The sequence below is a fragment of the Durio zibethinus genome, chromosome 14, assembly GCF_047325235.1.
Source record: "Durio zibethinus cultivar Kanyao isolate XHJ-2024 chromosome 14, ASM4732523v1, whole genome shotgun sequence".
Lineage (NCBI taxonomy): Eukaryota > Viridiplantae > Streptophyta > Magnoliopsida > Malvales > Malvaceae > Durio > Durio zibethinus.
The window spans coordinates 21,537,295-21,608,315 of record NC_143175.1 but is presented as its reverse complement, the minus strand read 5'-3'; the positions used below and the strand labels follow the sequence as shown (position 1 = coordinate 21,608,315).

Here is a 71,021-nt window from a genome sequence, read left to right as displayed (position 1 = left end):
AAAAAATGTAATTGTATAACATTATAGCACATAAAGAATTATACTAACAGAATATAGTATTTTTATACCTGAATTATGTTCAACTTGTTCAATTTGTTCATCTTGATTTTCATTATTTGTAGATAGAAAAATTAGTTCTTGAGATTCTTACAAAAGCTCATATTGTAAAGCTTCTGGATCCAGAGGCATATGTTGTTCTTCATATTATACTTGCAATTGAAAACTAGAGGCACGGTTTGCCCTAGTGATATTCAATCGTCTACGCTTTGCTATTTCTAGTCTAATAATACACAAAAATACTAAGTACAATATAAAAGAGAACTTGATAGTGGCAAACCATATAAAGCACTAAGTAAATTTTAATAGATTACTTGATCACATAAAATTAAGTAATTCAAGCTAATAACATAAAAACAAAATAATAGTGAACTATGTTTTACATTGCAAAACCTTAACAAAAAGTTAAACTATTATATAGAATTAAAAAATGTCCTCCCTATTATATTCATTTACATGCTTATTTTTCATCTCTAGTATGACCTCTATTCTTTCATCATCAACTTCACTTTTAACCCAATTTGAAGTGCTATGTGTGTCATCAAATTTAACATGAATTTTTCATTCTCTTACTCTCTATATAAGGATGATTCATCGCCTATATCAAATACATCTCTAAGTTTTGCATGCTTGACAAGAACCCAACCATTATGTCTTTCATCTTTAACATAAAAAAACTTTCTTAGCTTGTGATGCCAAGATAAAATGATCATGAACCAAATTAGTTCTACTATAAGCTAGATATGAAAAATTCATAAGAGTGAAATGAAACTTATCCTTCTTGCAACCTCTGTTTACATCAGTCCAATCACATTGAAATAATACAACCTTCAATCTATTAGTATAAGTCAATTAAATGATGTCTTTTAAAATCCTATAATAGTAAACTTCTCTCTTAATAGGTTGTGTATCTCTTGTACTTGTATAACTCATCATCTTGGTTGTTACAATAACCCTATTATTTTGAGTTTTCAAGTATCTCTCATGTGCCTTGGTATGAAATCTAAAATCATTAACGATATAACTAGTGTATTTTCTAACAGTATTAATTGAACCATGAGTATGCCATCTAAGTTGATCTGTGACGTTTGCATCTTCTTGTTGATCTAAATTAGCAATATATGCAATTTCATATTTGGTTAAAATAATAATCTAACTATAAAAACTTTAGTTACATATTCAAAATTATGATGTGTGACTTACATGATCACAAAACCAATCATGAAAAGTTTCACTTTTCAATTTTTGTATCTTATATGGCATAAACCGATGAGACTGATTATGCCTCTTAATAAATTGCTCATATGCGCTTAAACCAAAGTTATAGCATCAAGTATAATTCGTGAAACTCTTTTATGCTTATTAATATTAAAACCTTTACGTTTTAATATTTCCAATGGTCTTCTAATAGTAGAAAGAATGGATATTTCTTCCTCTATAAAAGAATTTTTATCTTCATTTTGGATAGATCGATTAAAAATAGTTTCTATACCATCAAAGTATTTTGAATAAAAAGTTATGCATTCATTTTCTAAGTAGCCTTTTACAATTGAACCTTCAAAATAAGCTTTATTGTGCATATATGATTTAAGAGTAAAAAGAAACCTATATAAATGGAAGTTTAATAGAAAAGATCATTAGTAAACATCTTAGTTGAAATTTAAGTATAAAAATCTATAATACTTTAAGATATACCTCTAAATAGGATATATCCACCGATAAATGACTGGACTGGCAATTTTTGTTTCATGTGCTAAATGAATAACTAAATGTATCATTATTGTAAAAAAAGATAAAGAAAAAATCTTTTATATTTCATATAAAATTAATGCAGCCTGAAACTCAAGTAATTCATGCTTATGTTTTCTAAAAAATTTATAAGAAAGTTTTTTAAAAAAAGTACAAAAATTAATAAGAACCAAGAACATCTTATTAAATAAATACCATCATATTGTTATAGGAAGAAAGTATTACATTAAGAGATGATAATCATTACTTTTGAGCCCTATTAGCTTCTGTTGTTGAAGTTGCACATAACATAAAATATTTGAAAAGTATTCATATGGAGTTTTCATGTTCTTGAGAATCTTTGAAAAAGAATTTTTTTTCAATTAAGCTCATTTGATATGAAGCTTAAGGCAAGTATTGGGTATTAGTGTCAAGATGAGTCTTTAGATGAAAAACATTTCTTATACCCATTTCTATAAGGTCAAGTCGTGCTTTGTAGTTATCTTTTGACTTTTTTTCTTGGCTAATCAATTTACCAAGAATGTTATCACAAACATTCTTTTCTACATGCATCACATCAAGATTATAATGCAATAAAAGAGGTTCCCAATAAGGTAATATGAACAAAATACTTTTATTCTTCCATGGCCTATCTTTATTATTATTTTATTATTCTAATTGTCTCAACACTTCACTCTTGGATGGTGGTGAATGAGCACTTTTAAATTCTCGAGTCCTATTAAATAAGTTTTTATCATTTTGAAACCTATGATTAAGTTGTAAGCACCTACGATGACACATGTAATAATATTTTTTACCATGTTGTAACCACTTAGATGTAGTATCAAATATGCAGTAAGGACATGCATACTCTCCCCTAATACTTTACCTAAACAAATTAGCACATGCAAGGAAGTCGTTAATTATCTAAATTAATGCTACACACAGTTGAAAGTTTTAATTTTTTAAGGCATTAAAAGTTTAAACACCAATTTCCTAAAGTTTCTACAACTATTCTACCAAAGGTTGCAAGTATATATCTATGTTGTTTCTAGGACCTTTTGAACCAAGAATAAGTTAAGAAAGAAGAAAGTTTAGTTGTTTCATGCACATCCATAGACACAAGTTATAAAGTATCAATATAATAGGCCAAGTGCAATGTGTCACACTTATAGTTTTGAAATAGTTAAAGCCATCAGAAGCCAATCTCAAGCGAACATTACGAAGGTCAAAGAAACACTCAAGATATCAAGAATCTAATTCTTTCTAAGCTAATGAATTTACAGGATGTCTTACACGTCTATCCTTAGTATACTCATATTCATGCCAAGTCATTAAGGGAGCAATCTTTGAAGATATGAATAACCTTTGTAGTCTTGGAATTAGAGGAAACCAACGTAAAATTTTGGTCACTTTTTTTGTTCTCTTTGACACTATATCTTGAGGATCATTTTTTACATCATTTAAGCTCTCTTACCACCTAGAAATGCCACATTTTAAATACATTTCTTCATTTGCCTTATCCTTCTAAAATAAAATGTAATCATTGGGACATCAATGAATTTTTTTCATATCCTAAACTTAAAGTAAATATCATCTTTTTTAATTCTTGATAAGACCTTGGCAATGTATTACCTTCTAGTAGAACAAGTTTTAAATCTTTTAATAAAAACTTTTAACAATTTGTTAAAATATTTATTTGTCTAGCCATTAAAACCTTTAATGTGAAACAAATAGATTACGAAGGAGAACTTTGTGAAGTTTTTGTAATTTGGATATAGTTTATTCTCTGAATTTTTAAGTAAACCATAAAACTTGTTATTATCAATTTTATAAGCATGGTATTGCTCTCCACTAGTATCTCCAATTTGTATATCACCTACATCAATATTCTAGCTCTTTCATCCATCATATCATATAATAAATCATGAATGTCAGGACCTAACTCTCTTTCTTCTTCATTAGTTGTTTTAGTAGGTAAACATGCATCCAAGACCTCATTGTGAAATACCAATTGAACATATCCTTTGAGAAAACCATAATGTATGATGTGATCAAATGTATATTTCTTTCACACTTTATATGTATTGACACATTTAACACAAGGATACCAATTTTTTCCATCTTTATATGATCTTGTAAAGGCAAAGTCTAGAAAACTAGTAACTCCTTTTATGTATTCTTCACTGGCTCTTGACATGAGATTTATCCACATCTTATTCATGAAATGTAGGATGATTTGGCCTAGTAATAAAATTATATTTAAATACTTAATATGTATCATCTCTTAAAAAACTCAAAAATTGAAGCAAACTTGACATTAACAATAGCAATGAAAATTACCTAAAAATGTCAACTTAATTATTAGTAAGTAGTTTGTTTTATACATTCATCCAATCAAAGTTATCTAAATATCAACTTAATTATTAGTAAGTGACGAGAAATAGTTACATTAATATTGATACCTATTTATAATTGAATATATTATCTCTTACCAAAAAGATTTCAAAGAAAAACAAGAGGGAATGATCGTTGAACTCTAAATACTATGTGAATGCAGACCTAAAAAACCAATTTCATAATAATCAATAATAAATTTAAATACAAATGTAGAAATCAAATGAAAAAATGTAAGGAAAAAATGAAAGTTCACCTGAGAATTACAATCACTGGATATAAAACCGCAGTTGTGCTAATGATTACATGAAAAAAAACAACCTACAATATAATAATTAGTAGTCATCTTTTTGCATTGCTTTATTTTTTTTACATGTAAAAGATCATTTGACAATTGACATTAAAATATTTCCCACCCACTTGGACATGTTGATATAATTAACTGATAATGAACCTATATCAAGATTAATTTTTTTGGCGTTAGTAGTTGCATTTTACATTTTCTTCAAGAATTCTAAATCATTTTAGAAGCTCCCTCTTGCAAGAGAACAACAAACAAAACTAAAGATAGACTATACCTGTAAAAAGGTGCTGCGTAACTTTGATTAAACTTTATAATCAGTAAAATCCTTATCTAATGTAAGGAGAGCATGAGCGTTTTCAATGTCATCCCACCTAATGTTCGAATCAAGTTCTCTAACCTGAAAATATAACAAATAAAAAGTGAGTTAGCATTCAAAAGAGTGCTTGGTTTATGAAATTTTTGACAAAGACTTAATTATAAACATATAACTAAAAATGCAAATAATCAGGTAAGCACTCAACCATGTAGGGCCAATTACAAAACATTACAAATTGCCTAGTGTTTACTTATGACATTTATAAATAAATATATATGGCTAAAAAAAAATAATCGAATTAGATAGGACTAAATAACATAAGAACATGTCTTGCATGCATATCTAGTATGGGCAAGAAAAAATGGAAAAACATAAGCCAACATCTAAAGTTGAACCTTATTGGAATCTTAGGGAAAAAAATAACATGTCTTAAATAACCAGACCTTTTCATGCCAGCTAATCCTAGCTTTTTGTCAAACCATCATCTAATTGCCTAAATGGCTTGACCAGAGATTAAGGATGACAATCTCTTTCATTTAATAAGCAATATATGATTGGCCTTTCAATGTAACATGATCATTATCTCTTATTTTTTCAATCTATTGCCTTTGGCCTATTCAATTGGTTTCTAGATAAAATATACTAATTTCCATTTTATAACAAAACTTTAAACTCATTAGGTTCATATTTACTATATAGCCTTATGAAAACAACATCAATATTTCAATAAAAAATAAAATAAAAAACCTTTAAAGCACATGATATTATGCCTAAACTAAGTGCAATTTGGTGGGATTAATGAAGAAATTATTGTAAAACTGCATAAAGGTGCAAGTCAATAGCTTATCGTTTGTTTACAATTTAATTAATATACACAGCAGTAAGACTGGCATCAATATTTTCCCTCAACTTTTCCAGCTATTGTTCCCTATCACAAATAAGATATGAGGGTCATTAAGAATCATACATGGAAAGCAAGTCAGTTCTACACTAGTTGATGACTTAACAGCAGCTCGTCATGTAACGGATTTGCTTTTCTTTGCAAAATCAAAAGTCTTAGGATAAAGTATGCCTAGTAGCTTTTTGCCTCCAATTGTAAAATTTAAACTTCAAAGAAATTCAGAATCATTGTTTAGTTTAAAAAATAAATTATTAACAACATCAACTAGAAAACTTAAAAGAAAAAAAGCAAAAATACAGACCTTGCCTAGTAGCTTTAGAAACCAAAAAGTAGGGTAAAACATTCTAGTTGGACAACTGATGAGAAACCTGACCACCCTTCCACCAACAAATACTTGGTCTAAAACTAATAAAAGTAAAATATTAACAAAAACTTGGGTATAATTTAAATCATAAAAAAAAGAGTGATGGTAAGGATAGCAGATGGGTCAAATAAGTGATACTAATAATAAAAAAATTAAGAAGAGAAATAAACATACCTAATAGTGGAAACGAGATGAAGATTATTGGAAAATTCAGAGGAAATGCAAAGAATAAGAAGGGGATTCTTGAAGAGTAGAGATGGACAGTAAAAGAATAAACGAGGAAAAAATGTAAAAGTAAAGGGAAATATCGACTTATGGCAGAGGCAAATGGACTGCTACTTTTTTGCTTTATTTTTGGGTTTTCACATATTGTTTATTTCATTTTTTTTTTTACCATCTTCTTTTTCCTATTTTAATATTGCTTTTCTCCATAGTTCTATTTGTTGCTTAAAAATGCATAAATTCTTTTTTAGCATCTCTAACCAAACAAGAAAGATGCAAAAGTATGCATACAACTTTTATAAAATTTAGAATCAAATTGTATACTTTTTTTCGTTAATTGTGTTGAAAAATAAGAGAGATTTTAATTTTTTTTTTTACAAAAAATGTCTTATTAAAGGAATATAAGGAAATATTATATGAAATTATTGTCTCACGTTAATATATTTATCTTTAACTTGAATCATATGGTGTAATTGTGTTATTAAAAAACCAATCATTTGTTAGATATCATATGTGATAATTAAATTAAACGATAAATATTTATTTTAATAAATTCATTAATAATTTTAATAATAAATAATGTTTAAATTTAAAAAACTTTTAGTATAATATTTAATTTAAATTTATTAATTAATATAATACTTAAAAATTTTATTTAGAATTTATTATCATTTAAAATTAATTAAGTTACAAATTTTATTTATTAATAATTATAGTTTTTAAGAAATTATAGTTTTTGAAAATTTTTATTAGAGAGAAATATTATAAATTAATATTTTTCAAAAAAGAAATTACGAATTAATATTTTTTTCAGAGCTTATACTGATAGTTATTGTAACCGTCAGTAAATAATATACTTATACTAATAAATATTTATATACCGTTAAAAAAATTTACCTATACCGATGATTGTACAAAGTATTAGTATAGATATTATCTATATTAATAGTAATAAAAATCTATTAGTATAAATAGTTTTTACTTACATAAATTTACCGTCAGTGTAGGTAAGTGTCAGTATATAGCATACTTATAATAACAAATAGTTAAATATCATAAAAAAAAAGTTTATCTATACTGACAGTTGTATAAAGTGTTGGTTAGATATACCATATTATGACGGTATTAAAAAATCATCAGTATAAATCTCTTTTACTGATGCAATTTGACCATCAGTATAACTAAACGTTAGTATATGAAAATTTTATTATAGTAGTAAACTATTCTTGATATTATTACCTATGTTGTTTTATGTCTTAAGATAATATAGTCCATCATTCTCCTTAGCAAGTCTAATTTTCTTCCTTGAACTCTGATCCTGAAATTCATAATAAGATGGATAAAAAGTCATTTTGTAGTTTATATCTCTGATAAATTTTTGTATAGATATCAGATTAGTAGACAATCCAAGAACATGAAGAATATTTTTAAGAACAAATAAGGGATTAATTTGAACATCTTTTAATCTTGTCACTGTAGTAAGTAAACTATCTATACAATAATTTTTTTATTACTAGGACATAGGGTATATATACTAAATTTCTGTGAAAAATGTGTTATATGGTCAACGGCTTCTAAGTCAATAACCCAAGAACTTGTAATAAGTTTAATCAAGACATTTAATCCATGAAAATCAGAAGCTTTACCTGAACTAAAGATTTAGAGTGATATACCAGAAACATGATCCAGAATTAATTTGGAGTAAAAATCAAGAGATTTAAGTCTGATAATACAAGAGACTATTTCAACCATAATTTATTTATCTCTTTCCAAATATAGGGGATTATCTATGAATTATTTTGTATTAATATATCACAGCATAATAGAGAGACAGATAGGTAAAACAGTCATTTACTAGCCATAACTCGAGCTTTATTTTTTCAAGCAAATGTATTCAAATCCTACTAAAGGAAAATTATTTTCACTGTCACACATATTATAAATAGATTACCTTCAAGAGTTTTGAGATTTAAAACTCCTATAGAGCTACTCTTACAATTCTATTGTAATTTTAATATCACAAATAGCCTCACACCTAAGATATTTAGTTATGCATCATTTGTTCATGTTTACATTCATAATAAAAGGAAGTTGGATTCTAGAGTAATTAAATGCATTTTTATGGGGTATTTATCAACCCATAAAAGGTATAAGTGCTGTTATCCTCTTACTAAAAAATTTTATGTGTTTATAGATGTTACTTTTGAAGAAAGTAAACTATTTTTTACTCAACCTTATTTTTAGGGAAAGACTTCATTAATAGAAGATAAGGATAACGATTTCTTTTTGCTTAATTTATCCTCATCTTCAACATTTTTACCCATTAATTCTTTTAAGTTAAAACTTGTTTCTTTTGAGTCTAAGTCAAGTATTGAATTTGAGTTTGAACCCATTCTAAACATAAAAGATGTAACAAAAGATAATATTGCTCTTGATTCTGTGAAAAATTACAAGTATACTCAAAAAATAAAGTTTCAAATCTTGATCCAGTGTAAGTCTAATAACCTGATCCTAACTTTAAAAATGAGGTAACTATAGTCTTTAACTCTGTTTTTCAAAATAAGCATGAATCTTCTAAAGGTATAACTAGTGATATGATCTACATATTGCCATTAGGAAAGAAACTAGAGAATATACTAAGCATTTACTATACCCAATCTCTAATTTTGTGTCATTTGAAAAATTCTCATCATTCCACAAAATTTTCCTTCTGAGCTTAAACATTATTTGTATTCCAACTACATTATTCAGGGTATTATCTACTAATAAATAGAGGTAAGCCATGAAAATAGAAATTGAGGCTTTAAAGAAAAATAAAACATGAAAACTAGTAGAGTTGCTAAAGAAAAAAATTTAGTTAGGTATAAATGGATTTACATAATAAAATACAAGATAGAAGGTACTGTTGAAAGATATAAAGTCAGGTTAGTGGCTAAGGGCTATACTCAAACTTATGGAGTGGATTATCAAAAATTTTTTGTTTTAGCTGCCAAGATAAATACAGTTAGAATTTTATTATCATTGGCTATAAATTACAATTGGCAGCTTTAATAATTTGATGTAAAGAATGCTTTTCTACATGGTAATTTAAAAGAAGAAATATATATAAAGGTTTCACTATGATTTGGAGGTTATCTAGAAGCAAACAAAGTATGCAAAGCTAAAAAAAGGTTTTATATGGCTTTAAACAGTCTCTTAGGGCTTGGTTTAGGAGATTTGCTAAAGTGATGCTAGCAAGATATAAACAATGTCAAAAAGATCACATTATTTATTAAGCACTATGATTTAGAAAGAGTCACAGTTCTATTAGTGTATGTTAATGATATAATTACAATCGAAGATAATGAAAAAGAAAAAAAAATCTCTAAAATAGTGTTTGGCTAGAGAATTTAAGATAAAAGAGTAGGAAGATTGAAATACTTCTTAGGAATTGGAGTAGCTCACTCACAGCATAGTATTTTTATTTTACAACAAAAATATGTGATGGATCTTTTTGAAGAAAATGGGAAGCTCATATATAAACTTGTAAATACCTCTATAAATCTTAATCATAAACTTAAAAAAGCTAATAAAGATGTTATTATAGAGAGAAAGATGTACCAGAGATTAGTTAAAAGACTCATTTATCTCTTACATACTAAATATGATATAGCACATACTGTAAGTGTAACAAGTCAATTTATACATAATCATAAAAAAGTGCACCTATAGGCTATCTACCATGTATTATACTATTTGAATGCCAATCTTAAGAAAGGTATCTTATTTTAAAAAATTCAAAGCTATTTCTAGAGAAATATATAAATACTAAGTATACAAGTTTAGTAATTGATAGAAGATTTATCTCAAGCTACTACACTTTTATAGGTGATAATCTTATGACTTAAAAGAGTAAAAAATAAAATGCGGTGACAAGATCAAGTGCTAAAATAAAGTTCAGAGTAATGGCTCAAGGAATTTGTGAACTACTATGATTAAAGATTATCCTAAAAGACTTGAAGATCAAGTGGGATAGACCAATTAGACTTTATTGTGATAACAAGTCTACATTAAGCATTGCATACAATCCTGTGCAACATGATAAAATAAAACACATTGAAGTAGACCTATATTTTATAAAGGAAAAACTAGATAGTGAGTTGATTGTACACATATGGATCAACAAATGGTCAACTTATAGATGTGTTGACTAAAAGTCTTAGTAATGCAATATTTTAAAAAATTATTTTCAAGCTGGAAATGAAAAACACCTATTCACCAATTTAAGGGAGAGTGTGGAAAAATACTTATTTATAACTATTTGTAATCTTGTAATCTATATATTTATATTTATATCTCTAAAATTAAGTATTTGTATCCTTATAATTAAAGATAAAAAATTAGGATAGACAATATCTCAATTATAGAATCAGTTTTAAGAAGATTTAATTCTTAGTTTACTTACAGTTAGTTGTATATAAACCTAAGGTGCTTGTATAATTCTTTATAAGCAGTTTTTCAATATACTTCAGTTTTGCTCTTAGTTTTCGACACATTTTCGATATACATATTTTTCAAAGTTTCAAAAGAATGATGTCTAAAACGAAAATGATAAAGCTAGATTTTATCTTTATTTGCAAGATTTTTCAAAAAGAAATGACAAAAATAAACTATTCTTGATATTACTTATATTGTTTGATTTCTCAAGATAGTATAGTTCATCCTTCTTTTTAGTAAGTCTAATCCTCTTTCCCGAGCTCCAATCTTGAAATTCACAATAAGAGGGATAAAAAATTACTTTGCAGTTCATGTCTCTAGTAAATTTTTGTATAGGTATCAAATTAGTAGATAATCCAAGAATATGAAAAATATTTTTAAGAACAAACGAAAGATTAATTTGAACTTCTCTTAATCATGCCACTGTAGTAAGTGAACCATTTGTAATAATAATTTTTTTATTACTAAGACACATGGTATATGTACTAAACTTCTATAAGGAATGTGTCATATGGTCTGCGGCTCTTGAGTCAATGACTCAAGAAAGTTTAACTAAGACATTTAATCCATAAAAACCAAAACTAGAGACTTTACCCAAAGAACATACCCCGGTAAGTTTTTCAAGAGTTTTAATAGACTTCTTAGTTTCTCAATCTTTTCTTTATCAAACTTTCTTTGTTCCTGAGACTTTTGTAATACTAGGTAGTTTTACCAGTTATCACATCCTTAAATCGAGTAGTAGTGACAGATTCTACTATTTTTGGTATAGTTATTTTTCTCAGCACTGAAACAAGTCTTGATAATAAAGGTTTAACTAGAGACGATTTTAGGCAAAAAAACTAAAAAAATAAAAAATAAAATTGAAAGATTTAGCTATGAAAACCTGAAATAGAATTCAACAATGAAAGCTAAATAAATTTTCTTCCTAAAAAGAGCCTAAAGTTCTAATACCATATAGAAAAACTAAGAAATAAAACTATGTGAAAATTTAAGAGTAAAACTAAATGTATATTAAAAAACTACTCATAAAGAATTATACAAGCACCTTAGGTTTATATACAACTAATTAGTGGGTAAATTAAAAAATTAAATCTTCCTAAAACTGATCCTATAATTAAGGGATTGTCTATCTTAATTTTTTGTCTTTAATTCTAGGGATATAAATACTTAATTCTAGGGATACAAATATAAATATATAGATTACAAGTTTATAACCAACAATAAATAAGTGTTTTCCCACAATCCATAATCTTAAAATTGTGTGTTTCCTTTTCATTTTTCTGTTTTTGTATTTATAAAAGATTAAGGCTTTTACGTTAAAATGCCAGGATGAAGAAACTATTTTAAAGAAAAGAAATGATGAACTATCTCATATAAGAGTGACAAAGGTAAAAAAAAAAAATAGATAACAATTTTTTAATAAAAAATGACTAACAATCTAAAAAATCTTTTTTACTTGAAGCTAATATAATCATTCCTACTTTCAACATTATCATGTAATCAAGGTACTATTGCAAGAAATTATTAATTCTCTATGTTTTGATTGAGTTAGCTCATAAAGGGCTACCACTTTCTTGGCAGATTATCTATTAGATAATCTTATATGACAATGGGTTGGCAGTTTGTTACCAAATTATCTAAATAATACTCTATAAAAAAAGAATACACTTTTCATCTCACAAATATCATAAAACAACCAATACAAAATACTAATATTTCCAGTAACAATGAAAACATTATTCAAAACTTTCAACAAATTTCTAAAACAAACTTCATTCTCTCATTAGAGAATGTTACAAGACATATACCATACAAATTTCATAATTTCGTCAAGAAACCGGCTACCTCTTTTTATAAACGCATCTATTATAGTCTTAAATATTTGCTTTATAGTTGTAATTTTTTTAGAAAACAACCGTGTTCAACCCAAATTATACCCAAATTATATATATACATCTATAAGTAACTTAATGCAACATGTTATATTTCATTGAGAGGAATTAACAAAGAAAAAAAAATAGCTTAACATCTTAACATTAATTTGAAACATTGTCCTTAAGTAGTGGAATGCCCTGTAAATCCATAGAAGAAAAATTAGAACTTAGACAAAAGCTTTCAATTCTCTTTTCTAATTTGAAATTCTTATAGTTCTGTAATTGACAGGTGTAAATCTTGTAAATCCATGAAATACAAACCTGTTACTTATAATTATTTTAATTAACAATAATGAACTCAGTAAACCTAATAACTAATCTACATTTATCCACTAATTTTATGAATACAACACCTTTTCTAAACCATCTTAAACTTGATTCTTTTATTAAAAACAACTATTCTCCATTAACCATACATATAAATCATATTACAAACAAGACAATAACCCAAACATTTCAAGCACAGCCACAATACTTAACAATATCATATAACAAAAACATATCAAACTTGTATACTTCATGTTACAACTCTAAATAACTCTGAATAAAATAAAAACTTAACAGTAAGTTTTTTAGCTGTTTAAATTCATAAAAAAAGGTCCAAACTATAAAACAAAACTAATAAAAACAACAAAAACTCATTTTCATCCAAGATGACAACATGCAAAAACAAAATCTTGCAAAAAAACACATCCATAACAATATGCAAAACCCCTAACCATAAAATTTCAAAACTCATTCAATAATGAAACTCTATTAATAAAATTACAATGTATAAAATGAAAACAATAACAATAAAACCCAAAAGAAAATAGAAACCCACACTCAATGATAGAATAAAAGAGAAAAAAACCATACCTATAAACATCTCCAAAAAAAACCAAAAACCAAAAACAAAAAAAGCAAAAACTTACAGAACAAAGAAGGATACCTTACATGGCAAAAAAGGTCTATTACAAACACAAAGACACACAACCAAAAAAAGTTTAAAAAATAGACAACACAAACACCTGTCAAGAAGAGAAAACAAAAATTCATTTTTATCGAAAATAACATGAAAAGCAAAATCTTGCAAAAAAACACATTCACACCAACATGTAAAACTTCAAACCACAAAACTAAAAAAACCCATTGAACAATGAAACTCCATTAAAAAAAATTTACAATGTATAATACGAAAATAGTGACAATAAAACTAAAAAAAAAAAAAAACAAAAACCCACATTTAATGACAAAATAAGAGAGAAAAAAATCATACCTAAAAAGAATTAAAAAAAGAACCAAAACCAAAGAAAAAGGAAAGCAAAAACTCAGAAAAAAGAAGGTTATCTTACACGCCAAAAGAAGACTACTACAAACACAAAAGACACAATGAAATAAAAAGCTTCGAAAGTAAACAACACAAATACCTATTAGTAACAAAAATTAGAAAAACAACAACTATCTAAAAATTACTTTACCCTCCACCAAAGTTAACGATAGAACAACCAAAAAATGAATTATAAAAGAAAAAAACAAAGAATAGGTAGTATCTTCACAATCCCTCGAGGATTAATTTTATATAATGTTATATAGATATTCTAACATCAAATTATTGTTCCATATTGAAGAGTTCATCTTAAATTTTGGGCCAAACACTGGGGCCCAGTTCTCGGCTGTCAAACTTAAGGACCCAGGATAAAATAACTGAAGGAGGGAAAAAGAAATTGAGAATCCAAAAAAACAAAAAAAAAGGTAAAAGCCACGCTCCTTCGGCCCAAGAAAAAGAACAAGTAAAAGGTTTTATTTTCCTTATTCTCTGTAAAGAAATAGAAACAAATCAAGAATCGTTCTGTTTCTCTCTCTACAAGTCTGCCGGCCCGTAGAAACAAACAAAGTCAATTTCTCTTCCTCTGTCCATAACCAAAATCCAAAAGACCCAAAACCCAAACCTAAAAAGGCAGATCGGACTGCTGTTTTCTCTATCAGTGAACTGAGAAATGGCGGTCGGGAGAGAAGATGGTGAGATTATACAGCCCAGAACGGACAAAAGGCAGTATCGAAGGATCGTCCTTCGTAATTCCCTTCAAGTTCTCCTCATCAGCGATCCCGACACCGATAAGGCAAAATTAATCTCCCAATTCTTTCGTTCCAAAAAATTCTTAACCCTTTTTATTCTAATTTTTTTTATGTTACAGTGTGCTGCTTCTATGAATGTGGGTGTTGGTTCCTTTTGTGACCCCGTTGACCTCTTAGGGCTTGCTCATTTTCTTGGTATTTCTTCTTTCTATTTCATCCTTTTATTTTATCTTCGTAATGCATTTGTGAACTGCCTGGATTTTATTTTTTTTTGTTTTCTATTCGTTGAATTTTGACAATGTGTGACTTCAGTATAGTAATTCTATTGCTAATACTGTTATTAAATAAGCTTATTGATTTGCATCCTGCACTTATTAAAGGTAGGTACATGTATCCCTTGCTTGAAAAGCTTGGATCCCCAAATTATCAGAAATAAGCTTATTGATTTTGTGATTACTATTGGTATTGTTGTTGTTTACTGTGCATTGATTTTGTTGTCGAAATAACTTTGGTCTAGCAATTGGATAATAATTATATGCTCATGGGATAGTTTTGATTTTACGTAGTTTCTTTCTGTTTAACATTTTGTCCTTGCTTTCAGAGCACATGCTGTTTTATGCTAGTGAAAAGTATCCCTTGGAAGATAGTTACTCCAAGTACATAACAGAGGTACTGATCTTCTTAAATGCATTATGGTCATCTATCCATATTTGCATGTAGTTTTAATGGTTACTTTAAATAAGCATGTGGAAATGGTAAAGAAAAAAAACCATGCTTGAGAGGGATTGGGGCTCTTAGTATCTCTTGTCATGCTTACTAAATGCATAGTCACATTGCCACTACAACAACTGTGCCTTTTCTCACTACGTGAGTTCAGCTGTATGGATCAGTTATTCATGTATAATACCCAATATAAAACCATATCCTCAATATTCACATGAATAGTTGTTTTTTGATACAAACCTTTTAAACTATAAAATTTTCAATATAATGTTTAAAGCATAAATAAATGAGTGAGTATTAAATTCTTAATATCTTTTTGGCCAGACTAATTTAATAATATTTGAAGTAGAGAAATACACAGAATATATTAGCAGTCTTATAATCAATTGAAAGTAAAATTCGATAGGATTCATATAAGATGTATATCTAATTTAATAACTAATTAATTGTTAGCTAAGTTTGAATAATAATTTTAAAAGAGATATGCTCATAAAGCAAGAGGCTTATGGTGAAGAAAGTCATTTGCATTACTTGTTTTCAGTTAATATTCTTTTGATGTAAAATTTACATTCGGTTAATCTTCCTGATTTACAGCATGGAGGCAGCACAAACGCCTTCACAGGTTCTGAGCAGACAAACTATTATTTTGATGTTAACACTGATTGCTTTGAAGACGCTCTGGACCGGTGGGTGCTGTTTGTGCAATTTTTCTTTAGCTGTTATTTTCATCAATGTTCTTTTAATGTATGTGAGTTTGCATGTTCTTCTGTGACTTGCTCTTCAGTTTTGCACAATTCTTCATCAATCCATTGATGTCAGCTGATGCTACCATGAGAGAAATTAAAGCTGTTGATTCTGGTTAGCGCTTTGGTTCTTGCCTTCTTGGTTTACTTTAATACAGGGATTTCCTCTATTTTAAACCATAATTAATCAAGGTTCTCTCTCTCCCTCTCTTTAGAGAACCAGAAAAACTTACTATCTGATGCGTGGAGAATGATCCAGGTATTATTCACTTATTGTTGAATCACTTTTCTACTGAAAGATAGCAAAATCTCTGCTCTTACTAATTTGAAGTGCTAGTGTTTTTCCTTTTTTGTTATTACTTTTTTTCTGCAAGAAATGGATCCTGGAATCAGTCCCCCATCTCCTAATGCAACTTTATTATTTTGTGATTCCAATCTCAATGATGCTTGTCATGAGTGTTCATTCTTATCACTTTTGCTTTAGTGATTAAAACCAAAGCCCAAAAACTATCGTTTGTCATAGGAATATCTTGCAATGATTTCCGCAAACCACTGTTGAAAATTCAGTATTCCATGTGTGCTTGCCATGATTAGATTCTCATTTAGTACTAATTTGGTGGTTGGCTGGTCTTCACAGAGAAGCAAGTTGCTAACTATAGTTTGATTGGTTCCTCAAAGTGGTGAACTGATTTTATGAGGGCAAGTTTTCTTTCATCCTTTCACATTGATCATGAGGATCATTGAATGCATCTGGTATTAAGGACTGTTCATCAATTCATTGTTTCCTCAGGTCCTGTATGGTTTGCATGGTTGTCTTGGTTTCATTGCTAAAGGGTAGTTTAGAGATGTTTTCCTTAATAACTGAAAGATAGTTGTGATTGTTGATTACACTGGGTCACAATTTGTATTTGAGCGATTGTTTATCACTCTCAATAAAATCTAGTCATTTTTCAAGTGGTCGATTTATACCATTAAAACTGGTAAAGAATTGATAATTGTTGGAAAAAAAAAAGCACACTTTTAGAAACTTCCCCTTTTCTTGAAAATAAATGATAATTGTTGGTTTTCTTGCTTTTTTTAAGTAGTAGAATTCTTTGCTAGATTATGGGTATTTGATAGTGCTAACAATCTATTCAAAACTTTTATGTGGTATTAGTTTGCACTTATTCCTTTTTTTTTTTTTATTTCATTTGATTCATGTTACTTATCATGTATTAATATTCTTCAATGGTGAATTTTCTTGATGTATTCCTAACTGCTTTTTCGTTTTAACTTTTCCTCCTATGCAGCTTCAGAAACATCTAAGCTTGGAAAGTCATCCATATCATAAATTCAGCACTGGTTAAAACCTTTACATACTTGATCTTCACGTCTTCCTTCCCTGCATCCCCTTCTGTCTTCCCTCTTCTCTTTAGTTGAATTCTTTGCCCAAGCAGGCTATGAAGTATGCATTCTGCTTCATAGTTAGTCCATTAACCTAGTGATATTGGAGATTAATTATTGCAAAACTGAATGAGAAGGTCCACAATAAAAAAGCATATATTAACCTGATGATGAATAATTTAGCATTTCTGTAGTTTTGGTTATTTCCAATACTTTTGTCTGAATGTCTTTGCTTCTGAGATACTTGTTATCCTTCTAGACAGATGCTAAGATTTTATTACTCTTTTCTGGATTTCTTGGATGATGGATGGATTAGATTTCGGTGCTTAATTACTCTACTTCCTTTTTTGACTACTCTTTTATTTTTTTATATTCCTTCAATATGCAAGGATGGGACACTGAAATGGATTTTAATTTTGAGATACTGATGAATGTCTCTCTTTCTCTCTGATAATTTCTTTGGTTTTCTTATTTTTTGTCCTTCTGTTGGATGTGTCAGATTTTTTTTTTATCTCTATCGTAGTTTGCCATTCTTCCTTTTCGGCATCTTCTTTTGTGTGTTTTGACTTATAAAAAAGGGGATGGCACTAGTAACTATCAGTATTCTGAGTATCTATATTCTTATTCTTATCATTAACTTGTTCATGTACAGGGAACTTGGATACTTTGGATGTCAGACCAAAAGCAAAAGGATTAGATACAAGGCAAGAACTCCTTAAGTTCTATGAAGACAAATATTCAGCCAACCTCATGCATCTGGTTGTTTATTCAAAAGGTTAGCAACTAAATTTTCTAGTAACTTAATGGCTATGGCTTTGGTAAGAAGAAAGGGAGTTGTTCTTATGATTGCCTTGAATCATCAGGAGTTACAATTTCTTTGTTTCGTAATTTCAGGGAGCCTTGATAAAATTCAGAGTATGGTGGAGGACAAGTTCCAGGAAATTCGAAACTCTGATAGAAGCTGTTTCCAGTTTCCTGGTCAGCCTTGCACATCAGAACATCTTCAGGTATATAGTGCTATTACGGTGCCTTTGCATAGTCAATGAGTTATCTTTGTCGCAAGTTTGAGCAAAGCAAGCATGATTCATTCCGCAATCAAAGAGACATTTTTTTTGTTTCTTTCTTTTCTTTTCTTTTTGTTTTGTTTTTTTTTTTTCAATTCTCAGATTCTTGTCAAAGCTGTTCCAATAAAACAAGGCCACAAATTAAGGATTGTATGGCCAATAACTCCAAGCATTCTTCATTACAAAGAAGGGCCATGCAGGTATCTTGGTCATCTCATTGGTCATGAAGGAGAAGGATCTTTATTTTACGTCTTGAAAACATTAGGTAGGTTGTGCATGTTGTTTATATGCTTTAGATAATCAAAAATTGAAATGTCTCAAAACTTAGGACGAGTCCTCTTAAAATCCTAGTTAAATGTAGACATATTTGGCTTTTTGCATACCAAATACAAAAGATACCGGTCCTATGCATGTCCACTATGTGGGTGAAATAGATAAATATTAAAAAATATAAAATATAAATGAAATTGTAGTTATCTTAATGTGTGAAAGAGAGAAGTTGGAATAAATGCATGTAAAAAAACTAATAGAGAAAAAAGTAGGGATGGAAATGGGTTTAAGTTATGGACTCTGACCTTACTTTCTAGGTGAAGTAAATAACTAATATGGTCTTATTACTACATGTTCATTTTATGATTTGGCTTTTTTTTGTCAATTCACCGAGTTAGTGTCGCTGGACTCATTACACCAAACTCAATCATGGGCTTTGTTATTAGTATAGATTGGCTTTTGATCTTACATCATTAAGACAAATTTTTTCATATTTTGTTTATCTTTTATTTTATCCTAAAAAAAGTGTTTCTTCACTTGAAGTTATTCGCTTTATTCCATATCCTACACTTCTCTTTTATGGTTCCTTTAATCTTTATATTTTTAGAGGTGTTTCTCTTCTTTCATTGCATTTATTGCACTAGTATTCACAGTACTTTTAACTTTTCATGGTAAATGGAAATATCAGTAGAAGTTTGCAGAATAAATTGGTGCATTTTGAATCCTGTCATGAATTCATACTGCATGTATCTTTTCAAAATCTTGTCAAATGATAGTTTTGGTATATTCTGATTTGGTAAGTGATCTCGCTGCCCTGAATTGTGTCAAATTAGGATCATGGTATTTGACTTGAATTCTCCAATAATTTGCTTAAAATTTAAGTAGCCTTTAGGTATGTTGGTTATTGTGTGAAGACCATTAGATATTTATATTGCACTTGGATTTTTTATTGTTTGTCATTGCTTGGTATTTGGTTTTTGCAGCTCAGAAGAGTAAAAAAGTTAAGTAAAAAGGTAAAATGGTGCAAAGAAACTAATAAAAGTGGACAAGGAAGGACATGGGTGGTAGTTTAGAATAAACTCAAAATTTTAAAAATTGAGTAGGAAGGAGACAGGAAGGAAACCAATGACACAGTTACATGAAAATGTATGATGCCAGCATAGAACCATTAGCTCAAGATTGCATGTGCACACATGGACAATAGGCATCTCGCTCCCCCCCTCTTTTTTTCCTCTCTTTTCTCCATTTATGAGGAAGGCATACATAAAGTTTGTATGTATGCCTATTCATATTTTTTTATATATGTGCAAGGACATTGTATATGTTTATTGTGTATGTATATTTATGAATTGTGTGCATGTATATATTTGGAACTTTGCAGGATGGGCTACTGGATTGTCTGCTGGTGAAGGTGAATGGTCTTTGGAGTTTTCTTTCTTCAATGTTGTAATTGATCTCACTGATGCTGGCCATGGTTAGTTTTTATTTTCCTTCACTTCCTCCCCCTCATCATAGGGTGTCTGATATGTTTTTAATCATTGAGTTATTATATTTAGGTTAAGGTTACTAAGGGTTGTAAACTTTGCCTGGAAAACAATGATGTCTTTAAACTTGACTGATATTGTTTTCTGTTGATTAAATTTCAGATCACATGCAAGATATTGTTGGGTTGCTATTTAAATACATTCAGCTGTTGCAGCAGTCTGGCATTTGCAAATGGATATTTGATGAGGTAAGCATATATGATACTTGAATAAGTTATGGTTCTTTTAGGATTTATTGACCATTCGTTGTGACTGTTTATCATCATTTGAATGTTTCTTTCTTGTTGCTTGCATATGTGATAATATATCTATTTTAGCTTACCCACAAAGAGTGCTAGTTGGTTGATAACATACTGCAGTTCATTAGATCCCGTGAAAGTAAACGTTTGGACTTGTGAATTTTGACTTGTATGTAACCTCCGTAGGGAGAATGTTTGCTCTCTTAGATTCATAGTTGTTTGGCAGCAAAAAGGTTAGGATTTATTTTACAGTTGAGGTTTTGGCTTATGGGAATTATTTTAAAGTATGGGGTAAGAAAAAGGGTTGATGCATACGAGCAAGGAATGTGATTAAGGCTACAAAGAAGAAAGGAAATTATAGTTTAGAGGCAGAGGTTTTATGCTATGAACGGTATCCTAAGAAGTTTGTAGTGAGAGAGAGTGGGTTTTGGCTGATGGGAATTGATTTAAAAATATGGTTAAGCAAGAAAGGGAGAGAGGGGGTGAGAGTGAGAGGGATGTTAGGGAGAGGGGGAGAGGGGGAGAGGGGGAGAGGGAGGGAGGGAAGTGATATGAAAATATTGGAGAAATGTGATTTAGACCATGAATAAGAGTGGAGAGAGAGAGAGAGAGGATTTATGCATTTAGCAGGAACCACTATTTCATCAATCAAAAGCATAGTGAAATCTCAATAATTGGTGTTTCTAATGGTTTCTAGACTACCTAAACTAGCTTAACTACTTCTGATAAAAAAAAAAACTACTAGTAAGGTAGTAATAACCAACTTGTTCTCCAGGTAAATAAGCCTAACTTGAATAATCTTAACTCCACAGAACTTAATCCTAGAGCATTGAAATTAAGATACTACTATTTTGCCCTTATTCATGAAAATAACCAAAATTTATAAAATAACAAATGCAGGATCAGATTGTTGCTTTTTTTGAGAAGTTTACTGTATTGCAGATTCTTTAGCAGCCTAAAGTTAGTTGATTACCTGATGATTAATGTGGCTATGTTTTGGGTAATAGAAGTTAAGTTCACTGCACTGTTTTCCTGTTTATCATTTTTTAATCTCTTTTTGTGGAGAGTTTTTTGCTTTATTTAAAGCATACAAACAAGAGTAAAACAACTTGATCAGCTCTCATAGCTATAGGCACATTGGTCAAGGTGATTTCACAATTCATGTTGAGATTTTGCTCAATTTGTCATTATATTTTGTGTATCAATGTTAGTATGTTCTTGTTTACGTAACTGATTCTAAGACATTTTAATTTGTGAATGAAGATCTCAGCTGTTTGCGAGACAGGATTTCACTATCAAGACAAAATCCCTCCTATTGACTATGTTGTAAATATTGCATTAAACATGCAGGTAATTTAATTACATCCCTTCTCTTTTTCTCCCCTATTTTATTGCTTGAACTTTTTGTTAAAGTTTTTTACTGGTAGTGTTTTGATGTTTTCATTTTTATTTCAGTCTACATTTGTATTACCATAGATTTATGAAAAAAACCTTTTTAAATTAGAACTTTGCCACAAGAGATACAACTAGCTGACTGCTACTAGTGATTTTGCTGTTTTAATTAAAATACATGGAAAGAAAGGATTATTTTGTATGCTTGATGACCTGAAATGAAACTTACATGTTTCGTGTATATTTGATGTGTAAAAGAGGTAACAAAGGCAATTGGCTGTGACTAATGCTTCTCAGTTACTTTAAATTCTTTGAATGGCTTTATCATTTGATGGTAAAGAAATTGGGAATACCCATCATCAAATAACGTCACAGCTTTCTATTTTGTGCCATTTGAAAATGGAATTGAAGAGTCTATTGTGGCAATATTGGAAACTTCAGGTAGTCACCTACTAAATCCCAAACCTATTCACAAGGATGGTATCTAACCCACAATATACACATTAAATATCAAATTCCCCAAGGTCTTGCTTCTATCGGATGTGTATCAAATCCATAGTTGAGATATATGCGAGAATAGGTGTTAAGTGTGGAACGTAGAGGAAGTACGAGGAACACAAAGGAAATGAACACTACAAAATACTGAAATTTTGTTAAAATTTCATAGAAGTGAACACATTGCACTCCCTGATTGGATGTATTGATGAATTAAAACCATTATTATCCTTCAAAAGCAGAATATGGATTTGGGAAAGAAAGGGAAAATGCAAATACAAGATAGATAGGCTGATGAAAATGTAGCCCACAAAATTTGGGCAATTCAGCTTAGAAAAATTCAAAATGGCGTGTAGCCATCATTTTCAGGTGAATGAAAGATTTAATAAATTGGCAGAAAAATTTGCCCTTTGGTTTTACCATTCAACACTATTTGGAGCTTTTTAGAACTAAAAAGGTACTATTTGCTATCATTTGTGTTTTGAAAGTTCTATTTGTTTGTGCAAATTTTGCATGGCCTATTTAATTGCCTTCAATTCACCAAAACATGATGGCCATATGCCGTTTTAGTTTTTTCTCACCTGGATTCTTTGGATTTTGGATTGCATTTTTGCAATTTCTATCATATAGTCTCCGCACTTTTTTGTTCTTCTCCAAATGCATATTTCTTCTTTTGAAGGATAACAATGGTAATGAAACCACAGCTGGTGGCATAAATACTTGGCATAGAGACAAGGATGCTGGATTCGACTTAGTCTAGCTCTTCTGTCTAAATAGAAAAACCTTGGATGAAGCAGAGTTGTTTAGATGTTTCTTGGGTCATGGCAATTAACTGGACATATTCCTTTCAGGCTTTGCTTGGTGGGGAGATGGAATGAAAATGTTTTTAGTCCAATGTATGCTGTAAAATTCCAAGCTAGTTATGGGATTTAACTGTTAGATTTAAAATTTTTTAATCCAATGAAAAATTTTAATCCATCTTTCCTTCTTCACATCATTCCTACCTAGCAAAACTAAACAACTGTTCATGAATGCCCCAATTTTTATGGACTTTTGAGAGGGTTTTCTATGAAAAAGAGCCGTCTGACTACTGAGAGATTTCTTAGACTTGGGTTTCACCATGGTGGCCATCTCTCTGATCCTGAAGGTGCATAATATTTATAGGAAGGTTTTGCCATGCTCTAGGAGGTCTTATATGCTTTGCTCTTCTGGCTAAAAGGAGTTGGCTATTTTTTGAATAAGTAGAGTGTTTTTATTGTTGTGTCAATTTGCAAAATATTCTGGGTGTCCAAGGTTAGTATATGTATATGCTGATTTGGCACAGCTTTGCCATATGCTAGAGGAGATTGGTCTTCCCTTAGAAGGTGTAATGTGATTTGTGATTGATCTAGAAGCAATTAAGGACCAAATGGAAAGGTTGCTGATTCAAAATATTCTATGGGTGCTCCTTAGATTCCTTATCTGTGGATACTATGTGTTTCATTTGGTGCATCTGTGAAACCTGATGCTGAAGGATTGTTTCAGAAGCATCTTCTTCCATCTCATTTGGTAGCTTCCTTACGAGCTTGTTTAGTTCCTTATCAAGTTCCTTAAGTTCCTTTTAGACTTTATAGCTTTCTTAAGGAGAATTGCTGATCATTTAACCAGCTAGTATTTATGCTTGGACTTTTTGGACTTGCTTTAGATTGTCATTTTATATCCAATCACCCTCATCTATAAATTGTTTATTCACTTAGTTCAATATATCATTTAATATTGATGATCTTATGTTGGAGCTTTGCTAGTTTAATTCTGATTCTTTGGAAAGTGATTTTTAGATATATCCTCCCAAAGATTGGCTAGTGGGGTCATCATTGCCTTCGAATTTCAATCCAGACACCATAAAAATGATACTAAATGGTCTTTCTCCTGAGACTGTCAGGTATGTATTTGAATTTAAACTGGAAGACATGAAGCCTTCACTTGTCTCATTAGAGACATTTCAGCTCTTTTTACCTTCATATTGATGCAAATATGCGTCTATTGGCTTGTTTGGCCCTCCTTTTATAATTGCTTATAAATTTTCACAAATATTTATACTCTATAGTTTGAGGCTTTTGCTCAAATATTGGCATTCAAAATTCCTTTTCTGTGTTTGAGGGAATTATATTGTACATGTTACTAAAAAACAAACAGGCTGCCAAGTTATCAAATGCAATTGCCTTCAGTCATTGGAGCTCCCCAAAACAAAGTTGCTTTTAACCTTATTATCTCATTAAAAACAGTTTCTGGAAGCTATTCAAAAACTTCTTAGTAGTGTGTGAAACTTTTTTTTTTTTTTTAATTATAGAAATGGTTTTACATCTTATTAGTTTAAGAGATGGTTGTAGTTGTGCCATTACATAATTTATTTCTGATAAGCCCTCTTTTTAACAGAATCTTCTGGGATTCAAAGAAATTTGAGGGACTGACTGACAAGGTTGAGCCATGGTATGGTACTGCATATTCTGTTGAGAAAGTTAGCCCCTCAATGATTCAGGTCTGTAGTCAGATCTTGCTGATGATATGTTTATTAGATCTATATCTGTATAATAATTTCATTTTTCTATTGGTGAACTAGTCATTTGATTCTACTTAAAAAAGGTGCTTGATGGGTCCTTCTTTGACTGCAGGGATGGATGTCGTCAGCTCCTAATGAAAAGCTGCATCTACCTGCACCTAATGTCTTTATACCAACAGACTTGTGTATTAAGAATGCACAAGAGAAGGTTTGATGAGTCTTTCGATTTGATTTTTTATGACTGCTTTCTTTTTAAAGTTATTCTGACTTCTCATATGATTAAACTTTGGAGCAGGTCAAATTTCCAGTTTTATTGAGAAAGTCATCCTATTCAAAATTATGGTTCAAGCCTGATACAATGTTCTCTACTCCTAAGGCATATGTTAAGCTAGACTTCAATTGTCCCCATGCTATCAACTCTCCTGAAGCTGAGATTCTTGCAGATCTTTTTGCACGGTTATTGATGGATTACTTAAATGAATATGGTATGATAAATGTCACTGCTTTTGTCTTGATGGTTTAATGTGACTATGCCTGTACAATTCTACACTCCCCTCCCTCCTCATCTCTTTTTCTATTTGTTGAGTTTTCTATATGCAAAGTCTTCTGTAGTGACAGTAGATTGTTCTTATCATTTGAGTAGGATTGTCTTCTTTACTAATGCCTTATTTTATCTTGCATGCTTCAGCTTACTATGCTCAGGTTGCTGGTCTTCATTATGGCATAAGCCTTACAGATTGTGGTTTTCAGGTACTTTTTCCTTTTTTTCTTGTGGCATTAATATGATTACACTTGATAATGTTTTTTCTTTGACCTAAGGTAATGAATTTTTATGAAACATATACATGTTGTCTTAAAAATAGTACTTGTTGAAAAACATTATCTTCGTTATGGAAAAGATAAACTGAGATGGAATTTATATTTGTATAACAAGAATTTGGAGGTGGCGTTGCGTGTTTCATGGTTAAAGCTTCATGTCACCTGAGTCTGGCCAATTTTCTGTCCTAAGAGGGTTGCAGGGGTCATTTTGACCAGTGCCTGGCCTGCTTCCTGACTTATCCACATTGAATTGGTTGGGTGGGTCTGTTTATAATAATATTGGTTGTAAATTAGAGGATCATGTTGATGCTCATGAAGCTTCCAATTTTTGTCTTGAACAAAATGATCCCAGTTACCTTCTAGGATTCAAACAATTTTAATTTTTCTTATTTTGGCAAAAAAACAAAAGATTTTCTGAATGCTAGAAGGTAACCAGGATCATTGGATTACCTATTCAAGAAGAACCCCCAATGCTGCTGTACTCTATTATCTATTTGTTTGGTGAGACACTTACATACTATGGCTCTTGGGAAGTTAACTGAAATGTGTGACATGTATAATTATTTGAGAATGGTAAACAGTTAACTTACATTGCTACACCCTAAATTCTGCCTTACTCTTATACCAATATGTAGTTTGCCATCTGTTCAAGTTAGATTGAAGTTGGAATTGGCATGATATGGATGCTTTAATTACTTACCTTATTTGAAAAGAACCTAGAAAATTTTTCTTATGTGGTTATCACTTTCTTTTTCTTTCTCTCTTTATGTATGTGTGCACACATTTCCAGTGGTTGTATGGCATTCATCATTTCTTTTATTTCTCAATGAAATGGTATCTTTTAATTTGATTTCACTTTTAGGTGACATTGCTTGGTTATAATCACAAATTGAGGATCTTGCTGGAAACTGTAGTCAATAAAATTGCAAATTTTGAAGTGAAACCTGACAGATTTTTGGTAATCAAGGTAATGACTAAGGGACCATATAAATTGCTATTTATGCTTCAGAAATAAGAACTGCCATTTACTGTCAGTATGCCTTTGTCTTTTTCGTTCTTTTCTGCTTCCTGTGTATCTTAATCATGTGTTTTTAATTTAAATAAGAATAAAAAGGTAATGATTAAGGTTTGTTATGCCTGAAGGTTTAACTACATGTTGTATTTGAGATATTGCTACCTATTATTTCTCCTACTTAAAATTGTCACTAACATCAAATTTAATCTCAGTCGAAGGGAATGCATTTGTTGTTCCTAGCTTGTGGAATTAGTTAAGCATTTGTTGGGTTGGTTTTTGAGACTTCATAATGTTGGGCCTTTATAACGTTGAGCTCACAATTTTCCTGATGTTTAGATCCAGTGTAGAGGTCCTGTGACCATTTTGCAATCTTTTCATACATTGTTCCATCTATCACAGTGTCATCTCTAAATTTGATAATCTTAAGAAAAATGTTTCTTCACAGTTTGGCTATGTGTACCACAAAGATAGTCATGTTCAAAGATAATTAAAAGTTAAAGGCATCATTGATACTCCTAGATCTAGAACACCTTTAGAGTTTCAAAGTACATTTCTGTTTATTGCAGTAGACTTATATCGTGCAATAATTTCAAACAAAAGACAATAGTGCTTAAATGATGCCTAATTTTTGTAACATTGGACATTGGTTCCATCTTGAAAGCAATAGCTAACAGGAAAAGTCTCCACTTAGCTCCTTCTACCACTTAGGCTTGATATATTCATGAGATGTGGGATTCTTATGCCATCACTGAAAATGCAATAAAGAAGGTTGTGTGAGTAGCACGGCAAGGGGCTTTCTAATCTTCTCCAGCCACTATCAATAAATTTTATTTGTGTTAGGAGGGCAGAAGATCTTTGATCCATGGTAAATATATAAGGGCCGTTTAATTATGGTTATTTATGTAAATTTCACAGTTACTAGTTACATAAAGCTAGCCTCAAATGAGGCACCTGCCTATGCGCCAAATGCAGTGCTTTTATAAACTTGCCTTTGAAGGGAAGGTGGGGGTGCCCTGAGGTTGTTTTGTACCTTTCACCTTGCTTTAGCACCTATGACCTGTGCTGTAAAATAGATCATATTTTAACTATTAGTTTATCTCACATTCCAAAATCAAGAGCAGCTGAAGATATGATCCATGGCATGACACGTGTTGAGAAGTGGTCATCCATATTTAATCAATTTCCTTCAGTTTTGGAAAAAATGACAAAAAAAACCTTATGGATTTTGTGTAATCTGTGATAAAATGTTGGTTTGGCAGGCTGTCTTCTCTCTGTCAAAGTAAAAATGTGTAAAAATAGGCTCCAGACATGTACTTTATGGTCAACTTGCTAATGCATGCTGTTGGATAAGGCTGCTAAATATTTTTAGTTAAACCTTTTTATTTGGGTTGAATTTATTGGTTCATCAATGGAGCATGTGTTTTAGATATGCTTTTTTTTTTCTCTGTTAATTGATACATTTGTTAATAACCTTCTGTTCTGCCTTTGCATTCTCTTTGTTTTTATCAGGAAATGGTAATGAAGGAATATGAAAATTTCAAGTTTCAGCAACCCTATCAACAGGCTATGTACTATAGCTCATTAATACTAGAGGACCATACATGGCCTTGGATGGAACAACTTGAAGTTTTGCCTCATCTTAACTTGGAAGACCTTGCAAAATTTGCTCCCATGATGCTCTCGCGGGCCTTCCTAGAGTGTTACATTGCAGGTTTGTCATATCTTCTCTTTCCATCTCAATTACATGCTTGCTTGGTTCTAAATATTGCTATTCTTTTGTTTTATTTTATTTGTTTCTCCCATAGGAAACATTGAACGTGACGAAGCAGAATCAATGACTCAGCATGTTGAAGATGTTTTCTTTAAGGGTCCAAATCCTATATGCCAACCACTGTTTCCATCCCAGCATCTAACAAATAGAGTGGTCAAACTTGAAAGAGGCATGAACTACTTCTACTCTAAGGAGGGCCTTAATCCCAGTGATGAGAATTGTGCCTTAGTCCACTATATTCAGGTAATCGTGTTTGTCTGGAGAACATAAAATTTTTGGTGACCCTATCTGGAACGCATTTTCTTTCAGGAATCATTTTATCATCCATGATGACAATGATGTTAAGTTTTTAATGGATGCCACATACCCAAAAGGAACTTATGGATACCATTTTCATTTAAGAAAATATTTGCTTTGAAATAATTAGAGATTTTTTTTTTTTTGCCACAAATAATTTGAGCTTTAGTTTGGACAGTATTACCTTGTCCTGAAATAACATGTCATCGATGTTTAGGTTTTTCATGTTTATGAAGGTGTTTTTTTCTTGACCAATAGTTAAAATGTTATATCACTTGTTTATTCAACTCAACCTGTTATGTCTTCAAATTTTTCCAGAGACAAATGCTGGATATGAAAATCGAAAATCTTGTATGTTTCTCTGTTGGCTCCTATGATGGTGCCGAACTTCATGAACAATTGTTTTTTATGCATGCCAATACTGCCTTAGGCTCTGAAAATAATTTATTTGTGTTTAATAAACAAATATTAGTTCATATTTTATGGAAATAACATTGATATTCCTCCAAGCATTGCATGATTGTGTGGAGGATAATATGCTTTTAAGGCTATTATCGTGGGAAAGACTTTTGGCCTCTACTGCTGATTCTGGGATACAGTGGCTGAAGAAACATATGTTGGGGACAATAGCTTGGTCTTTACATTCATTAGACACTATGGCGTAATTATTTTGGGCAGTGCACATTAAATCAAACTACCACTGTCTGTCTGGCCCAATATTGGAAATGTTCAGAAGAAAATCTGGAACTTGTATGTTTTACTCTCTCCTTAGAGGTTATATTTCATTTTCTGAACTCTTTCCCAAAGGCGGGTGAACTTAAAGTAAAGCATGTTACTGAATGTATCGATTTAAATTTGACTCACAAAGAAAATTTTGCAATTGATTTGATTCTTTGAAAGCTTAGAAAAACATACATGATTATGAAGGTGATTCTAGTTTCACTTCCAGAAAAACTGGCTGTCTTGTTTATTTGCTTCTTTTTTTTTTTAATTTTAAAACTTTCTAGAACCTGAAAGGTTCTGGTTACCTAAATATCTGTGGAATGTTCTGGTTACATGTATGGATCTCTGAAAAAATGAATTGGTTGTGTGTATGTGTGTGGGTGTATAAATGAAAGGATGTCTACAGCTTAAAGTGGTTGCTGCACTTGAAAGGTGGAAGGTTAACATTTATTACTATATGTAGTTATTACCTCTCACTTCTTGTGACATGATTGGATTGTACACATCACCTTCCTTCTCTGCCCCTGTAAAAAAGGGACAACCTTTTTCTTTTGTTTCTGTTTTAGTGTGTGTTTGTCTTTCTTGCTTGTCATGGATGAGATTGTGCTACAATTTGATTATCTAGGCTTTATTTACTTCTGATGTGAATCATGTTTGAATGGTTAGGTTCATCGGGATGATTTTATACTGAATGTGAAACTTCAGCTTTTCGCTCTTATTGCAAAGCAACCTGCCTTCCATCAGCTTAGATCTGTTGAGCAACTGGGATACATTACTGCCCTCATGCATAGGTATTAAAGACAATTTTTGTCCCTTAATTTTATTCTGGATCGTCTGCCCAATTTTAAGGTTTTTAATTATCTCTCATTAGGAATGATTGCGGAATCCGTGGGGTGCAGTTCATTATCCAGTCTACAGTAAAGGTGAATATCATGGTTCCTTCTTTAGTGCATACTTGTTTTATTGTTGCTTCAACTTAAGAACATGGTCTCTCTTAACAGGGTCCTGGACATATTGATTTGAGAGTTGAGGCATTCCTCAAAATGTTTGAGAGTAAACTGTATGAGATGACAAATGATGAATTTAAGGTATGATGGAGAGTTCCTCTGCTGGAAGTAATTCTTCCTTTTTTTCTTTTTGGTTGGTCTTATTTTTGGGTTTAGTTGAGATATTAGGGTTTTAAAGTAGTGTTTAGTAGTAACTATTAATTGAGTCTTATCGTAATTCTAATTAGTTTAATATCCTAGTCTCAGTAAGATAGTAATAATTTTCCTAGTTATAATTTTTTTATTGCTAATCAAATATAATTAATATTTGAGTAATCAGTAATCTCCTTTATTCTTTCTTCTTTCTTTGTCTTTACTGCATGGTGCTTAAGTTTACTCTTCCTAACACAAGAACATTACCTGTAAACTTATTTTCTTCTAATTCCACTGCGGTCAGAAAATTCCTGCTATCATTCACCAAACATGCTTCAGCCCTCTTTGGAGATCCAATCTCATTGATTTATTCACTGATTGAATGTCAAATTGTAATTCAAATTATAGCCCACCATGAACCTAAGTAGGAAACTCCCCAAATATGCCCTATGCCATTGTTTATCTAATAATTAGGCAAGAGCAAGTCTTCATGTTTTCTGCTGTGTCATAGCCTTTATAGAATGCCAATATAGTTGATTGCCTAAATATGTTGATGTGAAACAATTCGTCAGAAGGTATGTATGATTTAAGTGTAATATTTATAGTCATACATTTTCAAATCGAAAAAGAGAATTTACTGCCAGAGGACAAATGGACATGTCTTGTGCCAAGATATTTTTGGTTAATCCATGTGTTGATTATCTGTTCATATTATGCATCTTATTTTCCTTTCTTTGTTTTATCTACAACTCTGATAACAAACCCCTGCTATTTTGTGTATAAAGTAGTGTTCATGGTGGTAGATCATCTATTATGGCAAATTTTTTTTTAAAAGCTTGTTGACAATTCAGCTGCATAACATTTGGGAAATATTTTGCCTAATGATATCTTGGTTGAATTTTTTTATGCATTTAATAGATGAAGGACTTCAAACTAATCAATGCAAACTTGCATGACTTTTGAGTTTTTTTTTTTTTTTTTTCTTTTCAAGATTTGATTATATAACTGTAAGGTTTGCAGGAATGTCTACATCTGTTGATAGTTTGTCCGCTAATACTAATTGCCAACCTGTTACACAGAGCAATGTAAATGCATTGATTGATATGAAGCTTGAGAAGCACAAGAATTTAAGTGAAGAATCTAGATTCTACTGGCGAGAGATTATTGATGGGACACTCAAGTTTGATAGGAGAGAAGCTGAGGTATGTAGATCAATCTGATATTTCTAATGAGGAAAAGGAAATTCTACTACATTTTACTCTGTGAAATGAAACTCATCTACATTTTAGTGTAATTATTCATCTATGATGAACATTTTAATATGATCTAAATAGTTTATTTCACTTAATAGTGTTCATCTTTATTATCTGTATTCTAACAGGTTGCAGCATTAAGGCAGCTTACGCAACAAGAATTGATAGAATTTTTCAATGAAAATATTAAAGTTGGTGCAACTCGAAAGAAAACACTTAGTGTGCGAGTGTATGGGAAACAACATTTGGCTGAATACAACTCGGAGAAAAGTGAACCAGTTGAGCCAAAGACCATCCAAATTGATGATATCTTCAGTTTTAGAAGATCACAACCTCTTTATGGTTCATTCAAAGGAGGCTTTGGTCATATGAAGCTGTAGGTTGTAAGAGGAGAGATGAGGAAATGGACTAGTGTTACTGGCAAAAGCGTCCTTCTTCCTGTTAGTTTTCCTAGAATGGAGAAAAACAGAAAATCCCTCCCATTTATATTTGATCATTTGTTGTATCTTCCCAGTGTGTGAAGAATAATTCTCTAGGTACAGAAACAGAGTTTGCAGTCATTTGTATATTAAACAACTAAACCTCTGGATTCCAATGCATTGAATTAGGTTTGCTTAAGTGACTTAATTTCTCTTTGTTACATTTGCATTTTGTCATGATTTTAGTCTAAAAATTGGAATTTGCTACCAAACCCATGCATAAGCGGGTGGTTTACTCCTTTTACCTGAAAGTTGACCTTTCCCTCAAACGATAGTCAAAAGTCCATGAAACTCTCATCCACTAAGCTCCAAGGTACAAGACCACTATTTGTCTTGGCAGTGAAAAAATTGGGATTAGAATAAAGAGGGAAATAAGACTTCGAGAGTTTTGAAAAGTTAATTGAGAAACAAAATGCAAAGGGAAAAATGAAATACCCAAATCAAATTCAGGTTTCTCTATCTGGTCTTTATTATTTTCTTGTGCAAAAGAGGTAACAATTTAAAGATAGAAAAAATAAGTTACGAGTACTGATTTAAATCTTAAACTTACATCAACCATAAATTTTATGAATCAACTAAATTAATCCTTCTCTCTCAATCTTATTCTCTCAAAATTAAAAAATTAATTTAAAAATTAGTTTCTGCCACAATTGCATGATCAGACATATAAGCATGTGCATTGAAGGGAAGATTGGAACTGGATATCCTGACATGAACTTCCCGCTTCAACCAAAGGGCAAAATCTATGGACATGTGTAGATTAATAACACAAACAGAGATAAAAAATTAATTAATTAATAAGCAGAAATTTTTTAATTGAGTATATGAAGTAACAGCATTTCCAATTCTAAATTCAATCAAAAAATTTTTAGGGTATCATTTTCTTCACATAACAGAATAAAAAATGAGGTCAGTACAGTCAAGCGGCCCCTTGGTTGCCTTGGCACCACAACTGGCCATCGGGGTTTGGTGAGAGTCCTCAACAATAGAACTGGTGGAGCCGCAGCCAGGCCTGGGATCATGGTGGTGGCCTTCAGCGTTACAAGGAGGATGGTAGTACAAGCGTGCAGTTTGTGGACAATGGGAATGAAACCTGGCTACTATTCTCACCCCTGCATCCAACAACTCCATGTACTTCCCCATTCAAATCTTAATTCCTGCCCCTTCTCTTCTGTTTCTAATGAGTTGAAGCTCTCTTTCTCTGTTATCAGAAACTGAGATGCAGAATCAAACAAGAAGAAGAGAAAGCAAGAGAGAAGTTATGGTGTTGGATTTCTGCAAAGTCCACAAATTGGAAAGGACTTTCTAGTTTGGTAGAAGAGTTGAGGGAGTATATTGCTTTTATAGAACTCTTTCGTTCATGCCTTTTGACTTTGTTTTTTTTTGCTACTATTTTTCTATTTTTTTGGGCCACAATATTAATTTTCTTGTTATAAGACCCCTAATTTGTTTCCTTCTATTGCTTTAATTTAATTTATTGACTTTTTATTTATGTGTTCATAAATTTAATTTATTGCTTCCATTTATTGAATTTTGTATTTATGTGTTTCATAATTTATGAAAGATGCTTTTACCTATTTTCAAGGAATTAAGTGCTTAACAAAATGAAAGAAAAAAAAAAAAAAAAAAAAGCCAACTAGCAACCCTCCATTTGGTTGATATTTGTGTTTTTTTTCTTATTTTTAGTAAAAAATAAATTTAAAAAATCAAACAGAGCATGAACAATTCATGATTAATGAATTTTTTTTCTCTTTTTATGTTATTGATTTTCGCTCATAAGTTACAAATTTTATTTTATAACATTACTTATCACGTGTGGAAACATGTTCTTTCTCACCAAATAAGCTTTTTAATATCTTATTATTACCATCACCCACCAAACAAACTTGTTCAAATGGACGGCCCCTTCAAATTATTCCAACCCCACTTCTTAATCTATCTAATTATTAATTAAAATGAAACTTACTTTTAATATGCCCAATTGCGTGGTCAAAGAATTTTAACAAAAAATTAGGGACAGTTGCCCAGAATCGCGGAGGGGTAAGAATTATAATTAATGTATTGTTTTTTAATTTGATGGAAATAATATATATTAAATGAAAAAATATTTTTTAAATTAACATCTTAACTTATCATATCAAGTAAAATAAATAAATAATGGAGTAGATCAATATATAGTATTTTTTTTGTTAAGATTATAAAAAACTATAATTAGTATATTTTGCTTAAATTTGATAAAAATAACACATTAAAAATATTTTAATAATAAAAAAGTTAATTAATTTAAACAAGTGTTTATAAACATCATTAACAAATAATATATATTTTATTATATTATCAATTATTTTTCTATTAATATAAATATTTCATATAAATGCATATTAATTCAACTCAATAAAGGTTAATCAAATTGTTAAAAGATAATGAATTCAAAAAAATATAAACGAATAATATTTAATTAAATTAATTAATTTTTTTAAAATATTAATATTTCACCATGCTCTTTTTCCCAGCTGGTGCTGTGGGGATCCAAAGAAGACTGTGTCAGCTTTGGGTTTACGCGTTCAACATTCGCCGCGTGCGTGACTTTGCCGATGCCGTACTCCACAGCACCACGCATTCTTTGTCCCTAAAGACTAAAATAGGTCAGCCTCGGAAATTTTTTTGAGCCAACAAAGCTAAGAATTTTGCTTCTAACTATTTGAGTCCTTGACTATGTTAAACGAGTTTCTACAAAAATGAAATGGCAGGTTGAATGTTATCAACACCCAGTCCAACTATTTGGCAAATTGACTTGATTTCTATTTTTGCTTGTCATTGGCCAAAAATTTGCTTTTTGGCTGTACATTTATATTGTTGTAGTCCGGCCGCCACTCTGCTCACATTTAATAAGACATTTGTTAAAAAAAGCAGAGTAGAAAAAAATATATTTGATGTTTATCATTTGTTATTTTTTGTGAGGAAAATGTCAAAGAGTAGAAAAGAAAACATACTAGTAAATTTGAATAGTCTGAATAAAAGACATTAAATAAGATAATTCAGAACTCACTTTTGTAATTATATCTAATTTAGAGATTATTAGTATTTTTTAAATGAAAAAAATGACATAATGAAAAACTAATTAATAATATCTAAATTATTAGTTGCATTGTAATCCAGTTTAGAGATTAGTAGTTGTATTATAATAGAAAATATGACATAATGAAAATAATAAAGTTATGTCATTTATGTCTCCCTTGATGGCAAGCAAACTAAAAGAAAAAAAGATCCTTACATATTAAAAGAGTTTACGTTGAATGGTATAATATTAACTTTGACAAGTTATGTGTAATATTAAAATGCTATTAATGATATTGATTATATGAGTAAAGAAATTTTTTTTATAAAGAAAGTTTTAGGGATAAAGAAATTATTTATAAATATTAAAATTTAAATTTTATACTTATTGAATATCATTTCAAGTAATTACATGATTTGGGCTAAATCTTAAAGAAATTTTTTAAAAATAAATATATATATAACGTTAATTACAAATAAAATAGACTTAGGGTCACTCAAAAGGCTGCTTGAAGCATTATCACATTCATTTCTTGCCTTTTGGGCCTCGTATTTTGTTATTGTGTGTTTATAAACTATTACTGTAAAAGAAATCCAAATCTTAATGTTGGCTACTCACGCTAACAAATGACCACAAACTTTAAAAGATTAATTGCGATCAAATAGCTTGCCTGCAAGGACTACCGATGTATCAAAAGAAAACATGCAAAATAAAATAAGATAAATAATTTATTTGAAAAAGATGTGAAGAAAAACATTAAGATATATCAGTGCAATTCTAATAAAATATGTTCAATGACTTAACCCTTCCACATTTGGGAGCATTTTGACCAATCTTTGGATCTAGAAACAGCTAATTCTTGCCCCGAATTTTCTCTTCTTTTTTTTTTTTTTCTTTAGGAAAGATTTTGGTTGAGGCTGATAACGCAGACAAATTCCCCAGAAAAAAAAAAGTATAGACTGTTGCTAGATGGACAATTTTTGGTACCATAAACACTACATATTTGCCATGCCTTGCTTTTTACAAGAAATGTAGGAGCAGCATAACCTTTTATCGCATATATATGTCAATCCATTTACATCTTGCAAATAGGATATTGAGAACCAATTAAGATATAGGATTAGCTAGTTCTAGTATATATTCTACTACCATATTAAGTGATATTAATATATCAATTGGTCCTTCTTTCCTGTTTTTCTCCCTTTTATAGTTTTTCAGTTTCTACCTATGCGTTAGACCAAAATTTCCCAGTCAGCTACCAATCTACACCTCACCTGGCCTTTTTAATCACCATGTCCTAGTAGTATAAGCTCACTTTCATGCTATCTGCAACAAACATGTATCGTATTAGAAACCAATTTTCCTACACTATATGCATAAAACAGTATTTCCTAAAACAAATTATTAGTATATGATTTTTGCTAATAATAATTAATAAAAGATTATTCAACCTAATTTCAAGATTATACAAGGTGACTCTCTTTTTATGCACACTAGTTAGAATACTAAATTTTTAATTTTAATAATCAAAATTTAAATTTTAGGAATTTCCAGTATATAAATAAATTTACATAGAAATTTTAAGTACTTACATATTCATATAATAACTAACATTTGTGTTGCATAAATCAAACACATAGATGTAAATAGCGTCAGCCGAATTATTATATAATAAGAGAAACTAGGAACAATAGAATGTGCTTCTTAATTTAAATCAAATGAAAAAAATAGTTAAAACTAGCATTAAGGTTAATTACCGTGTAAATATAAGGGTCTTTTGGCCCTCCTGTTCCTGATCTCTTCACTTCTTCCTGCTTTAACAACCTGCAACAATCATTTTATATTAGCATTATCTGCCACCGGTGTTAGTCAATGTTTTATCAAGTATTCTTGGTCAACGGCAATGTTTTGTCTAGTTGATCACGTGACCAGCCAGATTTCGATGAAATAAACGCTAATCTACCGTGTGACTTGATTCATTTCAAACCGTTGGATCTTGAAGAAATTTCTACACCCAACGGCTGAGATGTACACAACGGTCATCCACAATGATTTTAAGTGCACTGAATGAACTTACAAAAAGCCACGTTGATAGGACATTAAAGTGACACGTAGCAATGAAGAGAGAGAGAGAGAGAGAGAAAGAGTACATTCGAAGGGCTTTGCTAGTGTCAGGGCTGTCACCTAGCACTCGGCGAATGTTAACCTCAGAGAAGCAACCGCCAGAGAGCAATTTCAAAATGGCTTCGGCTCGGCTCCGCATGTGAGTCGAGCTGCCGCTGCGCCTCTCGCTTTTCTTGGCTGCCTTCATTTTCTCAGCTTTGGTTGTTTTACGTTTGCTTTGCGCGCATGAGATGCCGCTGGGGCTGCTCGACAAGCACGACTTCTCAACCGTGGCTATATTGGATGAAATTAATGACTTGATGGATGAGATTTTCCGGTTATTGGAGCTCCGATAGATCTTAGAGCGCCTCTTCTTCACCACCTGCGAAAGTTTCAATGAATTTAGATTCCAAAATTGAAAATGAAAGTTGAAAAATATTGAAGAAACTTGAACTGATCGTGGAGATATTTCGATTTTGATTCCTATATGAAATATTTGAATAATCGAACTTTGAAATTCAAAATCCAATAAGAGAGAAAACTTAAATCAAAGGCACATAATCAAAATTAAATTAAATATTAATGCAAGAAAAATAACATAAAAGGAACAATCAACAAGGCTTGCTTCGATGTTCAGAGAGAAAATTCAAAATAATAAATTGCTGTGAAGCTAGCTAGTACAAATACGAGCAACGTTGAAGTAAACAATGAAGAAACTAAATCAGCTCGAGCTAGTTTTGAAATAAAACAAATTCAGAGGAGTCGGCAATCTCACTTCGTTGAATTTTGAATTATTATCTTAAAATGATTGATCTTCCCACTAAAATCAAGCTAATTAATCATTGTGTTATTAGATGTATCAAATATCAGCCAAACACAATTCCGAACAAAGTGTTTACTAGGACTTAGAAAAAAGAAAAATCAGTTGCACGTGTTGAAAGCAACGGAAGAAATCACTGAGAACAGTTTGGTTGAAGAAGATAAACACTTAAGAAATTCAAGTAAAACAAACAGAAGCTAAAAAAAATAAAGGAAAAGGAGGAAATACAGAGTAAGGCAAGGCAAACCTTGAGCTTGATTTCATGGCAGCGAGCCACAGTAGCGATGATTCTTAGCTTTTGCTTTCGAGATGACAACTGATCATTGGTGAGAGAGGAAGTGCAGGATTTGGATTCAGTCGACAACATCAAGCTCAACCTCTCTTCGCTCATGCTTGGTTTTCCTGTCCTCTCGCCGTCACAACAACTGATCAACCTTACCAAAATCAAAAGAAGAACATAAGAACAGCAAATTTATCATTGAAACTAAAATTTGAAAAGCGATTGAGCTTTTTTTAGTAATTTATGTTGAATGTACTTTGAAGGTGGAGTGGAGAGAAGGAGAAGAGCTGAAGCTACAGTTCGTTCGAGAGGAGATGGAAAGGATGCCATGTTTGAAAGTTGGCGGGGCTTGTTTAAACGTTTGATTTTTTTTTTCTTTAATTTCTCTCAACAGTCAAAAACTGATCGCTTTGTTGCGAATGCAAAATAATTGATTTACTCTTCAACAAATGAGTTGTTTCTGTTATGAGGGAGTTAAAAATTAATCTGACATGTGGCACTTAATAAGTTTGGAGAAGGCATGCCACACCTGGCAAATTGCTTCGAGTGACCTTGGGTCGTCTCTGTAATTTAACTCACAGCTCGTCATTTTCTCAAAAGAAAAAAAAAATTACTCACAGCACGTCATGAGCCTTCTTAAGCAAGAGTTATATAAATTGAAAAAGAACAAAATGATAAAATCTGGTTACAACTTACAATTATTTAAACGGACCATAGGAGATGTTTTGCAGTCCTGCAAGTGAGCCCAAGCTTGGTTTCAGTCAACTTTTATTAGGTTGGAAACTACGCTTAATAGATATTATGATGGGCCCAGATGAGTTAACCTCCATCAGCCCAATTAACCTAGCAAAGGGCAGCCTTAATCCCACTAGAGGTGGCAATTGAACATGTAGGGTACGATCTGTCTGGGAATCATTTTGGATCGATCATATTGAGGGAAAGAAAAAAATGATCTTCCTAGGTTTGGATGTTTTGGGCTTAACATCGGAGTTATTTGTCAAATTGTTGAATTTTGTAATTAAATCAATTTGAGATTAAAATAATTTTTAGATTATTAAAATTTGAATCATCACTATCCATAAATAGTTTTCATAATTTTCAAATTAAAATTAGCATTGATCTCATTCATATCAAATCTCATTTCTTTGTTAATTCAATGCTAAATTTTAATAAAATGGTGACAAAATCATCATATGTATGTAATATGTTCTGTACCCATCAAATTAAAAATATATATTATTCTCAATTTTTTTGATTTAATGATTAAAAAATTTTAATAAAAATATAAAAATTTTAATTTCGAATTAAGATTTTTTTTTCTCTTTTCTCTCATCTTATGTACCAAAATAAAAGTAAAAATGTGTATTAAGGCGTTTATTTAGTGAGTTTTATTTTTTTTATAATTATGGATATCAAAAATTAAATTTTGATTATTAAAATTAAAAATATAATATTTTATTAATATATCACACACATTGCTATTTTTAAAAGGTTTTGATAAGAGTATAAAATTAAAAAAAAATTTGAAGAGTGATATTTTGAGTGGGATAATTACCAAAGGTAATATTTAATAAGACTAGTGGTACAAATGGAGTAGATAAATTTTGAAATACTTGCTACGTTTGCAAGATATAGGAATGTTATCAAACTTTAGTACTACTAGCTGAAAACTTGTCGGCATTTAGTAGAATCCCAACATCTTACAATGTCTCCTATCAGTGTTAAGAAGTACGTAATTCTCAAGTTTATATCAACTCTACTGTTAAATGTCAAATAAATTTAATAATTTATGCATTGTATTATTTTGTTTTATGATAAATATATATAATATAAAAAATTTCATATCTATGAAATATATTTTATATTTTTATTAAATATATATAATTTTTATTTAAATTTTAAATCAGATCATTTGTATATAATTTTTATATAATTTTTATATTATTTTTATATTTAAAGTTATAAATCCTTGTGCTAAATGCCAAGAGCCGAACAGAACTAATAGTCTATAACTAGCGGGCACAACACAAAGCAAAATGCAAGTTGCTTCAGACGTTGCCATCGCAGTTAAGAAAGAGCTTTTATGAAACTCGAAACCAGTCGGCAGTCATGTTTTGACAGCAAATCGGTGGCGCCCACAGAACAGATTAGCAGCTTCTAAATTATCGGCCTCTGCCGTCATCACCACAAGGGTTGGCAACTTGGTTCGCTCAGGCGGGCTTACCTTTCCGATGTTAAATTAACTCTTAGCTCAAATGCTCGATCATTCAAACATAAAAGGAAAAACAAAATACTACAAATTATTATTATTATTATTATTATTACTACTACTACTATAATAATAAATGCATGAGAATCAAAAGGAAAATAAACTTCAAAATATTTCCAGAAGAAGACAGGGCAACGACCCACCAAAGTCCAAACGACAAGCAGTTGCGTTACATTTACATTGAAGTCTAGCAAACCACCCTTTCGCTTGTACCTGTCGGCAACCACATGAAAGAGTGACTGTCTTTCTGTTTCTTTTAGTCCTTTACCGAACAGAAAACAGAAAAAAAAAAAATTCGAAGCAAACAATTGGCTCCGTTTTTAAGAAAAAAAAAAGGAAAATATAGAGTCAAGCTATGAGTCAAGCTGTGGGTGAGGAGCAAAAGTGAAGATCTAGCAAGAATTTAGATTCGAAGGATCTAGGCCAAAGATCAAATGTTGGTCCAAGAACGTGCAGTTCCGAAATCTCTAAAACGTCCCCAGATCAGAACCCTTCCTACACTTCAACCAAACAGGTTCACTGAACCCAAAAACCTCGATTTCTCCACATGGGTATCCGACAATTTCTACAGAATCATCACAATCTTTGTTCTAATTGCCACCATAGCCGCCGTTTTCTTCCTCTACACCTCCACCGACACGGCTTCCCTCATTTGCCTCCAATCGCAGACCCAGCTCGCCATGGATTCTATCTCTCTCCCTCAAATCAACTGGAATTCAATCAAACCCATTGCTGACAAAACGTCACCGTATGCTAATTTCAGATCAGAGCAATGGATCGTTGTCTCTGTTTCGAGTTACCCGTCTGATGCGTTGAAAAAGATGGTAAAGATTAACGGGTGGCAAGTTTTAGCAATTGGGAACTCAAGGACTCCCAGAGATTGGAGCTTAAAAGGTGCGATATTTTTGTCTTTAGATATGCAAGCTAATTTGGGTTTTCGTGTTGTGGATCATTTGCCTTATGATTCTTATGTTAGAAAAAGTGTTGGTTATTTATTTGCGATTCAACATGGTGCTAAAAAGATCTTTGATGCTGATGACCGGGGCGAAGTAATCGATAATGATTTACGGAAACATTTTGATGTAGAACTAGTAGGGGAAGGAGCTAGGCAAGAGGCTATATTGCAGTATAGTCATGATAATCCTAATAGGATTGTAGTTAACCCCTATATTCATTTCGGGCAACGGTCAGTTTGGCCTAGAGGATTACCCTTGGAAAATGTGGGTGAAATTGGACATGAAGAATTTTACACTGAGGTTTTTGGTGGGAAACAGTTTATACAGCAAGGGATTTCAAATGGGTTACCAGATGTTGATTCAGTGTTCTATTTTACCAGGAAATCGGGTTTGGAAGCCTTTGATATTAAGTTTGATGACCATGCACCAAAAGTGGCGTTGCCACAAGGTATGATGGTGCCATTGAATTCGTTTAATACGATATACCATTCATCTGCATTTTGGGCATTGATGCTCCCTGTTTCTGTTAGTACGATGGCTTCGGATGTATTGAGGGGTTATTGGGGTCAGAGGCTTTTGTGGGAGATTGGTGGTTATGTTGCTGTGTATCCACCTACAGTTCATCGGTATGACAGAATTGAGGCATACCCATTTTCAGAGGAGAAGGATCTTCATGTGAATGTAGGTCGTTTGATCAAATTCTTGGTATCATGGAGATCAAATAAGCATAGATTGTTTGAGAAGATATTGGAATTGAGTTATGTTATGGCAGAAGAGGGGTTTTGGAACGAGCAAGACCTCAAGTTTACTGCTGCTTGGCTTCAAGACTTGCTTGCTGTAGGTTATCAGCAGCCAAGGTTGATGTCATTGGAACTGGACCGACCACGGGCAACCATTGGTCATGGGGATCGAAAAGACTTTAACCCTCAGAAATTGCCATCTGTTCATCTAGCGGTGGAGGAAACAGGGACGGTTAGTTCTGAGATTGGGAATTTGATTCGTTGGAGGAAGAATTTTGGAAATATCGTGCTTATCATGTTCTGCAATGGTCCTGTGGAACGTACTGCCTTGGAGTGGAGATTGCTTTATGGGCGGATATTTAAAACTGTGCTTATTTTGTCTGCACAGAAGAATTCAGATCTTGCTGTTGAACAAGGTCAATTAGATCAAATTTACAAGTAAGCTGCCAGAAGAATGATTTCTTACCCTTGACATAATACTTTTAATTTATCAATTTATTTGTCTATGGTGCATCTTGCTTAGAATTTTGATTTTTGAATTTGTTTTACTTTCTTCTCTTTTGAATTTTTTTTTTTTTTTAGGGGGAGGATAAAGTGATATTCTGGCTTACCTGAAAGCTTTTCCTTCAGGCATTTTTTTTAGCCTTAAGGAATGGAAGTTATACTTTAAAGAGTCCTTGCATAAAGTAGATGGAGAATAGTATTTAAAACTGGGATTTGCAACCTTGTAACTAGTCTTTCTGATTCCAGACAGTATCATCAGACATTCTAAAATCTAAAAAATGGCCCTCTTTTCTGATTTTCTCCATCATCCTCGAGAATCCAGTCATTTTTGTCGAGCCACATCTCTTTTCCATTCGAAGTGCTACCTCTGCTTTTCCATGCTATATCATACCTAGGCTCCCTCTTCTCCCTTCTGTGAAGCTTTGCCTAGTAGGAAGCATTAAGTGAAAAACTTTTCATTTCAATTTAAGGCCTAAGATTCATAACTACTTCCTTATTTTATAGCATAACAATTGGATTAAGAATTTTCTCATCATTGTTTTCATCCTCCCTACTAAGCAAAGCCTAAGAGAAAAAAGTTAATACCCATCCATGTTATTTTCTTAATGAATTAGTTGTGTAAACAATTAACCATCTCCCTGAAGAAGATATTGTGTAATCAATTAACAATCTCCTTGAAGAAGTTATCGTATGCTGCAAATGGACTTTTACTACTATAAATACAACCATAATTGTCTTTTTCTTGTCCTACAATATCAACTTATAGGTTAGGTTTGGTGCTAAGTCAATTAAGTTGCTGGTGTGTTCCATTCTTCTGAATTAAGTCTTCCTTAAGGCAACAAATTGTTGTTAAATGGTCAATTTATGGTTGCTAATCACGGAGACTATAGCTGTTTTTTGAGGTCATGCCTGTTTTACTATTACTTATTCATTCTATGGTCATGTTAAATGAGAATTTTACTTGTACAGGGCATCATTTATGTTTACTAATTATATCTTAACATATTTTATAGGCAACTGCCCAAGATATTTGATCGATTTTCTAGTGCGGACGGCTTTTTATTCCTTGAAGATGATACCATTCTTAATTACTGGAATCTACTACAGGCAGACAAGAGTAAGCTATGGATTGCAGATAAGGTACCCAAGCTTTGCCATTTATCTTAGCATTTCTTTCTCTGACTCTTGACATGTTATTTTAAATAGTTAAAAACTAGTTGTCATTAATGGTTTTTCGTCCATGTATTGAAGGAGACAGTTCGAATTTTTATAAATATTTATGCATATAATAACAGTATAATCTCACAAAATTTGATGCATTTTGTTCCTAAAACATTGCGATTGTTTATTATAACTACTAAGTCACTTCTCTTATTTTTCTTCTTCATTTGATGGGATTTAGGTATCCATGTCTTGGACTACTGCATCAACCAGTGGAAATTCAGATTGGTATTCAGAGCAAGCTGATATGGTAAAGAAAGTTGTTAGTACAATGCCAGTTCACTTCCAAGTGAATTATAAAGAAACTGTAAGGAGTGACAAGAGCCTCACAATTTGCAGCTCTGAGATATTCTACATTCCTCGGCGCTTTGTATCGGATTTTGTTGATCTTGTTAATCTGGTTGGCCATATAGAAATCCATCAAAAAGTTGCCATACCCATGTTCTTTTTGTCTATGGATTTGCCTCAGAATTTTGATTCAGTGCTTAGTGCAATGGTGTATAAGCAGGAACTACCTTCTATTAATTCTTCTTCAACACATTATTCTGCACAAGCACCTGCGGTGCATCCATGGAAGGTGTCAAGTGAACATGAATTCATAAAACTAATCAGAATAATGGGTGAAGGTGATCCTCTCCTAATGGAGTTAGTTTGAAGGTGTCAGCTTTCGTTCGATACACGAAAGAACTTGTGTAGAGAGGAGAAAAGAAACATGTACAACTTTTGTAACTGTAATAACAAACTGCTTTTTTTTTTCCTTAATTTTTTAAGGGGGAAGGGGTGTTCTTTTTGTAACTTCTCTGTAGATTTACCTTTGTATCATTCATTTACTGATTGGAGATCCCCTCCAAAGAGAAAATGTGTTCATCTTTTGCAAAATATTCATTGTCAATCTTGATGGATCAAGTCTACTGCATCATTGTTCACTCGCCAACCTCTCACCAGTAGACTCTGAAACAAATGGTATGGTAGTTCTGATAATCTTTTGTGTTGCTTTGGCATTTTTCTTTAGTTATGACAAAATGAGAGAGAAAAGGATAGCACGAATTGAAAGGGAAAAGCAATGTCTAAAGACAAGTTGAATTCTATGAAAGGGAATTTTTTAACAGCAAATGGAGGATGACTTGGTGAAATTGACAAATCACAAAGCAAAGTTTTTATGAACAAATTGACATTCCAAAAGTTCTTGACAGTTTGCTTCAGCGCATCCAACAGGGAAGGGCTCAAGTAAATCGTCAGTATGAACAAATATTTGCAACTTTAGAACCTATTTGTCTATAGTTCATCTATCAATGCCTTCAATCTTGTCTTCGACTTCTGAATACAACTGCCTCAACCTCTCAATATTCTCCTCTGAAGTTTCCCAGTAACCACGTCCATTGGCCTCCAGGAATGTTTGCACCAACTTCCTGAATGAGTTTGGATTGGTACTCATAAGCCTATTCAACATGTTCTCATCTTGAATGAATGTTGAATTAGCGTCTTCATACACCCAGTTATCGACTTGTCCAGAAGTTGCACTCCACCCTACAGTATTTGTGAGGCGCTTCTCAATTTCACGAACTCCTTCATAGCCACTGGACATCATTCCTTCATACCACTTGGGGTTCAACAACTTGGTTCGTGCATCTAGTCGCACAGTTTCAGCCAGAGTACGAACCTGCAAATTTGAGAAAAGTAGGATAAGTGAGACATGTCTTCATGGTGATTATAGTTGTAGAATCAGCTTTAAAAGTGGCAAGTCTCAGATAGAATCCTATATGTTGTCTAACATTCAGAAGAAAATGTCATGGTGCACACCTGGGCATTCGCTGTGGTAGTGTCTGCGATGTATGCACTTGGCTTCTTTCCATCCTTCCGTAGGTTGTGTACTAGATTTGTTGGATCAGAATCAAAGTAGTGACTCACATCAGTGAGTGAAATTTCTGATGAATCAAGATTTTGGAATGTCGCATCTGCTGTACTTAGAGCCATCTCAAAGACTTTCCTTTTCTCAGTCATGCCTGCACCAGGGGCATCACAGTCAAAAGCAAATGATTTACGGCTCAAGTACATATCTTGCAGCTGTTTCTCATCATTCCATGAGGAGTTCTCAACAGCAAGGTTGACATTGGAGGAGTAGGATCCTGAGGCGTTGGAGAAGACCCTTGTTGCAGCTTCTCTAACCTCAATCCCCAATGCTTTGGCTTGCTCTAATGCATGCTTCTTTACATAGTTCTGCTCCACTGGTTCATCTAATTCAGCTACCATCTTCACGGCTCGATCAAGGAGGTTCATCTGCCAAACAAAAATAAGAAATAAGTACACAAAATGGTAAGAAAAGACTCAGCCAATGATGAGAAGAAATGAAGCTTCAATGCCAAGATGCCCAAAAAACTGAAATGACACTGGTTTAAATTGTCAGTTCAACAGCAATAGTGGTTCCCTAAGCCTTAAGCTTTCACTTAGAAAAATAATTCTGTTTCAGTTAGAAAAATGTGATCTATGCATGAATTACCGCATGCATATCCAAAATGATTTTAAACATAGTAGGACCAATACCTGATTTATGAATAGATCTCTGAAAACTCCAGAGCAGTTAACAACAACATCAATCCTGGGCCTGCCGAGCTCTTCAAGACTAACTGGTTCCACTCTGTTGACTCTACCGAATGTATCAGCCACTGGCCTTACTCCAATCATCCACAAGACTTGAGCCAGAGACTCACCATAAGTTTTAATATTATCCGTTCCCCATAACACAAGAGCAATGGTCTCTGGATACTTTCCTCCATTGTCAATCTTCTGTCTGTCAATTAACCTATCTACCACAATTTTTGCACTCTGCATTGCAGCTGTTGTTGGAATAGCTTGTGGATCCAATGCATGAATGTTCTTTCCCGTAGGCAACACTTTCGGGTTTCTAATCGGATCACCACCTGGCCCAGGTTCAACATATTTCCCCTCTAATGCTTGTTTCAAACTGCCCAACTCATTATCAGCAACAACCAGCTTCAAACACTCCCCTAGGAACTCAAACAATACTCTAAGCTTTTCCCTATCTGCACGGTAAAATTTTGTGTTTGACAAGTACTGAATCCACGGTTCATTGATACCAAATCCAAGGATAGAGCTCAACTTGTCAGCCACATCAACGACTTGACCCTTCTTGTTGGTTGTTTGCTCAACAAAGGCATAAATTGCCCCTCGTGAGGCCTCAGTAATTTGCCGCAGAAGCTCGACGTCCTTCAAGATTCCTTTGTCACTTCCTCTATACACATCCTCTATGTTTCTTCCAACAGTCTTAGCTAATACAGATGGTAGTGATAAAATTCCATCTTCAGGACGGTCCAGTGCAGCAATGTTGACCAATGTTGCAACTGCTTCCATGGCAGATGGAGGCTCACCAATAACATGAAGCCCACATGGCAAAAGTCGGGACTCAATCTCCATGATCTTGGAATATACTTTTCCAACAACAAGATCCCGTTCTTTTGCTGAAATTTCCTCTCCCTCTTCGGGAAGTTCTACATCCTTGTCAAGATTGCATTGCTTAGCTGTGCTGATAATTGAATTAACTATTTGTTGCCCACGACCTGAGTCTTTAAGGGACTGATAGGAGGAGATGAGTTCACTTAATTGCTTGAGTCCCTTGTAAAGCCCAGCATTTTCTGCTGGAGGAGTCAGATAGCTAATGGTATTAGCATAACTACGGCGCTTGGCTATGGTAGCTTCAGATGGGTTATTAGCAGCATAGTAGTAAACATTGGGAATATTCCCAATTAGACTATCAGGGTAACAAACATCACTCATTCCCACCTGTTTTCCAGGCATAAATTCAAGTGATCCATGAGTGCCAAAATGAAGAACAGCATCAGCATTGAAAATCTTCTCAACAAAAGAGTAGTATGCTGCAAATCCGTGATGTGGGCTAGCTGATTTGGAGAAAAGCAACCGCATAGGATCACCCTCATAACCAAAAGTAGGCTGGACTCCAATGAAGACATTACCATACTGCTTTCCATATACCAAAAGATTCTCTCCATCAGAATTCAAATTTCCAGGAGGTTTACCCCAGTTTTCTTCCAGAGCAGGAGCATAGGGAGTAAGGTTTTGGTATTCACGAACACTCATTTTATATGCAACATTCAGATTAGGGCTGTTAAATTGTGCCTCCTTGTCATGAATTACATCTTCAATCAGAGTTTCAGCAGTCTCTGGAAGGCCTTCAACATTGTAACCATCTTTCTGAAGGTCTTTTAGAACTGAATAGATGGAGGCAAAAACATTAAGGTAGGCAGCTGTGCCAACATTCCCTTTGTCAGGAGGGAAGCTGAAGACAGTGACCGCCAACTTCTTCTCAGTCTGTGCAGATCACATATTTATCATTAGGAACTAACTAGAAGAGCAAATATGTGCTTAACAGCGATATAAGGAAACCAGCAGCAACAGTAAGTTCTACAAGGCACATCAAATAAATCAACAGCATATTCTCAGGATTTATTAAGCTGTGGATCATAGAATGTGAAAAAAGACAAAACTATATTTCAGTTTCAATAATCATCAACAACATCAAACACATATTTTAAACAAGTAATTGATGAGGTATTGAAGATTTTATATGCATACATATAGTTTATTGAAGGTCCCTTATAGGTAAAGGTGACAAAAAATCAATTGAAGGTTTGGAAAGTAGATTCAACTATTAAGTGATAGTATCTTCTGTAGATCACATAAACATCATATCATTAGTCATTACACATATGCTCTCTAGACTCAAAAAGCTTTTGCTGTTAATTTGAACTTTTTTGTTAATTATTTGGATCTACGCCCTCTTGGAAAACAATAGAAGCTATACAATGTGATTAGATTGGAAAGTTGTGTAACATAAAAGAAAATACCTTTGACTTCCTTTTCAGTTCAGCCCACTTGATTGCCCGGGTGCAGAGCTGCTCCACCCTCTTGTGAAGAGCATGTGATTTCCCTGCAATCAAATCACGATTTTAGTTAACTATGAGTGCAATTTTTTACTTGATTCCAAAGGCCATATATGAGACGGAAAGCAACTATAAGGGGAGCATGCGACTGCAACAAAGAGACATACGAAGACAAAGCAGCAGACAACATGGCATCAACTAGTGTAATAAAAGATAAAGACACTGCTTAAATACCAAATTTAAGGCACTTGTCTTAAATCCAAAAGGAGGAAAAAGTTCTCTGGTAATCTCCATCAAAATGTATTTTATTGGACCAACAAAAATTAAAACACCTAAATCAAAACAAGTTTTGACAATAAAAAAGAAACAAAATAAATCGTTAAATATGAGTCATACTAACGAGGGTAACTTCACTTGCCTGTTCTAGGGTCACGGCCGGCGAAAACGATAGGCTCCATGCCTCCATCCAGCTCTGGAAGGGCCACTTGCAGAGCTACTTGAATAGGATGTAGCCCCAAAGTACTGTTTAGCCACTCCTCCGTTGTTTGAAAAACCAAAGGCAGAGCAACAATGTAAGGAACATCCAGCTTCATCAGTGCCTCAACAGCCCTTGGATGGTCCTGCCTAGCAGGTCCCCCGACGAGAGCAAAGCCTGTTAATGACACCACTGAATTCACCATTGGCTTCTTGGTAACTGGATCGATCAAGAACCTCTCAACTGGTCCAGAAAAATCAAGTCCACCAGCAAAAATTGGTATCACTTTCGCCCCTCTAGCCTCTAACTCCATAATCACAGCTACATAGTGGCTCTCATCACCAGTAACAATATGACTCCTTTGCAAAACCAACCCAATTAACGGTGCGTTAGGCCCCCTAAGCTTCTCATTAACATCCCTTCTAGTACCATACCAATTCAAATACTCCTTCACGTCATCATACATACAAGGAGCTAGTGGGTGCCAAATCCCACTGTCCAAGAACAAAACTGGATCTGAATAGTCAATCTTTGTCCGTTTGAGTGCAGGCACATAAGAGCCAGATATCATTTTCAAGAAATTCTGAAGATTATCAGGTGAACCACCAAGCCAAAACTGGAGACTCAATATGTAAAGCCTAGCATCTTGTGCCTTATCACTTGGCAAGTATTTCAAAACCTTAGGTAATGTCCTTACAAGCTTCAACATACCATCAGCAAAACCTGCTCCTTGCTTCTTTCTCTTGAATAACTGAAAGAATGGACTCTTTGATTGACCAAGCTGTGACATACTAAAAGAACCCAACTTGTTTAGCCTCATCACTTCAGGCATTGAAGGGAACACCAAAACAGCATCAAGCCTATCCCTTTCTTTCTCCACTGCAGCTTTCACTTTCAATGCAAGCTCCTCAACAAAAATCAAAGACCCAATGAAGATATTTGCGTCTTCAAGATCTTGACAGAAGGTTTTATAAGTATTTTCATCTCTAAGTTCCTCAACCAAGTAACCAACGACTCCAAATGAAGCAAAGTTGGAATTTTGGTTCAAGGAATGGACTGCACTTGAAAGGGAAGACTGGTACTGAGCTTCCAGGACAACATAGACAATTTTGACAGTGGGGAGATCATCTTTCTTTTCTGGAACAATTCTACGAACTTCTGGTGTTGTTTGAGTGAAAAGGCCATTGCCAATTGCACCACATTTTACTTTCAAGGAAGATTTTGAGTTGGGTTGGTTGTTGGTTCTCTTGGGAAGAAATGAGTGAAGAAAGAAGTGTTTTTGAGAAAGAGAAGAGAGCTGGTCAGGCTTGGAAGATGGAAAAGTGAATGGTGAATAAACAAAAGAAGCCATTGTTGCTGATACTCTGTAAGAACTAAAACAGACCACTGTTTTCCAAAGAGAAAAGAAGAAGAAGAAAAAGAGAAAAAAAAAAGAGAGAGAGGAGATTACTGAACTATAAAAAGGAAAAAAAAAGAATTTTTCTGCTTCTCTCTTTCTCTTTGTTTATGTTTCTGTTTCGGATTGTGGGGTGTTGCTCTTTCTTCTTCTTCTTCTTTTTTCTTTTGGATACTGAAAGCATTGCTGGTTTTATTTTTTTTGTTTAGACAGTGGAATTTTGAGAATTGAAATAATTAGTTTTTATGGTTAGTGGTAAGAAAAAGAAACACGTGGCAACTGGTTTTTTGAGCGGTTGCAATTGGAGCTGTAGACCATTTGTGAATTGTGAGGTTGTGTTTGTTTTGGAGGATATCAGACAGAAACAAATAAAGACAGAGAAAATAGGGGTGTCAAAGTGTCTAACTTTATCTATCTATTGTGGTTTTGACGATGGAGTTTCCTGAATTCTGATTGGCTGAGTTGGATTTCAGAAAAGTGCTACAAGGGAAGCTAAGTGGATAATGAGAGAGGAGAGGGGACGTTGACATGATTTTTCTCTCCCTATAATCAGATTGTGGTTTTCAAGCTTGTAAAAGATGTTCTTGCTGAGTTTGTGTTTCTCAGTGAAAAGGGACTGATATTTTCATTTTTCTGTGATGTTAATGGCACCAAGTATCATAGCTTTTTGCTAACTGACATAAGACCAACCTGTTGTCTTTTTTTTCAGCTCTTTCAATGAGGATGTTCATTCAATAATTTTACACTGAGTTGGAATAATTTTGGTCCCTATCCATGCCTCGATTAAACTCGAGGAGAAGAAAGAAAGCCCCTCATTGCATATGTGTAGCAGCAATTCGATGCTTTTTGAATGGAAAATTTGTCTATAGGTTAGTGCAAAGGGTTAAATTTTAGAATATGAATATAAAATATTTTATATTCGAATTTTTATTAAATAATTTATAAATTTTAAAAAAATTCATAATTTTTTTTTTTGAATTAGAAAATTATTGCAATTTATTTTGATGGGGAAGATGAGATAATTATTTTTATTTTTAAATTTTCTTTGACCAAAAAAAATTGGGAAATTTATAGCTTATGAACAGGCCAAACAATTTTTAGGAGATCAGGGGAATAATTTAGTACCAATTTAGCTTTATGATTGCAATCAAAATCGACACTTACCATCAAATGTAACTTTAATTATAACATACAAACTGGTAGAACTAGAGAAACGAGAAAAGAAAAGAAAATCAAAGAACATTGAACGGCCAAACTTACATTAGTGCATAAACTTGACGACCCAATTTAGCCCCACAACTGTGACAAAAATGGTTAATTAATACCACATCTGGTCCCATGGTTACCGTTCACCAGATGTTTTCATGTCTTATAACAGGCCGCACTTCCAAGTCAGTTAGCTTTTATTGTCAATTTCAAGTAAAGATTTTAACATGTCCAAAATGATAACCAGAAGTAGGCAAACCTTCCAAGACTTCTCAATTTTATCTTCCCATTGATAGTTTTCACCATTGGAGTAATCATTCCCCTATTCAGAGGTCAGGCAACATGAAAAATTATTCTTTAACCAAACACAATGCCGGTCTAACCCCTTTTTTCTTTTTCTTTTTCTTTTGAAAAGGGAAAAGACTCACAGAGTTTCACTAAGGGCACTAGTTATGACACTACTATTTATGAAAATATCCTTAACATTAGATGACAAATGATGAGATCATTTCCATTACTGCACATTAAGATATTACTTTTAAATTTTAATACTAGAACCTTCAACATAAAAAAGAGATTTTAGGCCCTTGGGATTGCAGTACCAAGCTGGAATTTGGGTTCTGTTCTCCATTAATTTCCTTGCAGGAGAAGAAGTGTGTGACTTGGGAGAGACAAAAGGAAAGCTGAGGCTGGGATGGGTGAGGTTGGCACCACTTGCAGCCACCCCAAGAGCTAACTCATCAAAAACCCAACATTGAAACACAGCTGGGGAACAAGTTCTCAGTTATAGTTAGAGAGAATTCAGTGAAATCTAAGGGCAATGAAATTGGCTATCATGAAATCTAGTCAGAAACGGCTCTCTAAAAGACATGTCATTAAGCCAAGCCAAACATTTTTTACCTAGCCATTAAAGGAGATTCAATAGACAAATGTGTGTGTATAAACTCATTGCAGGTTTGCAAATGTTGTCTGCATTAAGCCACAGAGTCTGGTGTTACCAATTACAGCTGTTACCAATTATAACAGTTATGTTATATCCATCTCAGAAAGAATATCGTTAAACTGATATCAAAAGGTAATAAACAAAATTTGCCAAATACGTACCAGAACTGTTTCATTACACTCTCTCCAAGAATATGTCCCTGAACTAGTGATGTTACTAAACAAACATAGTAGAATGAACAATAACAATTTAAAAAGAGAATTACTACCATTAACTGCACAAATTGACTGATTAAACCCTCAAATGAGTAGAAGCAAGATTAATCAACCTCCACACCAGAAATGGCTTCCTCTAAAATCTTCGGAAGTTCTTTCACTCTTTGCCGTGTTAATGCAATGCAATCCTACAACCACAGAAGCAATTTCCATATCAGTTTTTTGCCCATTAATTTAATTTGGAATTTTTTTAGCAATTACCATGTCAGCTTTTAGCAATTTTCATATGTACATACCACACAGAAAATGCTTCAGAACAGAATTACTACCATTAACTGCACAAATTGACTGATTAAACCCTCTAATGAGTAGAAGCAAGATTAATCAACCTCCACACCAGAAATGGCTTCCTCTAAAATCTTCGGAAGTTCTTTCACTCTTTGCCGTGTTAATGCAATGCAGTCCTACAACCACAGAAGCAATTTCCATATCAGTTTTTTGCCCATTAATTTAATTTGGAATTTTTTTAGCAATTACCATGTCAGCTTTTAGCAATTTTCATATGTACATACCACACAGAAAATGCTTCAGAACACCAAGAGGTTTAAATTTTTTTATTATTACTATCTAAATTGCTCTCCAGGTGAAATACATCTAAAGCATTCTTTCAATTGTGAACATGAAAACCCAAATTCCTATACACTATTTGCCTTCATATCAAGAAGTTGGCTTCAGGTCTAATATTGGAGTCCAAGGCAGTTTCTAATATTGTGGTGAGAAATATTCCATGATAAGACCACAAACTTAAATTTGCTATGCGGCTAAGGCATCACCAAACACTTTCCATTTAATTAAACATTTTAGTGCCACCAAGACTTAGAATTGAACTGACCTGGATAGCTGATGTGTACGCAAGAACAGGTCCACCTGGTTTATAAAGCGACAGAAGTTGACTAGATGAATCTAAAACTACAGTTACAGAAGTTTCCATAATAGATTCTTCCTCAGCAGTAGGATCTGCCAGAATGTAATTCTTGTGAAGTATACATGTCAATGAAAATGGAATGCTGCTCAGAGTAACTTTTCACTTCTCTTTATTGACTGGCTCCCTGTCTGACATTCCTTCTTGTTCCTCAGACAAAAGAACTATTTTTCCATCATCATTGAGAGATACTTCTGGGATTTCCACTAAGAGAATTTCATAAAAATAAAGCAGTTGGAATGTAGTTATATAATATTCATTTTATAAGGGCCAGAATTGAATCCAAAGTATATCACAGCCCAACACAAAAAACAGAATATACATTTCTATAGAGTATTAAGTAATTATAGAAATTAGGGGAGAAAAACACGGAAGTGTGGGACAGACACTCCAAAACAAATCTATTCACCAACAGCATAGCTGCAAGGGAATTTCAAGACCTAATAATGCAGAGAGATATTGCACAGGATAGCAAGATGAGAAAGATTGATATCATTGAAATTTTAAAACTTCTGATTCAACCATGGCAAATTAGGTAAATTGATTAACAATTGCAGGCCTAACATATAGTTGACCTTGCCTTATATTTAAAATCATGATGTGTTAATTGCCCATGTTTTGCAGCAGGTACAAGTCACACTGCTGATGCACCCATTGGTGTGGGATACGAATTGTCAGAAAGCATGTTCTTTTTTCCCAGATTCTGCAGATGGATATGGATTCACCAAGTTTTGATTTAAAATGGCTTACAAATGCAAAGATCATGGGGTGAAACTAATTCAATAGAAACTTTTTTCAAGCCTCCTTGTTTGTCTATAAAAAAATGCATAGGGAAAAAATAGAACAATATTTTAATAAATGAATTAACCATTAAGTAAAATATTGACAATAAAATGCAAACAATCACAGGAAAGAGTTTCACAGATGACAAAACTGGTGATAGAATATGGACCAATTTACACATCTGTAGAATATTCACGAGGGGAACCAACTTGATAATTTCCACTGGTAAATGAAATTCATTTTCAATTCATTTGATGATTTGATCTACAAATCATAAACTGTCTTTCCTATGTCAAAACTATAGAAAGTAATTTGTGCAAAAAACACAAGATCCTCAAACACACTCTAAAAACAACGTATGATATAACAAATGTTGTACCTGAAATAAAATCAAGCAAAATTTTGTGGTTCATGCTAATTCATCAAGTAGATGTAACTTTTAGTAGTTTATCAAAAAAATTTCTTTGAAAGAACAGGCGCAAGAAAAATGTTGTACCTGAAATAATATCAAGCAAAATTTTGGGGTTCATGCTAATTCATCAAGTAGATGTAAAATTTAGTAGTTTATCAAAAATTTCTTCGAAAGAGCAGGTGGAAGAAAGGAGCCTTCTGTTCCAAGAGTCTTCCGTCAGCCCACAACAAATCACTCGATAAATAAAGGCTGATATGCTACTTTTATTTTGATTTACCTTTGGAAGAATTCCTCGGGTGATGAATAAATTTTTCTACCAAAAAGAATAAAGGCATTTCTGCAGTGCAAATTTTCTTTTCCTTTCTATTTACAATTTTTTTCATGGAAAGGGTGGGTTGTTTTAGGCAAGTATTTTTTATATTTGGTGCAATTGGTCAGTTGCTATTGTAATACTTGATGGAAAAGTGCGAAACTCTTACAGTGACAAAAGGCAGCGACAGCTGAGAGTAATGCGGTGTCGAAAAGAGCACCATCAGCATCCAAACAGTATATGTCCTGCAAAAGCAGAATATTATACTACTTTTTTATTCAAGAAGAAGAAAGGCACTGTGATACTACCTGAATTTCCATGTTAACTTGCTTAAACACCAGATGGCCAGTGTCTGAGCACTTAAAATTTTTAAAGTCCTAAGATGGATAAGTAAGACATTTTAAACCACAACCACCTACCAAATATGCCATCCAAGCAGCTTTTCCTCTAACCAACGACTGTTCCTTCAGATTAATCATACCAGAGTTGCAATTACACACGTGAGTAGTTGTTTGAGAACATAAATGTCTAACATTGAATCAAAGTAGAACAGTTTTGAAACAGAACAGCATATAAGAGTATAGAGAATCAAAAGAAATGAAACCACCGACAAATTAAGATAAATAACTGAGCAGTGGGCTTCAACAAGTAGAAATCAGCAAAAAGAAGAACTCAAAGTTTCAGTATTCTAGGCCAAAATACCCAGTTAACCACATCAATAAGCATACATAAATACATATGTGAAGATGAAGATAAGAATTGAATCCACAAAAGGAAAAAATAATAAATTATAGCCTCTGCATTCAAGATAATTTAAAGCAAAAACAAAATCAAAACTACATCTAAATTAAACAGACTTAAGTAGGGTGCCTGTCAGCAACAATAAATAATTGAGGAAATAAATTGACATGCCTTAAAATAGTGTCAGATAACTGCTTTGACACAACCGTTGCTGCCTCAGCTGGTCTGCTAGGCCTAACAAGTGGAGAACAAATTGGAGGCATGTGGAAATCAATAGCTGAAATTGAGAAAAGAAATATTACAATAGAATGTGAAAGAGAAAGGGAAATATGCTCTAATAAAGAGAAAGAGAATCAAGAAAGCATGCAGCCCATGGCAGCTAACCTATACAACCCTCATCTGGTGTTTCCAATGAAGGGGCCATGACCTCCATTTTGATAGCAGCCAACATAGTCTATGCGATGCAACAAACAAACTATTAAAGCCTTTGATTGCTCGCAAATGTAAAGCTTTATGTACCAAGAGAAAGTGAAAAACTTACGGTCGAACCAATCTTTGCAAGCGCTAAACCATTAGCAGATGCAACAGCCCCTATAGATTAAAACGAATCAGATTCAAGTACGAAGAGAAATTATGCCACAGAAAAATTCCACGATGGTTTCTTTTTTCTTCAATAACCAAGGGCAATGGTGGTATCTCTTGCTCTTCCAAGTGGCCGAGCATCAGTACGTATAGATTCTGAAAGATGTTTCTCATAGAAGCGAAGAGGAAAGAGGCGTCTGAAAGCATCTACCTCCACTTCAGCAGACAAGTCCCCACTCGCATTTGGTAATCCCATCCTCAATCTATTTGCTTTTGATCAAAAAAGGAAAAAATAAAAAGAACATTTAGGACCTCTCTAGTATCAGAAATTATTTTTCATTATCCATTTTCAAAATTTTTTCCAATAGTTTTCTATACAAAAAGTGTTTTAGTTGTACAAAACTACAAGTTAAAAAAAAAAACAGCTTTCTGAAAACAAAGATAACACTATTAAAACAGTGGGAATATTTTTATAATTTTAGCATAACTTTCTATAAAAGCAATTCTAATTTCTTATTAAATCAGCACAATCAGTCAAATGTGACGCTCAGACTCAACATTTGGAATACAAATTCATGCAAATGAGAATGAAAACAATAACCAAAGTAGAAACAAAGAACCACCATACAAAAAAACAAAAGAAGAAATAACCAGATAGAAGCAAAAGAAACTTGAGAAAAAAAAGGCCTTTAAAATGGTGGAGGAGATTAAAGAGTTGGGTGTCCTTTTGTTGTGTTCATGTCGGACTTGATTCTTGAAGAAACGATTAAGAAACACTTTCAAACTTGAAGAAAACAAGAAAATATTTCTCCAAAAAGTAATATAAATTCTTATACATGAGAATAAAAATAGGGTAGTTTCAGATACCTTAACGAATCGGTGGCCGGACGGCGACTAATTCACCTATAGTTTTCGTTGAAGGAGCGAAAGTGGCAGAATACCGGAAGCCAGTGGTGTACGAATTTTCCTTTTTCATTAAATGAACTAAGGGTAATTCGGTAAATGTCAGTGTAGGAATTTTTTTCAATTCATTTTACTTTTAAGTTTTAAAATTTATAAATTCGACGGCTTTTAAAAATTTGTGATTCCTATATCAAAAAGTTTTTAAAATTTTTAATATCATATAATTAAAATTAAGAAGAAATCTAAAAATTTATATGAATAATTTTTTATTAATTTTCAAATAAATTCATAATTATTTAAAATAAATTATATGATATATAATATATTATATTATATTATAATATACATAAAAATTTAATAAAATTTATTTTCATAAATGTTTAGGTGGATAACTTAAATTATTAATACATAAGATAATTCTAAATAATTTTATTTAATTAATTATTTAATTTTTAAAAATTTTAAATTTTTAAATTTTACATTTATCAAAATCTTTCAAAATATATAAGTTTTGTACTAACTTAAACATGAAAACACATATCTCCTATCTCAAACTCTTACATATGTAAATGAAATACAAAATTCAAATAGTTTTTAAAGTTAAATTCTTAAATCTTATGAACCATAAAAAATTATATATTGTCTTAATCAATATTTATATAAATTTAAATAAATAAAGTTTGTGGTTGAGCTATTATTATTTACCCATTTTTTTCTTTTTTTTTATGATTTAAAATAAAAAATATATATTTTATCTCCATTTAAAATTACACACATATATAAATTTAAAATTACATTATCATCTTTTATCTTAATTTAAAATTAAATTTGAATAAATTATATTTTAGAATTTTTAAAATTTTTAAAATTAAATAATTATCAAATCTATATTTATAATTTTTCTCATAATCAATTTTTTTATATATAAAAAATAGAATAATCAAATTTTCATCCCAAAAATTTGACATAATAAAATTTTAAAATCAAACATGAAAAAGTTTTTCTTGATATATCACATGTGTAAATCTTAACTTTCATACTAAAATAATATACATTTTTAAGAGTGTATGTAATTATAAATAAGAAATTGATTTTCTCATTGAGATTTGTATGTAATTTTATTTTTATAATTCAAAACTTTCATAATAAGTATTTAAATTCTTTCATAATAATTAATATATAGACAATTTTTGTAATTTTAAACTACAAATTGTAGATGATTAGAAATATTTTTATTTATTTATATATAATATAAAAATTAATATAAATTAAAATTTTAAATTATGAAAAATATAATAAAAAATTGTGTGTATAGCACGGGTAAAAAAAACTAATTTTTTATAAAATAATATTAAAATCCTTCCATGCATAAATTTTTTTTATCTGAAATTTGTTTAATTTATCACATATAAAAATTTGATAAATTATATTTTCAATTGGAATAACACACTATCCGAAGACAAAATATTCTCAATCCCATAAGTGAAATGTATATCCAGATACCTTTAAAAATTGAATTAAAAAATAACTAATTTAAACTGAAGTTAATTTTGAAAAAAAAAAAAATTGGAGAGTAGAAAGGAGGCGCAGCACCTTACCTAAAATAAAGGGTACGGTGAAGTGAGGAAAACAGGACAGAACAAAGAGTGAGTTACGACGTGCAATTCGTTCTGTTTTAATCAGGTTTACCTCCTTTTTTTCTCCATTATATGACAATTATATAATTTCGTGGAAATGTCTGTGATAAACCTGACTCGTCTTCTTATTTATAACTGAATGACTGACCTAAACTCATCTTGGCAGGGCAGTCTCAAGACAGTGGAGTTGCTTAATGGTCCATGCTCCAGTATCAATGGCTTGGTATCATCATTTGTTCAAGTGCCGCAGGTAGAATTTGTTGGAGTTTTCACATTCTTTTACTCTTTATTACTAGTTATGGTGTTTTTGGGGGGCATATTCTTTGCATAGAGAGTGTTGCCCTTATGGTTGGGAAGGCTTGTGGATAGGCAGAGTGCCGTGCCTCATTAAGCAGTTCATTTTTTTTTTTTGGATATTTAAGCATTTTAATTTCACCTTTGCCCTTCCATCCCCAAAGGAGATTTTTGTTCTTTCTTGAAGTTCCTTTTAATAGAACTAGATCAGCAAGTCCCTGATTAAAATTTTGTTTTTCAGGAAGAAAATCCTTCTTGGGAGTGCATCATTGTACGAACAGCTGGGAAGCTTACTCCATTTCGCTTCAACAGGATTCCAGAAATCCATGATACTAATGTTCCTTTGGCAACTCGTAGACATCAAAAGCGACACACTCTGAAGCCATGGATCATCTCTTCAGAGACATTTCTTCTTATTTGCGATTGTCCATTCAATAAATCAAACTTCTCATAAAGTTTGAGCAGTCTTGAAAGTCACCGAAATTCAGATATTTTTGCTGCTGCTGCTTGTTCAATTCGCCAGTTTCAGATACTTCCTAAAGAACCCTCATTGATAGAGCAGTTTGTTTCCTTTCGACCCCAGCCATTGATTACCAGAGCAAAGCATGGTGATCGAGGGGATTTCAGTTTGCTAAGGTGAGTAATTAAATTGTCATAAATTCTTGTTTTTCATACAAATATAAGATTATGATTCATCACCTACAATTAACGTGCGCATATACGTGTCCATTGTGTATGCAGATAGGTCTCTTATGAACAAGTTACTTTGTATCTTCTACTGCAAAAAAATTACTGCAATAGTTGCTCAAAATCATGACTTTTGTGTTCTAGGTGCATGTATAAATAATTTGCACGCATAAATTTCGGTCTTACAAAGTAGGGAGTATCCTATTGCCTCTATAAATCTTTTGTGTGTCAAATATTTATATATTTGAATTTTTTTTTTAATTCTGTATCTTCGATTTACATACAAAATATATAATTGTAATTATTGCATGCATACAATATAAAATAATAAATAATTTAAATTTTATTATTTTTAAAAAAATAAATAAATCTTATGTAAAGTAGAAATAATTAAAAAAAATTCAACTCAAAAATTATTTATTTAAAATTTAAACATTTGATTAAGTAATTGATACATAATGTCTTTTTTTAAATAAAAAAACGAATTTGGGCCGAGATGGACCTAAAATTCTTCTTTTTAGGCTTGACTGAAAGTTCGTGCGGTCTAACTTCACAAAGCAAAACCTGTCCAAGCAGCCAAATTACAGGGCGAGGCTAGAAGTCCTTGATGGGCCACTCGCCCATTAGACAATTGCACAATCGAGCTGACACTGACATGGAAGAACACTGGAAAAAAACATCCCATTTTGAGAACTCCACGGCCCGCTCATGGAAGAACCAGAAGACACCAGCTACGCAATCACAGCATACAAATCACCACCATCATCACCGCCGCAACACCGTTAACTATGCGCTTGTTGTGACCGGCCACTAGTAGTAGTCTGCCTCTGCCACGCTCTTCCCCCTTCCCCACTCCCAACCAAAACCAAAATCTTGATCATCCGCCATGCCCACTAGTCCTGACGCAAGCTCAACACAACCCCACTCATCTCCAAAACCATCCTCGACGCCACCACCATCTCTTCCCACCGCCTCCTCCCTCAGCACCTCCCTAACCAATCCCCATCCGCATCTACCTCTTCCGTCTTTCCCCTTCCTCTTCCTCTCCCGCCGTCACTCTATCCCAACTCAAATCCACTAACCTCCTCAACAACCAAACTACTCCGCTTCTTTTAATTTTTTTTATGCCACGTGGAAGCATGTCAAAGAGATGGTGAGGGCCAGTGAAGGGGTTTTGAATGGTTTTGCTCTAAGTTTGTTTGGATGGAGTTGATGAGAGTGTGATGGGTGGGAGTATTTATGGTAATGTATTAGTTTTAAGGAAAGAACCCTTTGGTCGGTGTGCTAGTACTCTGGAAGCTGTGGGGAGGTGCTTGGGGGTCATTGAGCCTCATGGAGATGAGATTCAAGGGATTTTTATTGGGATCGTGGTGAGATTGCAATCTGGGTTTTTGAAGCGTCTTAAGCCTAGGTCCAAGATGTTGAAGAGCAACCACAAAGAAGAGAACAATAATGAGCTTGGTAAGTGGATTTTTTGTATTCTCTTTAAGTTCTGGTTCTGATTGATTGGTTTTTGAGTTTGCAACTTACTTTCTAATTCCAGATGTAAAAGGTTAAATAGACAATTTTACCTTTTGAGGTAAAATTTGGATTCAAAATATGATTTTGTTGTTTGATTTTGACTTTGATTTTTAGCAACATTTGGGGATAAAAAGCATCTATTCAATCAAATTTTATTAATTTCATTAGGATCGTGCTTGTGTAATCTAATGTAGCTTGCTTTGAATGGTTGGCTCATTTTGGATGATCTTGAACTAAGAGACTTGAACAATGATAAGTATGTACTTATATGAAACAGTTGATTATTCATTTGAATTATCATGAATTTCCAACGTCTGTAAGTTTTTTGATATCATCTTTGTGTGAAGCATTTGTTAAAAGTGCTAAGGTTTTGAGGATTGAGATGGTAGTAACTGGTAGATCATGTTGTTAAGTTGCTGACAAGTCAATTTAAACAAATGCATAACTTCCTGCAATCGGTACTGCTTATCAGATACTATGTTGTCAAAGGACAATCCTCGGAAGTTCTTGGAGTAACAACCTGCCTATACAGAGATAAATGAACTGTTATCATATTATTTCGACTATATTCATACCAAAACTATCTCGAATCAGAAATAAAAGGATTGTGAATGTAATGTTAATGGTTTATAAGCATTTTATATTGAAAAGTAAACTGTATCATTGTTAATACTTATTGACATCTGGTAAGTTCTAACTTGATCACTAGGGATAAATGAATTGTTATCATATTGATTCGACTATGCTCATGCCGAAACTTTCTCAAATAAGAAATAAAAGGATTGTGAATGTAATGTTACTGGTTTATAAGTATTGTATATTAAAAATTGCTAATATTTCACTAGGATGGATAACTAGCATTCATGTCTTAATCTGATGCTATGTTTCCATCTATGTAGTGTAGAAGTCACTGCAAATGGTAGCGAAAAGCTTATATGCTTTCGAACTTTAAGTGCTAGTTGTTGTTTTAGAAAATGTTTTGGAATATCTACCCAGTTATAAACCTATTGTCTGGTACTCGGTGAATATTTTTATCACCAGGCTGAGGTTTTCTGAAGCCAAAATGAATCTTACATTGTTAAAGAAGTGTCATCAGAAAGAGGAGATGAATGATACTTTTGGAGTCATTGGGTTAGTAGATTGATTTCACTAGGAGATGAAGATACTGGTGGAATCTATACTAGATTGATCTCAGTAGGAGATGGAGGTACTGGTGGAATCTATACTGACTTCAATTTTTTTTGAACTTTTCGAGGATATGGACTTAATTCTTTCTTGTTGTAGAATCACAGAGCAGCGGGCAGACAAATATTGGAACTGGAATGAAGCGTGTTAAAACAAACCAGAGAAACAAAGGATGTGTTTGGTAAGCCACTGAGAATTAATATTTATTAATTATTTATTTTTTTAAATATGTTTGATAATTTATTTTTAGAAATTATTAAATAAGATGTGCTTGTGGTCTGAAATAAGATCAATCACTCACTGATAAGTCATATGTGCTATAATTAAATTGAATTAATAGATTTAAAATAGAAGGGTTCATTGGTCAGATCAATATTGAAACTTTTAAATGCATAGTACCTTTTTTTCCCTTCGTAAAAATACAATCATATTTCAGTTGCATAAAATTTAGAAAGTTTAACAAATATCATATTCTTTTTTATTCATAGTGCCTTATACAAATTATAGGCATTGACATATTTACAAATACATAAATGTAACAATTAACATTGGTGGCAACATTTAAATTAAATTGGGTAAATTTCCATTAAACAGTTTGGTCCAGCCCCTCAGAGAATTCCGAAACAAGAAGCCGTCGTACCCCTGCCAATTGAGGAAATAAAGGTTGGTATATTTTTCAAATGCCTTTTAGTTTGAACAATTTGGCTTAAAGCTGGTTGGAAGTACACTTGTTTTAACCTAACTTGGTTTAATTTACATAACAGGATTCAGCCTGAGATGAATATATAGGATATAGAGAAAGATTGACCCTTACCACCTATTGGTCATTTGCAGATAGAATCTCAATACCGTCAAGCACAATCCTTTTGACATGAGCAATCTTGGGCCAATCTTCACCTTCTCCTGGTTTGCATCTTTTGCTCAAAGTAGGACAAGCTTCAATCCCCAATTGGTTGAGGAAAGCAAAGTGTCGCATGCCATCTGGTAGAGATGACAATTTGGGGCATCCAGCAATCTTTAGGTATTGAAGAGATGTGACATTTTGTAACCAGTCTGGTAATTCTGTAAGATTCTCGCATCGAACAACGCTCAAGTGCTGCAAAGTCTTGGTGGATCCTAGAAGAAGCCATTGGGGTAATGCCACTAGCTTTGGTAATCCTCCAATTGCTAATTTTTGAAGGCTGCCATCTTGTTTCCCTTTGAATTCCAACTCCATATCAAAATTAAGCTTTTCACAACCCCAAATAAACAGAGCTTCTAATGCAGTAAGGTGCTTTATGCCATGCCGTAATGAAACCAAGTTTGGACATAACAGAATCAACAATGTTCGAAGGGCTGTAAGGTTTTGCATCCCATCAAACAAATATTCCAAGTTTTCACACTCAGAAATTGACAAAAAGTGAAGAGAATTCAGGCATCCGATTTCGTTCTCAGGAAGAACCCTCTGCTTTGTAGTTATGAACAACATTCTGAGACTAATCGTGTACCTTATCCCTCGAGGCAGCTCTTCAATTCCTTTGCAACCAGCAAGAAACAAAGTTTGCAAACTCTGCAACTTGCAAATAGAATTTGGAAGTTTCTTGATGCTGACATTGCCACTTATGTCGAGATACCTTAGATGCTTCAACTGGCCTATAATTCTTGGCAATACCTCAAAACTAGACTCACTTAAATCTAGCACACGTAGCTGAGGACACTTTGAGACAAATTTTTTGATAAATGACACACTATTAGAGTTTTCCATATGTTGAAAGAACAATGTTCGAACATGACCCGCATTATCCAAGAGCCCACTAGGAGCACCTCCCTCCAATATCTTTGGGTCAACAATTGACATATGTCTAACTGTTTTGCTCAAACATCGGCTAGATGATTTCACCATAGAGCATTCATCTTTCGCCAGCCACAGTGCAAAATCATGTAAAAGATCATGCATTTTGAATCTAATCACAAAAGGTGTTTCTTGGAAATCTTGAAAGAAAGATCTTTCCTGCAACTCTCTCAAGTATTGTTTTCCAACATTCTCTAGCACTTCATTCTCCCTGGAGGATTTAAGAAGACCAAGTGCCACCCAAAATGAAACCAACTGAAAATCGGCAATGTTATAGTCCTTTGGAAAGACAGAACAAGAAGCGAAACATTGCTTCAAATATGAAGGCAATTGATCATAGCTCAGCCTTAGTGCTGGTAAAATGCCCTTTCCTTTTTGCTCAAATTCCCATATTTCATCATCTCTAAGTTTTTTCCATTCATCTTCTGCGGTTTTAAAGCAAAGTTGGCTGGCAAGCGTCCTCAAAGCTAAAGGAACCCCTTCGCATTTTTTAACAATTTCCTCCCCAATTTTTACGAGGTTCAAATGTTGTTTCTCATTGCCTTTTTTAAAGGCAAGATTAAGAAACAAAGACAATGATTCCTCGAAAGGAAGACTTTTTAAGTTGTATGCAGGCAGTGTGCCTGTGATTGTAGTAACACGGTTGCTACGTGTGGTGACTATGATTTTACTTCCATTGTCTCTGTCCGTTAACAAATCTTGTTTAATCCATTCTTTAATTTCATGGCTCCAAACATCATCTAGTATGAGCAAATACCTTCTACCATTCAAGCAACTTCGTAGAACTTTATACAGTTGCTCCTTGGTCATGTCACCACGTATTTCACCTCCAGCAGATTTAATGGTTTTAATCCTCAGTTGCTTGACATCAAAATCCTCTGAGACACATACCCATATTTTCAGTTCGAAATGCTCATCGATTCTGTCATCGTTGAATACTAACTTTGCAAGTGCAGTCTTCCCGAGACCTGCAATTCCAACTATGGGAAGGACGGGGATGTCTTCCCCAATCATATTTGTCGGATGCATTAACATTTCTATTATTCTTTCTTTATCCTCATCTCGACCAACGATATTCGGCTCGAGCGAAGAGTCGGACTCCCTGTTGCTCTCCCTCTGCATGAGAAGCCTAGTGTCCTGATCATGTCTTTCTTCGAGATGAAAGTTTTTTCTCAAAGCTGCAATTTCATCAAATCTCTGTCTAATGCTTTTGATCTTATTGGCCATCTTAAAAGCAAAGGCAACGGGGTTTGAGCATGAAAAGAAATGGGAAACCTTCCTTCCAATGCTCCTTCGTTTCAGGACTTGCCTCTTCATTGCTTCAACCTCAAATTCATCCAGCACATCTTCTGCATCATAATAGGCATTCTTGAGCTTTGCCAGCCATTCCCGCAGCGCATGATTGTGAGTCTTTTTTTCTTCAGCGTCCAACAGCACCGCGTTGATAGTGCCTAAGGTCTCTTTAAGCTTTTCCAAGTCGCTTTTGACAGCCCATGCAAGCCATATTTCTTTGTAAACGATGTCAACTAATTTCCCCGCTACATTTTGTAGTTTCTCCAGGAGTTGTTCACCAATGAGAATTGCGAAAGATTCAGCCATATATGTGTTTAAGCAGAGGGAAACAAGTGTGGGTTATTATTTCTCTACAACTTTTCTATTGATTTAGGGATTATGGAGGTTTGAATGAAACCAACTATGAAAAATGGCATAGTAACCTGTACTGCCTTTTGCATTGTTTTTTATTATGAAGGTATGAAACCAAATGAAGCAGAAAGACTTCCGTGAAGTTTCGTGAGTGAATTTAGTAAATTTTTTTAATAGAAATGAATAAATAAAATTTAAAATCGAAAATTAAAATTAATAGATTAAAATTTTCATCAAATAGATTAAGCGTATAAATTTTAAAAAAATTTTAATAAATTTTGATATATTTATTAAATAGATATTTTTAATAAAAATATTGATAAAATTTTTATCTTTAAATAAATATCAATTAAATTTGAATTATAAATAATTTTTTTTTACATATTATTGATCTTCAAGTTAAAATTTATCAATTTATCAGTTCAAATTTTTTATTAAAATTTTTATTTATTCATTTTTAATAAAAAATTTTATGAATCCCACGTTAAAAACTTCACTAAGTTTTGTCCAAAGTAAATGTTCTTTACCCCGTTTGCTGGCAAACTAAAAATTCTTTTAATAAATATGCTTATCATTTTGAGAATACGTGGGATGAAAGAAACACATTTAGTTCTTTTCCTATGCTTTGTTTCTAATTATACCGTAAGGGTTCTTCATATTCCTTATTTCCTTTCCCATACTTTGGTTCTTTATATTGCCATTTGCCTTCACTCATTCCATACACATCTTTCTAGAGCAAGAAAGAGATAAATTTAGTATAAAGGAATCGTTCTTCCTTTTCCCTTTCCTATACTTTAATTTTATTCTTATTTGTCTTACTCATTTCATTTTGTATTTAAAATTGTCATAATTTAGTTCAAATACTCTATGCCATACTTGTTGTTGGTCATTTCATGTATAGAAAGATGTTATTTTAAATATAAAACTTAGTTTTGATCAACTTAAAATTTTAAATAATTAATCACCCAATCAACAATATACTATTGAAAAGATAATGGATTATTAATTTTGATAAAATAAAGAATTGGTTGTGTGTACAAAATATTTTATATGAAAGCCTCTGTTGCACTTATATAGCATATAAAATAACAAAACAAAAAATGAAAAAATTGAAGGAAATAGGAAAGATGTGACTAAGGATATAATTGAATTGAATCGAGTTGATATAATGAGAAATTCGAGTTCGACTTTTAACTCATTGCTTGAACTCGGTCGAGTTTCATTTTCCTAGCTCGAATTCGATTCGTGATCGAAATTGAGCTACTCGAACTCGCTCAATTATTATATAAAAATAAACTCGATTCGTATACTCGACAAGAGTTCGATTATTTGTACTCGAACTTAAACTCAAATTCAAGATATTTTATTAATTAAAATAATAAAAATATATTTAAATATAAAAATTTAATTATGCTCGTGAGCTACTCGAGTCAAGTATAAGAATATTCGAATTTGACTCGATCAATGAGTCGAGCTACTCAAGCTCGACTTAATAATAATCGAATCGAATTCGAATTTTATTCGAATCGAACTCGAGTAACTTACGAATATTAATGTATCATTTATACCTCTAGTTGTGACAAGGCTCGAGGCTAGCTTTTTGTTTTTTTTAATGTTTCGAAATTATGTTTTATTTTTTATTTTTTAATATTTAAAATTTTTATTTTTATATTTTAAATTTATATTTTATGATTTTTTTTACTTTTTGATATTAAAAATCATAAAATTTTAATTTTAATATTAAATATATTAAAATAGAAAATTTTTTAATACATTACAAATATTTTAAATATTTTGGGACGAAAATAATAAATCTTAAAAGGCAGGATGGATTATTTTTTTAAAATCTGGTCTAAGAATTGGACTTCCCTCTATTGGGCAGCCGCGGCGGCACCAGGCTAAAGCCCAAGTGGTAAGGTTGCTTCTTATCTTGCCTAGCAAAATTGGCAAAAGCCGAATATACTATGGTTTTAATAAAGCAGTTGAATTGACCCGAGGATCTTTTATTTTGACTGGTGAGCCACAAATTTGGTTGAATTCTAGCTTTATATATCGACCTAATTCTACATACGATATCAATTGCTTATTAATTTTAATTTAATAAAAATTCATTTCAATATTTCATTCAATAATATATACATATATTTTTCTCAAAGAACTGAATTCAAATTTCTCACTTTCCTAAACAAAAAATAATAATAATAATAAAGCAAAGAAAATAAAAAGATTATCGTATAGATTTTTTTTATAAGAATTAAATCTTGCTTTTTTAACAAGAAATCATACATTAATAATTAAATCAAATATTTTAATGGTTATACATTAAAACTTTTGAATTTCACCAAAAGAATTAAATAAATAAATTAATTAATATTATTAAGTGAAACATATAAAGTATAAAATCTGCTTTTAGAGGATAAAAATTTTATCATCGATATTAATTCTGATAATTCGTATTATTATATCATATATAATATTATATTTATGTGATTTTTTATATAAAATCACATATCAAAATTTATCTTAATATAAAAATATAAAATTTTAATTTTATTAAACTTATTTATAATTTTTTAAAATTTTAAATTATATTATTTTTATATTTTTTATTAATATCGTATTATCGTATTATATTTTAAATTAAATTTAATTGATATATAGCATCACAATAAAAAAATAAGATGATTCAAACAATTTAAAAAAAATAAATGATTGCACAAACGACTATGGATTAATTTATTGATAGTTTGTCCAGTCAAAATACTTGCAACCTGAAATCCTCAAGTCAAATGCCTAATAAGTTGGCAATTTTGTATGCATAAGAAAAAAGCCGTCATAACTCATACCAAAAATAACAATTTTAGATGATTAAAAGAATCTTTTAATATTTAAAAATTTAAAAAGTAAGTAAATAAGAATGATTTTTGTTGTGCAAGGTCAGGCTGGACTTGCTCAATTGTGAAAGGTATGGATGACCATGTAAAATCCTGTAGCCGACCTTTTCTTTGGGTCCTCACTATCTTTTTCAGCTACCAAATAGCTGGCACCCCTCATCTCTCTCCCATTTTATTTTTTTTTTCATCTCTAAATATTTTCACATGTTTATTTCGTAAAATTTTAATTCTTTTTTTTTCAATTTCTCCTATTTTTGCCGAACTTTTTTTTTTTTTTGCCTTCAACAGTCTTTTTTTTCGTAGTTAGAAATAAGTACTTTCTTTTCGAACTTTGATAAATTTTTTTCTCAATTTTTTTTTTAAATTTATGATAAATAAAATTATTCAATCATTTAAATCAAAGTAATATGTGACGTATCTGATAACTTAAGACACTTAATAATAAGTCGTACATTCAAAATAATTTAAATAAATGATCACCGACAAAATTTGAATTCAAAATTTTTTTGTCAAAAAAAACGAATCTAACCGATTAAATTAACCACTTGTTGATTTCTCAATTTTTTTGCCAAATATTCTTATTCTCCTCGTTTATTCAGTAATCTATTTTTTATCATTAATTACTAATTAGCTACCTTAATATATTGAAAATTAATTTGATATTATATAATTTTTATATATAAGAAGTCATAAATATAAAATAAGAAATTATAAATATTATAATTTAAACTTATTTAAGGTCATGTCTTAAAATTAAATGTATGAATTAATTGAATTAAAATTTAAATTTATATTATGCATTTTCTTGTGCTAAAAGAAATTCAAATAAAGGAATTAATTAAAAAAAACAATGGAACAGAGATATAAG

At 32.2% G+C, this 71,021-nt stretch overlaps 6 protein-coding genes and 1 pseudogene across 12 annotated transcripts; 3 read left to right on the top strand and 4 right to left on the bottom strand.

The window, feature by feature from the left end:
- The first annotated feature begins 14,499 nt into the window (after positions 1-14,499).
- Positions 14,500-32,784, top strand: LOC111294450 (insulin-degrading enzyme-like 1, peroxisomal). Of its 5 annotated transcripts, none has more exons than XR_016327701.1 (26): positions 14,500-14,801; positions 14,877-14,952; positions 15,359-15,426; positions 16,075-16,166; positions 16,265-16,338; positions 16,439-16,482; positions 17,513-17,564; positions 18,259-18,381; positions 18,501-18,613; positions 18,773-18,935; positions 20,322-20,414; positions 20,587-20,672; positions 21,987-22,073; positions 24,428-24,531; positions 25,026-25,128; positions 25,262-25,357; positions 25,445-25,634; positions 25,838-25,899; positions 26,831-26,935; positions 28,493-28,694; positions 28,789-28,997; positions 30,441-30,565; positions 30,646-30,697; positions 30,776-30,862; positions 31,934-32,115; positions 32,295-32,784. XR_016327701.1 is itself a non-coding variant. In XM_022887752.2 (26 exons), exons 1-26 carry the CDS (start codon positions 14,679-14,681, stop codon positions 32,544-32,546), a joined length of 2,904 nt encoding a protein of 967 aa, XP_022743487.2. In that variant the 5' UTR covers positions 14,500-14,678; the 3' UTR covers positions 32,547-32,784. The 5 variants fall into 5 exon arrangements, 4 of the variants coding, with proteins under 4 accessions (XP_022743487.2, XP_022743488.2, XP_022743489.2 ...); XM_022887752.2 differs by having other exon boundaries at positions 31,993-32,115; XM_022887753.2 differs by lacking the exon at positions 26,831-26,935 and having other exon boundaries at positions 31,993-32,115.
- A 4,110-nt stretch (positions 32,785-36,894) lies between these two features.
- On the bottom strand, positions 36,895-39,509 carry LOC111294874 (uncharacterized). The gene is made up of 5 exons (XM_089742990.1): positions 39,112-39,509; positions 38,874-39,051; positions 37,854-38,353; positions 37,461-37,527; positions 36,895-37,029 (listed from the first exon to the last, which is right to left on the bottom strand). Exons 1-5 carry the CDS (start codon positions 39,234-39,236, stop codon positions 37,021-37,023), a joined length of 879 nt encoding a protein of 292 aa, XP_089599116.1. The 5' UTR covers positions 39,237-39,509; the 3' UTR covers positions 36,895-37,020.
- Positions 39,510-41,380: 1,871 nt separating this feature from the next.
- On the top strand, positions 41,381-45,475 carry LOC111293593 (putative glycosyltransferase STELLO2). The gene is made up of 3 exons (XM_022886363.2): positions 41,381-43,309; positions 44,389-44,515; positions 44,778-45,475. Exons 1-3 carry the CDS (start codon positions 41,610-41,612, stop codon positions 45,249-45,251), a joined length of 2,301 nt encoding a protein of 766 aa, XP_022742098.2. The 5' UTR covers positions 41,381-41,609; the 3' UTR covers positions 45,252-45,475.
- A 204-nt stretch (positions 45,476-45,679) lies between these two features.
- On the bottom strand, positions 45,680-51,594 carry LOC111293592 (magnesium-chelatase subunit ChlH, chloroplastic-like). The gene is made up of 5 exons (XM_022886362.2): positions 49,931-51,594; positions 49,477-49,559; positions 47,138-48,940; positions 46,397-46,873; positions 45,680-46,256 (listed from the first exon to the last, which is right to left on the bottom strand). Exons 1-5 carry the CDS (start codon positions 51,336-51,338, stop codon positions 45,879-45,881), a joined length of 4,149 nt encoding a protein of 1,382 aa, XP_022742097.2. The 5' UTR covers positions 51,339-51,594; the 3' UTR covers positions 45,680-45,878.
- A 2,034-nt stretch (positions 51,595-53,628) lies between these two features.
- Positions 53,629-58,553, bottom strand: LOC111293594 (uncharacterized; annotated as a pseudogene). The gene is made up of 9 exons (XR_016327699.1): positions 58,425-58,553; positions 57,654-57,827; positions 57,517-57,566; positions 57,360-57,429; positions 57,155-57,252; positions 56,654-56,734; positions 56,404-56,479; positions 54,640-54,935; positions 53,629-54,211 (listed from the first exon to the last, which is right to left on the bottom strand). The product of XR_016327699.1 is annotated as an uncharacterized LOC111293594 (transcript).
- Positions 58,554-61,600: 3,047 nt separating this feature from the next.
- On the top strand, positions 61,601-65,527 carry LOC111294292 (tRNA-uridine aminocarboxypropyltransferase A-like). 2 transcript variants are annotated; one of them, XM_089743802.1, is made up of 4 exons: positions 61,601-62,539; positions 63,884-63,965; positions 64,379-64,447; positions 64,549-65,527. In XM_089743802.1, exons 1-3 carry the CDS (start codon positions 62,302-62,304, stop codon positions 64,443-64,445), a joined length of 387 nt encoding a protein of 128 aa, XP_089599928.1. In that variant the 5' UTR covers positions 61,601-62,301; the 3' UTR covers positions 64,446-64,447; positions 64,549-65,527. The 2 variants fall into 2 exon arrangements, with proteins under 2 accessions (XP_089599928.1, XP_089599929.1); XM_089743803.1 differs by having other exon boundaries at positions 61,602-62,539; positions 64,619-65,527.
- Positions 64,550-67,214, bottom strand: LOC149515126 (putative disease resistance protein RGA3). Its single transcript, XM_089743801.1, has one exon. The coding sequence runs from the start codon at positions 67,212-67,214 to the stop codon at positions 64,602-64,604; it is 2,613 nt and encodes an 870-aa protein (XP_089599927.1). The 3' UTR covers positions 64,550-64,601.
- Between the last annotated feature and the right edge of the window lie 3,807 nt (positions 67,215-71,021).

Coding starts and splice junctions, on each gene's coding strand:
- LOC111293593 (XM_022886363.2), top strand. CDS start 41,610: ATGTTGGTCCAAGAACGTGCAGTTCCGAAATCTCTAAAACGTCCCCAG. Junction 43,310..44,388: donor CAATTAGATCAAATTTACAA/GTAAGCTGCCAG, acceptor CATATTTTATAG/GCAACTGCCCAAGATATTTG. Junction 44,516..44,777: donor AGCTATGGATTGCAGATAAG/GTACCCAAGCTT, acceptor GATGGGATTTAG/GTATCCATGTCTTGGACTAC.
- LOC149515126 (XM_089743801.1), bottom strand. CDS start 67,214: ATGGCTGAATCTTTCGCAATTCTCATTGGTGAACAACTCCTGGAGAAA.
- LOC111294292 (XM_089743802.1), top strand. CDS start 62,302: ATGGGTGGGAGTATTTATGGTAATGTATTAGTTTTAAGGAAAGAACCC. Junction 62,540..63,883: donor AGAGAACAATAATGAGCTTG/GTAAGTGGATTT, acceptor TTCTTGTTGTAG/AATCACAGAGCAGCGGGCAG. Junction 63,966..64,378: donor AGAAACAAAGGATGTGTTTG/GTAAGCCACTGA, acceptor TCCATTAAACAG/TTTGGTCCAGCCCCTCAGAG.
- LOC111294450 (XM_022887752.2), top strand. CDS start 14,679: ATGGCGGTCGGGAGAGAAGATGGTGAGATTATACAGCCCAGAACGGAC. Junction 18,614..18,772: donor GCACATCAGAACATCTTCAG/GTATATAGTGCT, acceptor TTCAATTCTCAG/ATTCTTGTCAAAGCTGTTCC. Junction 28,998..30,440: donor CCTTAGTCCACTATATTCAG/GTAATCGTGTTT, acceptor TTGAATGGTTAG/GTTCATCGGGATGATTTTAT.
- LOC111293592 (XM_022886362.2), bottom strand. CDS start 51,338: ATGGCTTCTTTTGTTTATTCACCATTCACTTTTCCATCTTCCAAGCCT. Junction 48,941..49,476: donor AACTGAAAAGGAAGTCAAAG/GTATTTTCTTTT, acceptor TGATCTGCACAG/ACTGAGAAGAAGTTGGCGGT. Junction 46,874..47,137: donor GAGATCTATTCATAAATCAG/GTATTGGTCCTA, acceptor TTTGTTTGGCAG/ATGAACCTCCTTGATCGAGC.
- LOC111294874 (XM_089742990.1), bottom strand. CDS start 39,236: ATGGCATCCTTTCCATCTCCTCTCGAACGAACTGTAGCTTCAGCTCTT. Junction 38,354..38,873: donor GCCATGAAATCAAGCTCAAG/GTTTGCCTTGCC, acceptor ATGTGCCTTTGA/TTTAAGTTTTCTCTCTTATT. Junction 37,528..37,853: donor ACTAGCAAAGCCCTTCGAAT/GTACTCTTTCTC, acceptor TGATTGTTGCAG/GTTGTTAAAGCAGGAAGAAG.